Raw genomic sequence first — 63,840 nt, forward strand, 5'->3', positions numbered from 1 at the left:
TCGATCTAATGCTATTATCCTTGTCTCAATGTCAAGAATAATATTTTAAAGATTGATAAGACTTTTATCCAAATATTGGCTCACTTGATCTAGCTTGTTCTTTATTTTATACAGAAATACATTTTGTTGAATATAATTCTCTATCTGCCAGTTTAAAATTACTTTGCTAGAGAGATACTTTTTTGGTTTCCATATTCATCTTTGTTAGTGGGATTTACGATTTTTGGGATGTATTTGTAGTTGTCTCTATGGAATTCTTGAAAAAGAGGAAATTATGAATCATAGAATTGACTTGGTTATATTATACACATCTGAGGTAAAGGTTCTTTTGGTTCTGGGTTTTTAGGTATCTAAGGTTTACAAGTTTTTTGAAGAAAGTTTGGTTTCTTGTGTTTGGAATAAATAACATAATGGTCAAAATTTCCTAAAGGTTCACTAAGGAGATCAATTTCAAGGTCTCTTTTTTCATATTATTCTTTTAGCTTATACTATAAAGACTCTTTTTGGCTTTTTTTAGAAATCATCATCATCATTAAGGAAGCTTCTGTAGTTATCTTTCTAACATCTTTTGCATTTACAATCAATATCTCAATAGTAATGTCCTTTTAGAGATTTGTATGCATGTGCAAGCTTTCTATCAAGCTTAAAGTGTGTAACTGTTACATTTGATTCAACTTGACATAATTGCATTATGAACTATGTGGGAAAGATAGTTAGTGTAGGAATTTTTTTTTTTTTTTGCTATGATTAAATTCAATTATCACAGTACCATCTAGATTTATTTTGTAAGAAAGATTAAAGTGTTGAATTGGTTCATCTTGCTTTTAAATATTTTGATAACTTGTTGTCCATGACTTATGAAGTAAGGCAACAAGTTCTTCATTTGAGATTTGCTTTGGAATATGAACAATTCAGAGATTCTTGTTTGTAGCTTCTAACTTTACAAATACAACATCACCAGAGTTAGGCAATGGTAGGTTTATGTATGATTTTAAATTCTATAAGCCATTTGGTAATAAAAGGTTGCCTATAATCTTTTTATCTCAGTTCCTATGATCTACACTTGAACTTTTAAAGTATCTAGTAACGTTAGATCATGTAGAGATATATTATAGTTGAGAAAAACTGTGAAGGAAATAGTTCTCGCATTGAGAGTCATCTCAACTATGTCAAGTACTGCATGTTAGAGGTATTTGAATCTCGTATTCAATAAAGCCATTTGGTATAAGCAAGAATACCATTTTCTACCATGAAAGTTTAATGCAATTCATGAATACGAGTACATCTTTGGTTTAGCCATTGTTAAGAAAATTCTAGAGGAATCTGGAGAGTAACAAAGTGCTTTTGAGATCCCACTAAAAGAATACACTGATTAAACTTTAATGCTTTAACATACTTTTTTGGGGCTTGATATTTTGATTTCAAAAAGGTTTTTATGGATCTAGTAATGGAAGAAGAAGTTTTGTAAAAAAACAATATAGGTGTAGACACCCAATTGGGTCCGACCCAGATCAATTGGGCCTGGCCTAAATGGGTAAGCCCAATTCAATTTTATCTTGTATTTTTTTTTCTCTTTTCTTTTTCTTTTGTATTTTATGTATTGTATTATTTATTATTATTATTATGTATTAATATATGTATATATTTATTTATTTATTTTTTGTTAATATTTATGTGTATTTTATTATTTATGTATATATATTTTTTTTATCTTTTTTATTTTATTCATTTTTGTATTTTTACTTATCTAATTATATATCTGATATATTTTTTATTATTATTTATCCTATAATATCTGCTGATTTATCTTCTCTAATTATCTAGTTTTTTATTTTATTTGATTTTGATTTTGGAGGGCTGAGATTGAAGGCTGAAGAATCCCATTGGAAATGGGAATTCAATCAGAAGAGTCCAGTGGGATTCAAAGATTGAATTCCTGTCCAAGGAGGAATTGGGATTGATCAGGAACTCCTGATCAATCCCTATAAAAGGGACTCTGGAACAGAATGCAAGAGACACAGAAAACAGTAAGCAAAGCTACTGATTTGAGAGAAAAGGAGGCGTATAGAAAGCTAGGAAAAGTTTAGGAGTGTTCTGGGAGTGAGAAAAATTTTTTTAGAGATTTTTGGCGAAAAATTTTTTTGGAAATTTCTGAGAAATTTCCAGATTCCGACGAAAATTCCGGCGAAATTTGAATTTTCCGGCAACAATTCCAACTAACATTGAAGTTTCCGGCAGCAAGCCCAGTTTCCGGCGAAGAATCCCAGAAACCGGTGATCTTCCGGCGAAATTTCCAGATTCCAGCGAAAATTTCCAGAATCCGACACCGGTGTTCTTCAGTTTCTAGAGAGAAGGGAGAGAAAAAGAAAGAAGAGAGAGAGAGGGGCAGGAGCGTTCTGCCAAAAAATGGAGGAAGGTGCCTTTTATACCCTCCCAAAACGACGTCGTTTTAGGCTTTAAGTTAACCAGGGGATCCGCGCGTTTTGCCGAACCCGACCCGACCCGGACGTCGACCCGCTTTCTGACCCGCGCGTGCCAGCCCCCTCCGAGTCGAGCCGAGCCGCCAAGCCGCTCCCCCCGAGCCGTTTCTCTTCCTTGAGCCGAGCCGAGCTGAGCCGCGATCCGAGCCGCTTCCAGGTTTTTTTTTTTTTATTTGTTTATTTTATTTTTTATTTATTTGATTAGGTTTATGTAATATTCTTTTTATTTATTTTTTATTATTTTATTTTCTTTAAATAAAAATACAAAATTTCAAAAAAAAAAATATTTTTAGGGAAAAGTTGAAAGTATCAATTTTCCTTGAAAATCAAAATTTAAAAAAAAAATATTTTTGGGGAAAAGTTGAAAGTATCAATTTTCCTTGAAAATCAAAATTTCAAAAAAAATATTTTTGGGGAAAAGTTGAAAGTATCAATTTTCCTTAGAAAGAAATTTTCAAAAAAAAAGGGTTTTTGAGGAAAAGTTGAAAGTATCAATTTTTCTTGAAAATCAAAATTTCAAAAAAAATATTTTTGGGAAAAAGTTGAAAGTATCAATTTTCCCTACAAAAAATTTCATTCTTTCCTTCCTTTCTATCTTAATTTTGATTTTGTTTTTTTTTTCTTTAAATAATCCGACGACGGAGCCTCTGCAAGTGAAACAGTAATTTTTTTTGCATACTCTTGAGGTGAGAGAATTTTCTCAATTTTTTGCTAAAAATATTAGAGTCAATTGAGAATAATTTTCAATAATTAATTACTTGGTAAAATTTTAAGGCCTTTGGATAACACAAATTTAAGTTGGTACCATCTTTTGATGGGCGTTGTGAGGGTGCTATAATCTTCCTCACACGTAACCGAACTCCCGAACCCTGTTCTGGTTTGTAGACCTGAACCTATTCTTCTAGGGACCCTTAAACTTAGGTGTTCCCTGAAAGGACAGATTCTTTAGGTGGCCAATCGCACCTAGATAAAAAAGATTGGTGGCGACTCCCTAAAAGTCAATGTCTAGCGATAGATCCCCGGATCTAGACGTTACGACAGCTTGGCGACTCCATTGGGGACTTTGAGAGTCAGGCCAGCAAATAAATTGTGTTCTCCAAAGCCTAATAAATTAAACCTTGTTGTATATATGTGTTGTTATTCATTCATGTTTTAGTTACCTTGTTAATTATGTCATTCATATGCATGTGCATAACATGAGCTCTATACCCGAGCTCCATCCCTCTAGGAGGGAGTAAAGTACCTATTGCTTTCGTGAGGTCTAATGCCTCCGCAGTGGCTAGCGAAATACTCCCACTGAAATTGAACCTTTTCCGCTTGTAGCCTGTAATGGGTGAGGATTAGGGTGCCTTACTAGTCTGTGATGGACAGGGATGTAAGGAGCAATTTGAGAACCTTTAGACTTTGACCTTAAAACCGCATGTAGTGAACCTTAAGAGTGCCTACACCTAAGATAGAGCCCTTTCTACCCAATGATAGATATACCCTGAAATTAGGACACAAAAAGAGTGTTTGTCTAATCATTTTGATTGTTTAACTTTGTGTATTATTTTTATCATATGTGACATTATGCATCAACATCACTTACGTTTCACCCACGGAACTAACTATGTTGTTTGTCTGATTGTATGCATCTGTATTCTTTTCATGACATGTTTCAACACAATTATTTGCATTCATTTCATACTAGATTTCATTCAAAAAATGTACATTTCATTTGTGTATCAAAGCATCATACATAAGGTACAGCATAACATTTCTAATCATAAGTATGGTACTCAAGGTCCGAGGATAGCTCCATCTAGCGAAAACTTTGCTCATCCATACAACACAAGATCCAGAGCAAGGCAAATGGAGGAGGAAAGTTCTCATGGATTTGAAAAGCTAGAAAAAGCTCAGGAGAAGATTGAAAATGAACTTAGCAAAATTCTGGAGGCTCTCAATAATATGAATAAAGGAAAAGGAGTTGAAGGAAGTACAAGCCAGCAAGAAGTGGCTGACCCATTGTACCCTCCAGGTTTTGGCCCACCTCAAGCCCAGTTTGCCCAAGAGGTCCCACCACAACATTTTGCATATCCAACATGTCCTGGAATGCCATCAGCTTTCAACCCAGGGCAGTATAATAGCTATATAAATCCTGTCTTCACTGAAAAGGTAGCAGAACCAATTCCTGATCTAGAAGAGAAGGAGAAGGAAAAGATAAGGGTGGAAGCTGAGGAAAGCTCTAAAATTAGCATGCTAGAGCAGAGGCTACGGGTTGTGGAAGGATTTAGCTGTTATGGGTCAGTTGATGCTGCTGGGCTCTGCCTAGTTCTTGATGTGGTTATCCCTTATAAGTTTAAAGTACCGAAATTTGAAAAATATGACGGTACAAAGTGCCCTAAAACCCACATCACCATGTATTGCAGGAAGATGGCAGCTCATGCACATGATGAAAAACTCTTGATGCATGTCTTCCAGGATAGTCTTACTAGTTCTGTTGCCAGGTGGTATGTTCAGTTGGATAGAACCTACATTCGCTCCTGGAGCGATATGGCTCATGACTTCATCAGTCAATATCGACACTTCATCGATTTGGCCCCTGATCGTTTATCTTTGCAAAATCTGGAGAAAAAGTCAAATGAGTCTTTTAAAGAATACGCCCAGAGATGGAGGGATATAGCTTCACAGGTACAACCTCCACTGACAGAGAAAGAGACCACAGTGCTGTTTGTTAGCACTTTAAAGCCTCCCTATTATGAAAAGATGATAGGAAATGCAACAAAGAATTTTGCTGACATGGTAATCTCTGGAGAAATTATTGAAAGTGCCATAAAAAATGGCAAGTTGAGAGGAGGAGAAACTAAGAAGACATCAGAAAAGAAAGAAGCTGAAGCTCAAGCTGTGAGCTTTGATAGACAACAATTCAGGGGTTATCAACCCTATCCATCCTAAGGTTACTCTCCATACTATCCTGCTGTGAATAATACATCATCCTACCTATACCAGCTAGCTTCACAACCATCTTATTCATCCACTTATCGCCTCAACATTCAAGCTCCTGCAAGAACCCAAATTCGTCCTGCTAACCCAATAAGTGGCTCACGAGAACAACGGACTACTCGAGAAAAACCTGTATTTGATCCAATCCCTATGACTTATACAGAGTTATATCGAGAACTCTATAATAGCCACTTGATTGCCCCCAGCCATGTGGAACCACTTAAACCACCCTATCCAAAGTGGTATGATCCTACAACCCGTTGTGACTACCATTATGGAATTACTGGCCATTCTACTGAAAATTGCACTGCTTTAAAGTATAAGGTGCAACGGTTGATCAATGATGGAATGGTAAGTTTTGATCAAGGAAAAGCAACAACACCTAATGTTAGTGTACTGAGCGAAAGTCAAGAACAGAAAGGATCCGGAGATTCACAATGAATTGAGGGGCAAGATGTCAATGGAGATAAGGCTGGTTGAAGGTTTCTTCTGTCATTTTGAGATTTCTTTTCAAACAATGTTAGATTTTTTTTTTGCAATATGACTTCACTTGTTATCATTTTAATAAAGGCAAGTCAATGCATTTCATTACATTTTTTGATTTTTTTTGCAATATGACTTCACTTGTTATCATTTTAATAAAGGCAAGTCAATGCATTTCATTACATTTTTCTCTTTCACTTGACCATTACTCCATGCTTTGTTACCTTTCATAACTTTATACTCCCTTTCTTAGAGTTCAGATGATGAATATTTAGACAATGATAACAATAATTTTGGGATTTAATTTTGAGAACTCATCCACGTCGATGTGAGAAGATGATTTGAGCAAAAAGTAAGCTGTTACTGAAGGTGAAATAGATATGTCTTGAAGATGTGCAATCTTTTATACAAGTTCATAAGCTTTGTTCAATAGATGATGTTTAAGAAAGGTATTCACAATTGAGATGAAAAATGGCCATCTTTCTTTTACCATTTGAAAAACCATTTATTGCTACCCCTTTGAGCCTATTATGATTTCTTTTTCGGAGAAACCCCAACCAAGGATCACCCTCTACACTAGGGGGTAATTTTTGAAAAAATTTTCACAAAAGGTCTCAAAAATAAAAAAAATAAAAAAAATAAAAAAAGAAAAAATACCACACATGACTTGGGGCAAAGTAATGAGAATCCTTTGTGTGAAGCAGTGAAATGATGTGGGGCAAAATGTCAAGCTGCATCAAATGATCCTTTGGTCTTGAACCTTTTTAATATATGTTTTGAGCCTATTATATCCATTTTTTTATGACCCTTCACCTTGGCCTACATTATAACCTTGAAAAGTCCATTTGGATCAAGTGTGAATACCCAACTTGAATGGTCATATGTTGAGCAAAGATATGCTCATGATGAAGCAATGGAATCATGCTACATGAAAGATATCAACACTGGATGAAAAATGAGAAAAGAAAAAAAAAAGAAAAAAAAAGGAGAAAAAATGAGAAAATGAAAAAATAAAAAAAGAGATCCAAATTGAAAACCTGAAAGGGTGATTTTGGTACCAAAAAAAAAAGATCCAAGTCAAATGGCTCACATGAATGAAAGATCAAAGACATCTGAAGATCCCTCAAAGACTGGGGCAGAGTTCGTCAAGCTCAAGATGACTTCAACTGTAAATGGAATGAGTTTTTAAAAAAGAATCCTAGATTAATGTTGAGAATTGTCTGAATATTCATCATTTGGACATACCATCCATCCCAATGACATGTATCCAATTCACTTCCTTTCCCATTTGCTTTGTACCAAAACAGATCTTCATTGATTATCTTTACCATAATTCACCTTGCCTTCTCTTATTGTTTCACCCCTAGAATGAATTGAGAAAATACTTGGTTGCATTGTATTTGTCAAAAATTAAAATGATAATAAATTAATGAATATGTGCTTAAAAGAGTCTTGCATTCATTTGAAAAGAAATCTAAGATGATGGTGGAGATAAAATGAAGAAATGGTAGAAACCTAGAGGAGATGATTTAGAAGGATATATGATGTGATCAAATGAAGAAATGGGGCAGTGATACAATCAAGTGATGAGTACGAGGATGAATTGGTCAATATGACTTGCAAGTTGTGATTGAATGATGAAGACAAAATCTGTTTTGGAAAAGTTAATGCTGAGACACCTATGAGTAATGACCCAGTGATGGTGGATGAAACTTGTTTTGAAATTTGTTAGTGCTGAGAAATTCATTGAATGATGGTCAAGTGATGATCGATCGATGAAGCTTATTCCAAAGTATTGAGAAACTGAACAAGGAAGAATGTGAGTGGAAAAGACAAACTGAGAGCTACATTGGTTCGATCCTAGAAGAGCAGTGCAATTGGATCCTTAAGGAATCAAAGGGCTTGACGCCCAAGAAAGAAAAAAAGAGCTTGAGAAACTTGAGTACCATACATTGAACAGGAATTAATTGGCCAACATTTGCATAGCATGCATTGAAAATCATGCACATTGCATAGCATACATTACTTTCAGGAAAGTATAGTGTACAAATTCAAGAAGCAGGGGTGTTCCAACATCCCACATGAAAAAGACAAGTATGAAAAGACTTTGCAAGTTTGAGAAGAAACTTGTCAGGTAAGTTCCTAATCCTTGAAATAGGATGTCTCTTGGTATCAGGGTTGATTTATAAGACCTTTGGGCATAATCTCCTAAAATCCCTTCAAACACAACTTTCAACTCCTTCGGACATGATTGTCTAGGAGTATTTACTTTTTCCAAGTTCGTTGCCTCTGTTTAGAGGAGCAATTTACTTTTTCCAAAGTCGTGGTGCCTCTGTTTAGAGGAGCAATTTACTTTTCCCAAAGTCGTGGTGCCTCTGTTTAGAGGAGCAATTTACTTTTCAAAGTCGTGGTGCCTCTGTTTAGAGGAGCAATTTACTTTCCAAAGTCGTGGTGCCTCTGTTTAGAGGAGCAATTTACTTTTCCAAAGTCGTGGTACCTCTGTTTAGAGGAGCAATTTACTTTTCAAAGTTCGTTGCTTCTGTTTAGAGGAGCAATTTACTTTTCAAAGTTCGTTGCCTCTGTTTAGAGGAGCAATTTACTTTTCAAAGTTCGTTGCCTCTGTTTAGAGGAGCAATTTACTTTCCAAAGTCGTGGTGCCTCTGTTTAGAGGAGCAATTTACTTTTCCAAAGTCGTGGTACCTCTGTTTAGAGGAGCAATTTACTTTTCAAAGTTCGTTGCCTCTGTTTAGAGGAGCAATTTATTTTTCCAAGTTCGTTGCCTCTGTTTAGAGGAGCAATTTACTTTCCAAAGTCGTGGTACCTCTGTTTAGAAGAGCAATTTACTTTCCAAAAGTCGTGGTGCCTCTGTTTAGAGGAGCTTTGGTAAAAAAAAAAAAAAAACAAAAAAACAAAAAAAAAATAAAAAAACCAAAAAATGTTGAGTTGAGTCTTGATTGGGTGTCTACGTCTTTGCGCAATTTCTGTTTCACAGAAAATGTGCAAAGAGGGGCAGCTGTAGACACCCAATTGGGTCCGGCCCAGATCAATTGGGCCTGGCCTAAATGGGTAAGCCCAATTCAATTTTATCTTGTATTTTTTTTCTCTTTTCTTCTTCTTTTGTATTTTATGTATTGTATTATTTATTATTATTATGTATTAATATATGTATATATTTATTTATTTATTTTTTGTTAATATTTATGTGTATTTTATTATTTATGTATATATATATATTTTTTTTATCTTTTTTATTTTATTCATTTTTGTATTTTTACTTATCTAATTATATATCTGATATATTTTTTATTATTATTTATCCTATAATATCTGCTGATTTATCTTCTCTAATTATCTAATTTTTTATTTTATTTGATTTTGATTTTGGAGGGCTGAGATTGAAGGCTGAAGAATCCCATTGGAAATGGGAATTCAATCAAAAGAGTCCAGTGGGATTCAAAGATTGAATTCCCGTCCAATGAGGAATTGGGATTGATCAGGAACTCCTGATCAATCCCTATAAAAGGGACTCTGGAACAAAATGCAAGAGACACAGAAAACAGTAAGCAAAGCTACTGATTTGAGAGAAAAGGAGGCGTATAGAAAGCTAGGAAAAGTTTAGGAGTGTTCTGGGAGTGAGAAAAAATTTTCTAGAGATTTTTGGCGAAAAATTTTTCTGGAAATTTTTGGGAAATTTCCAAATTCCGGCGAAAATTCCGGCGAAATTTGAATTTTCCGGCAACAATTCCGGCGAACATTGAAGTTTCCGGCAGCAAGCCCAGTTTCCGGTGAAGAATCCCAAAAACCGATGATCTTCCGGCCAATTTCAGGCGAAATTTCCAGATTCCGACGAAAATTTCCAGAATCCGGCACCGGTGTTCTTCAGTTTCTAGAGAGAAGGGAGAGAAAAAGGAAGAAGAGAGAGAGAGGGGGAGGAGCGTTCTGCCGAAAAATGGAGGAAGGTGCCTTTTATACCCTTCCAAAACGACGTCGTTTTGGGCTTTAAGTTAACCAGGGGATCCGCACGTTTTGTCGAACCCGACCCGACCCGGGCGTCGACCCGCTTTCTGACCCGCGCGTGCCAGCCCCCTCCGAGCCGAGCCGAGCCGAGCCGCCAAGCCGCTCCCCCCGAGCCGTTTCTCTTCCTTGAGCCGAGCCGAGCCGAGCCGCGATCCGAGCCGCTTTCAGGTTTTTTTTTTTTTATTTGTTTATTTTATTTTTTATTTATTTGATTAGGTTTATGTAATATTCTTTTTATTTATTTTTTATTATTTTATTTTCTTTAAATAAAAATACAAAATTTTAAAAAAAAAATATTTTTAGGGAAAAGTTGAAAGTATCAATTTTCCTTGAAAATCAAAATTTCAAAAAAAATATTTTTGGGGAAAAGTTGAAAGTATCAATTTTCCTTAGAAAGAAATTTAAAAAAAAAAAAGGGTTTTTGAGGAAAAGTTGAAAGTATCAATTTTCCTTGAAAATCAAAATTTCAAAAAAAATATTTTTGGGGAAAAGTTGAAAGTATCAATTTTTCCTACAAAAAATTTCATTCTTTCCTTCCTTTCTATCTTAATTTTGATTTTGTTTTTTTTTTCTTTAAATAATCCGACGACGGAGCCTCTGCAATTGAAACAGTAGTTTTTTTTGCATACTCTTGAGGTGAGAGAATTTTCTCAATTTTCTGCTAAAAATATTAGAGTCAATTGAGAATAATTTTCAATAATTAATTACTTGGTAAAATTTTAAGGCCTTTGGATAACACAAATTTAAGCTGGTACCATCTTTTGATGGGCGTTGTGAGGGTGCTATAACCTTCCTCACACGTAACCGAACACCCGAACCCTGTTCTGATTTGTAGACCTGAACCTATTCTTCTAGGGACCCTTAAACTTAGGTGTTCCCTGAAAGGACAGATTCTTTAGGTGGCCAATCGCACCTAGATAAAAAAGATTGGTGGCGACTCCCTAAAAGTCAATGTCTAGCGATAGATCCCCGGATCTAGACGTTACGACAATAGGGATTTAGAAGGAGAAGATTTATCTCTTGGACTTTTTTATTTTTTGAAACATAATTAATTTCATACAAGAAATCTAACTTAGTGGAAGAAGACTTTCTAATTATACGAAAATGAGACTAAATGAAGATCTAGAGGTTGAAGGTTGTGAACTATTAGCTTTTGATAAATCCATGAAAAATAAGACTTTTTTGGCTATCCTATCCTGCTCAATCTTAAGAGTAGAATAGAACTAGAATTCTATATGAAGTTATGCCTTTAAGTCTGATAGAAAGCCTGTATATATTGACAGATCTCTAAAAGAACATTGCTATTGAGATATTGATTGCAGATGCAAAAGATGTCAGAAAGATAGCTACAAAAGCTTTATTGATGATGATGATGATTTTCAAAGAAGCTAAAAAGAAAGTCTTCATAGCAAAAATTGAAATAAAGATATGAAAAAGGAGACCCTGAAGTTGATCTCTTTATGAACCATCAGGAAAATTTAACTATTATGTCATCTATCCTAAACACAAGAAACCAAACTTCCTTCAGAAAACCTGTAAACCCTAGATACCTAAAAACGCAAAACCAAAAGAACATTTACCTTAAATGTGTATGATACAACCAAGTCAATCCTATGACTTAGAATTTCCTCATTTTCAAGAATTCTGCAGAGACTAGAAAAAACACATCCTAAAAATCCCAAATCTTATTGACAGAGATGAATATGAAAACCAAAAAAGTATTTCTAGTAAAAAAAGTTTTGAACTGGTAGACAGAGAACTTTATTCAATAAAATGCATTTCTATACAAAATAGAAAATAAGCTAGATCAAGTGAACCAATATTTTGATCAAAGTCTCATTAATCTTCAGAATATTATTCTTGACATTCAAGCAAGATCATGAACTCAAATACATGGTAAAAACCAATAATGGTTACACTTATACTTTAGCAAAAAAAGAAAAAGAAATGTAAAGCCTTAAAATTCAACTTGCAAATCTTCAGAATTAACTCTGTAAAAAATAATTGCAACAACCTCCAACCTCTAATATTTTTGTTCCCATCTACACTGAAATGCATGATACTCTTTACCAAGCCTATGCTCCTCCTTAATATTAACCTTACAACCCACCTTCACCTCTAAAACCTTTTTTCATACCAATTTAGTACAAACCTCCAGCCATATCACCTTTCTCATACACTCAACCAAGACAATTATCCACACTAATATCAGAACAACCATTTCAAACTCCTTCTTCAAAATAACCTTCTTTTGGCACAATTGAAAAATAGATTCACAAATTTAGAGAAAAATATTTAGTTTACCAAAAACCTAAAAGAATTACAGAACAACCATTTCTTTAACCTCAAAAACCAAAACCTAACACAAGTACTAACCTTATACTAGAACCCACCCTTGAAAGTACCTCTTGTGCTTTAAAACCTCTAACATAGCTCATGATTTCTTCCACTTCAAATGTTTTCCCAGAATTGCTCTAACAGATGGCACAAAAAAACCTTTCTTAGTTTTTCATTGAAGATATTTTTCCTACAAAGTATGAAACATATTCACAAATGAAAAATGATAAGTTAGGTAACTCAGATGATTCAAATGAAACACTTTCATAAATGTTTATGACTGAACCAATAGTTAAAGTTCCAAAAGATAACCCAAAAGTGCATAATCCTGAAGCAATAGATGTTAAACAACAACAACCTCCTTCTTAGACACATGCTCTTTCTTCGATGTCAAAGTTTTTATGTTCACAATTGATGATATTCCTTCTTCCAAATGGCCTTTAAGATTCCAAAAATTCCTAACTTAGGAACCTGTTGAATTAAACTCTAATCCCAACGTTACGATGAATACAGTTTTAATAAGATTTATCTCAAAACTGATTAGAACCCTTAAAAATCTTTAAGACAATATTGGTGAATATAGATAGTTACAGTTTTTTTATTGTTCAACAATCACAAAAGCTGTATCTCAATTTTTAGCAATATTTTATGGCTAAGAAGCTCATGAATTGAAAAAGATAAGAGAATAATTTTTTGAAGTTGAAATGCTATTTGCTTCATTCAAAAGATCTTGACAAACACTACTAATATTTTTTTAGTACTTTTACATTCTTGGTGGATTTGATGATGTCAATCTGAAACAAGCTTTTCTCAATTCTATTTCAAAAGGACTTTCTACAGACAAAGACTTAATCTAAGATCTTTTAATTTAAGAACCATAAATTTTAGTGATATCAATAAGATGATGATAAGAGCCCTTGATAAGATTTATAAAGAGCATAAATACGTCATAGATTTACTGAACAACTCTAAAAATATGGATAAACCATGTTATTACTCTTTAGCAAGACTACAAATCAAATGTTCTTTCAAAAACTCTTCATATCTTTATAGTCATGAGAAAAAAACACACTTTAAAAATATTAAACCCCTCAAAAACTCCTACTTTTCTAGATATAAGAAACTTTTCAGAGCTATAAAAAAAGTCCAAAAGATTTCAAAAGTTCAAGTTTGGAAAAAAAAAAAAAAGACCCAAAGAAAAACTTTTCTTTGTAGTAAACTAAGACATTTTGTAAAGAGCTGCCCAAAGTCATATAGAAATTCATAAATACGATACAAGATATTGCTAATATCTCTGGTATTAATCTCTTAGATAATGACCTTGAATTAGGCTTCTCCTTTGATTATGAACAATCTCTTCACTTATTATTTATGATTAAACAATATGATGAAGATAGCTCAGACTCAGATATAGATGACTACTAAAAAAATGATCAATGTTTTGAGTACATGACAATCTAAAAACTTCAAAAAATCTAAATCATTCAACCTTTAAAAGTACTCTTAGCCCTAGTATAGATCTTTATCCATAAATACTCTCTTGCCATAATAGTCATAACCTTTTTTGACACATGTGCTGCCAAAACCATAGCCAATCTCATTGTTTTAGCAAAATTCCTTTTAAAAAATTAAAAAAAACTTTTTTAAGACCACTAATGAAAATGTTTTCTCAATAGACTTTATCAGTAACCCAGTTACTCTTTAGATATTTTCAGGTTGTTAAATAACCTAAAAGATTTTAAGATTTTCACTTCCACAAAAAGACCTAGTTATTAGTTTTGATGTTATTACCAGTATACAAGGTTTAAGACTCAATGAAAAAGGTATCAAGTTTAAAAGTTATTTTCAGCCTTGAAAAAACCTTCCAAACCTCTTCAAAATGACAGTCCAAACAAATTTGTTCAAAAAATTCAAGAAAAGTTTATTTAGATTTTATGTGCAAACAATCATTCAAAATTTTTACAAAAATGCAAAACCCACTTTGGCAAAACCCAAAATTTTTCATTACCCTTCCTTTCAAGAAAGATGAAAATGTTAATCCTATAAAAGTTAGTCATTCAGGCATGAACCTAAAACATTTGAAGTTAGTTATTGAAGAATGTTCACAGCTCCAAGCTCAAGGATTAATTAAACCAACTTCTTTTTCATTAACATATGAAGCGTTTTATGTCAACAAAAGATCATAACAAGTTCAAGAAAAATTAAGATTGATTATCAATTACAAGCTTCTTAATTTTTTTTTGCAGATGATAAGTTTTCTCTTCCCAACAGAAGACTATTGTTTGCAAACCTATCACAATTTAAAGTATTTTCAAAGTTTGATCTCAAGATAGGATTTTGGTAATTAGGTATACATTTATATAATAGATACAAAATGTCATTTTGTATCCCTTAAAGCCATTTCTAGTGGACAGTTATGCCTTTTGTCTAAAAGTCACTCCTTTATTATTTTAGAAAGCGATGACAAAGATTTTTGTCTTGACTTTTGAACATGCACTCATCTACATTGATGATATTTTTTTTTCTCTTCAAATGTCATATCATATGCACAATTATTAGATAAGCTCTAAATAATCGTCTAATAGTATGAGATAATGCTTTCAGAGAAAAAAATGATCATTGGTGCCTCAAAAATTGATTTTCTAAATATGCATTTAAAATCTGGACTTTACATTACTCAATCTCATATTGTTAAGACACTTAAAGATTTTTCTAATGTAAATCTCTCTAAGAGACAAGTGCAATAATTCCTCGGTATAGTTAATTACATGAGTGAATTTCTTTCTAATCTTGCTCAGATAACTCATCATTTCATATAGATGTTAAAAAAAGAACCTTTCAAGTGGTTCTAAAAGCAGACACAATCAGTAAATATGATGAAGATAAAATTGTAGTCATTTCAAACTTTAAAGATTCTCTCTAATGATAAAAAGAATTTTACAGACAAACACAAGTAACAAATATTGGTTTTCGATTCTCCTAGAAGAAAAATATGGAAACAGATAGATATGTGAATATAAAAGCGATAGATTCAAAGATTCGTTATCACTCTACATTAAAAGATATTTTAGCAGTAAAATATAGAATCCAAATATTTGAATTTCATCTTATTGAATACCATTTTCTCGTGAAACCAGACATGTTAGCTTTTGATCAAATGCTTAATTTCAATAAAAAAATATATGTCAAATGCACAGTTACTCATATTATCCTAATAGTTTTCCAAATACTCCTTTATCATAGCACATATATATATAAAAAAAAGATAATATTCTCTCAAATATGTTATCTAGACCTTCTTTTAGACTTCTTTCAAGTTTTTTGGAGATCATTCTTGTGATAGCAATGATGAATCCCTTACATTTTTCCTCTCAAACCTCGTCTTCAAAAAGCCACTTTAGTCATCTTTTAATAAAACCTTACCCTGGTGATGAATTTGACTTTTCTAATGAATTTTTCAACCTTTCAGATGACCAACTCCCTCCAAAATTGTCTATATTGATTGCAAACAAATCCCTTGACCAAAAAACCTAATACCTTATGTTCAAATACCAATCAAGACACTTCGAAGATTTGGAGATACTTTCATTCAATCCCTTGGAATACACTTAGATTATCCTTTCATTCATCATTTCAGATGCTTTAACCCGTTTCGATTCAAAAAAAATTATTTGTTTCTTATGGTACCTCTGTCACCTTTACTATATTGCTATAGAATTTTCACTCAAAAAGCTCAAAAGACTACTCCACACTTTTCACTAATCAACTATTAATCCAAAAAGAAATTAAATGGACCCTAGTCACTAACACTTCAAAAAAAATTTTCAATTGTTCAAACCCATTACTATATGGATCTAATGGATAGAAATCTATGAGAGATACACTAAAGTTTTTCCTGATCTTTACATTATTTTTTTCACAAATCTTACAGTTATTTGACAAATGAACTACAGTATTTTTCTTACATGATAATTTATAGCTTATAAGGTTATTCATTGTTAGATTTTTTATTTGGCCACCCTACTGAACACATAAAAATTTAAGGACAGATATATGAAATGAACCATAAAATTTTAAGTCAGATTTGGCTAGAACTCCAAGATGATATTCCTTGAGAAAATTACCCTTCGAAAATAAAATTATCAGCTTAAGATTAATAAAAAGATTTATAAAATAAGATTTGATGGTACAGGGAAATAACCTCTTCTTAAAAGAATAAGATTTGAACTTGACCATATTGGACCAATAGATTGGAACCTTTATTGGACTTCTCCTGATATGGCAAGAATCATAAGATTCGTATAAAGATTTTAACCTAGACCAATGGTTAGAAAATCTAGGTTATGATTTCTCTCTAAGTGTAGATAACTCACATTTGAAACTCTCTTCACAACATACCCAGCATTTCTTCAAGTGATGATGATCTAGTCAGAAATTTCCTATTCCAATCCAAATTTGTGTATAATTATTAGTGATGATTTTAAGATGCTTTACGGATTGCTTCAAAAACTACAAGATAAGTTTAGTGCTGACACATCAACTTAAGCTTTGCTTTCGTCAACATCAATTTTATGTCAACTTTATGTATTATGATGCTTTATTTCAAGTCATGCTTTAAGTTATTTTCAAGTCAAGTATACTTTATTAAAGCTACTTTGATAAAGAAAAATGAATCTTACCTTTACTTTATTAAAGACACTTTACTAAAGTTGCTTTAGTTAAGTCATGGTCTCAATGTAATTATTTAATTACTATTTATTTACTTTTCCTTCTTATATAAGTTTGTAACTCCTTCTTAGAGACGTCAAGTTTTTAATGTTAGAAGTTTCCTTCTTGGGGAAGCTTTGAAAACCTTCTATATAAATATGTTCTTCTAAAACCTTTTCTCTCTTTTGGTGATTCCTTCCTCTTTCTTCAGTTGCTAGGTTTAAAATTAGATTTAGTCTTTCATATCATAGTTTGCAAGGATACAAGATAGTATGCTCTGCAATACACAGTATTGTGGATCTTCTACATCAGAAAGCCTTGTAGAATTGTCAAACAGTCCATTGATCCACTTAAACAAAAAAAAAAGTTACTATACCAAGAAATATTGAAATAGACTATCATAGTGAAAGACATATTTTCATAAAAGTCAGGCCACTAGCTCGACGTCATGCTAAGAGGGCACTTAGTCTTGAATATCGGTTAGAATACTTTGATTTTATATTTGAACTATAGACTGCTTGTATTTGGTATTACCTTAATACAAGCAACTGATCCTCGTCTACTTAGTCTATCTAATTGACAACTGCATTTGGAATATTTTTGAGTTGTGTGGATATTTTTTATATTACATAGTTAAATGGGCTTTAGGTTTTTAGACTTTTGAGAATAAATATTAATTAGTTAAACCAATATAATTTGAGATATTTTGTATAGTTTTTAATTTATTGTATAAATTTAATTTTTTTTCTTTTTTAGATTTTAATTTAAATATTTTTTTAACTTTTTTTTTTTGTAAAAACTAAAATGTTATCTAATATTTATATTAGTTCTATTAATTTATATCTTTAACATAAGATAAAAAAAATTTTGAATTTTTAGATGAAAGAAATTTTTTTTTTTTAATTTTTAGATGAAAGAAAAAAAAACTTATAAAAGAAAATGAGAAAGATAACGAAAAAGAAGAATTTAAAATAAATATTATATTTTTAAAAAATTTTAATTTGAAATACTTTTTTTTAAAATTTTACTAATTACAAAATTTTATTGATTTATACTTTTAAAAATAAAACATATTGATACTTACCGTAGCAAAGCGAGGAACATTTTACTAGTAGTTATTAAATCTGGCGACAAAAGATTTATAAAAGGTGTGAGGTCATTTGGCTAACAGTTCAATCACCAGGTTGTCGGTCGAGTAACATAATTGATTTTTTACTTAAATTTATGTAACAATAGAATTATACATTTAAATAGCAAATCTTTGAAAAATGATAGACAAACATAATGCTTCACTTTGTAGTCATTGGAGCTTATTTCTTACTAGATTCATGAGTGAAGTTATTCATCCATTCTTTGATTTAGATCGAGATTTGAATAAAATTTTTTAAGTTTAGATTTGGTTTGGCTTGGATTATTATTTAATTAATAAAAATATTTTTTATTTAATTTTAATTTAAAATATATTTAAAAATATAAATATTTTAATATTTTTAAAAAATTTAGACTTCCTAAATCTTAAATAGATATTTTAAATTTTAAGTAGATATAATCCAACAAATAAACAGATTTATTAATTGAAATATTTAAGTGACTTTAATTTAATTTAATTTTCTTTAAATGTGAATCAAACCAAATTAAAACAAATTTAACCATTGGGGTTAATAATGGGGTAATGCTAAACCTATTATATTATTATTATTATTATTATTATTTTATAATTTAATATATTTGAACTAAGAATGGCTTCGTTACTTAAGCCACTGCCCTTTTTCAAACCCTACTCCTTAGTGAATTGTCTTGTTACATTTAACTTAGAGCACATTATAGATGTTTCACACACAATTCTATAATCACTTACAAAATGGAAACCTTTAGAGTCTCCTTTGGAGATAATCCAATCCAAACAAGTTTTGTAGTCATAATCCATTTTGGCATAGACCCAGGATAGCAGGAGCCTCATGCATCATGAACAGCCCTTCAATCTAGTTTGGCAAAACAGAATTTGGTCATAAAATGCATATGCAGGTCAGTTTGAGCTTGGCATTGGAGACAATAACAGAAAACTTGGCATTAATGCTGAGAATGATCACTTCTCTTAATGAAAATTTGTAGAATATATTGACAAAAGTTAATTTTCATGCCATCATAAATTTTGAAGGAGAATTAGACAAGCAAAAAGGGATTAATAAATTACAGAAAAAACCTGAAGTTGGATTTATGGATCAACAGGAAAATTAATTTTCCAGAGCAAATATATTTGTCAATTGTATGGTATTGGTCTAGGATCATGGTTCGGAGCTGGATCTGTCTTCTTCATCTTTTAGTGTGTTGATCATTATAGCAACCTGATTCATGCTTGGCCTTTCATAAGGATTGGGATTCATGCACTTCAGTGCTATCTGTAAGAGATTCAGCATCCTTTCTTCACTTGCACCCTCCAAAATTAAGGCCGTGTCAAAGACTTCAACAGTCCATTCCTCTTTCACTACTGAATGCACCCATCGAGCCAAATCTAACCCATTATTCTGCACCGGTTTCCCCGTTAGAAGTTCAAGAAGAACCACCCCAAAACCATTAATGTCAGCTTTAAAGATTCCATAGCTTCGGCCACGGTCCATATCGTTGTTTTTGGAGCTGTTGGATTGAGAATGAAATGATTGGTCTTCACTCTCGAACACCATTAGCCCATATTCACTGATACAGGGATCCATATTCTCGTTGAACAGTATGTTTGTGGATTTCAGGTTACCATGAGCAATTCCATCTTCACGAAGCTCCTCATGCATAAATGCCAAAGCCTCAGCAACACTAACTGCAACATTTAATCTGCTTCCCCAGTCGAATGCCTGGCCATTCTGGGATCCTGAATCAACAAGGAAGCATAGTTTTATTAAGTTCTCTTTTCCAGTGCGATGAAGGCTAGAGGATGGGGGTAGCTGAGCAGCAGACCCCTAAATAGAATCAGGTCAAACTGTTTCAAGTTCCATTTCTATTATGAAATATATCAAGGTGCCTAGGGAAGAAAAGCCAGGTTTCCTAGTGTGATGTGAAGTTTTGTCCTGGTTGTTCTTGTAAGTGAGCATAAACTAGTGTGTCTACTTTCTTTGCCTAAAATATCTTTTGCATTTTCCATGGAAAATTTTAAGGTTCAAAATCACCATCTAGGGTGGAGTTTGTAAGAATGAAATTACCCAGGAGGATCCTGAAAAGACTGCCATTTGGTTGATATTCATATACCAAGAGCTTCTCTTGCTCCGAGCAATAAAATGCAACCGATGGCATCACATTCGGATGCCTCGCCTGGTCCAGCCTCAGCATTCTCCTTTTGAAGTCATGACTCGTAACACTCCAGTCCTTTATCCTCTTCACAGCCAAGGTTGTCGCCCCATTATCAAGCATTACCTTGTAAAGGCTTCCATGTTTCCCCTTTCCAAGCAATTCAGCCGGAGCTCGAAGCAGGTCCTCAAATCTTAGACCTTGGGCTTTTGGACTCGTAAGAACTACAAGCGATGACACGGCCTTTCCAGACTCAACAGAACTTATTGAATACTCTGACTTATGCTTAGTGGTATTGGATTCGTTGGATGTACTACTAGTCTTGTTGCTGCTAGTGTTTGCTTCCATACCCTTTTCTGGAACGTTGACTTTCTCTTCTTTTGGCTTCTTCTTGCTGACTAATTTAAAGACAACTAATAGGACAATAATAAGGCCAAGAACTACATAACCAGAGTAGATAAGAAACTGCTTGCTCGATGAATCTTTAGATTTCTGTGATGATGGTGGTGCTGGTGCTGACGGTGGGCATGCCTTTGAGACTAATTCTCCGCATAGTCCAGGATTATCTGAAAAACTGTTAGCAGAGAACCGCCCTTTGACATCAGGAATTGGACCACTGAAGTTGTTGTTAGAAACATTGAACTGTAGCAAATTGGAGAAGTCAAGATTTGGTATCCCTCCACTAAGCTGATTGTTCTGAGCAAGGAAAGTAATTAGGCCTGAAATTCGAGAGAAGTCAGGAACCACTCCGGAAAAGTTATTGTCAGATATATCAAACCTTTTCAAATCACTCAACTGTTTCAGAGACCCTGGAAGGTCACCGGATAATTGGTTCCCACTTAAATACAGGTGTGTCAAACTTTTGCAATTCCCTATCTCTTCTGATATCAATCCAACAATATCGTTTTTGCTCAGGCTAAGTACGGAAAGGGAAGTTGCCCTACAGACAGAATCAATATCTAGAACTCCAGTGAGATTTAGCTCATCGAGAACTACTTTCTTGACGGATTGCAACTGCAAATCACAGGATACACCCACCCATTTGTCTTTGCAGGGGTCTGAAGTCATGTTCCAACCCCAACTTAGATTTCTCTCTACATTTCCAGGTGCAAGTTTGTCCATGAATCCCACCAGTGATCGCTTCACATCTTCATCTTCTGAATTTGACACATGGAAGAGGAGAAAGATAGAAATGAGTAATACCCAGATGGAAACTCGGTTCATTTTCGATGAGCAAGCAAGGTTTAGCAATTATGAGCAGGATGATCCGCTTTTGCCTCCTTTACGAAAAGGTGTTTGCTTGAACATGAATTGTTGTAGAACAAACCGAAAATAACAAGTCGGGAACTATTGCAGCACCGCCCACTTTTGCTTGCCAAATGGCTGAATTTACAAAGATGTTTTGTTATGTTCCGGCAATGACTGTCAATAATGACTCGGGAATGAGCCAAAACGGCCAAAGTGGCATTTTAAAATAGACCGCCGGCAAAGTGAAATAGTCAAGTATTTCTAAAATGCCATGTCTTTCTTTGTTGGCGTCTCACAAGCCAATTCTTCAGGTTCTACAAAAGCATTAATGTGATACGTATAGCACAAATGCAGCTTTGTCATTGATCTAAATCCAGCAATCAAATGACAGAAAGTGTGCATGGAATTTTTCAGCCGAAACCATTGAAGTTTTAGCAAGCTTCAGTTTGTTGACTGGCATCATGCAAATCCATCTTCTGCTGAAAGCATATCCCTTTATAGAAAAATAAGTGAAATGACTGAATCTCAGTTGTTTCATTCACAACGTGACTCACGCAGTATATTCAATTCAATACAATACAATATATTCAAACATCGTTATATCCTAGTACAGGATCTATTGAGAAAGAAAATACAAGCTATTTAGAAAATCATATAACTAACTAAACAACAGATCATGCTAAATAAAAATATTTTATATAGATGTATCAATTGTTCTATCCTTTTTCCTGGTGAACCCTAGTATTTTGAATTCACTAACTTCACTTATCACTTCTATCTTTCTGTGCTGAGGAGAGCAACAAAAGGGCTCATCATCACCTTTATCAGGTGTTTAATTCATAGAAGCCAGGTCCCCAAAGGTTTGTTATGGATCTGCATGTCCAGCAATTTCATCATCACTAGATCCGGTTTCTTCATCAGTGATATCTTCATCATCATCAGTCTCCTCGTCAGCTGTGGACTTTGTGATATTTTCTTTTTTTGCATATCGCTCACAGTATTCTGTTTCCATAAAGAGAAAAGACACTAGTTACATCACTCAGCCTGGAAATGAATATTTATTGGGAAATAACCCTCTTTCTTACACGCATCTCATGGATGAGTGTCCTATGTTAAAGGAGCATAACCCTGAGTTACCACCAAATCATAAAATTTTCAAATGCACAGAGTACAACATTTCTTTGGAGTCATTTGACTGGAGCAATCATGAAAGGACAGAAAGAAGAGAACACCAATTCAAGATCTTCACCTTTTACTTTTTGATCATATTGCTTCCGATCCTTCATCATCAATGATGCTGCATCCCCATTTAGGGGGTCTGACGGGTTTGGATAAAGCAAGAGCTGTGGAAGAAAAACTTCAAAAATATTTAAAAGATCTGCAGCAACAGGAAAAAATTGTATATAGCTCAGATCCCCTTAAATTTCCAGAAAGAAAGAAGATTCTACTAACTTATATGTGGGAGAAGAAAGTGTAATAGTGCAAAAACAATGTATAGGGGACATTGTAAAGGTGCCAATCAAGAAAATGAATAGTCTGCTGCTTATTAGTAAGCAATGGCAGTCAACTAATGCTTACCAAACATTGGACTCCATGATTGGTTAATAACATCCAAGCATACAGAACCAGACCTGCAATTAATTCAATATGGAAAAAAATCAAGTTGTGTCAAAACTTTGAACATCAGCATGGCAAAATCAGATATACAAAATGGTTACCAGAATCCTGTCTATTAAGAATTAATACAAGAGCCTCTAAACTATTTGTCTTAGCCAAACCATTCCACATTGTAGATGGCTAACCATCACAGCCTATGAAGCACGGACACTTTTGAACCCCTTGCATACCCATGTCATATCCATGTCCGACATTTTGAAGTTTGTGACACATCGAAATATATGTCACTTGGCCGGATACAACAAAGAAGAAGAAAAAGAAGAAAAAAGACAATTCTCGTATGAATAATGACACCATATGTTCTTTTATTGTTATGTCTATCATCAGTTTTTCTTCACAAGAGTAAAAATCTATTAACAATCGGCCCAATATCTATCATATATTTTTAACCGATGATTATAATATATAAAAAAAAATTTTTTTACTGCCATGTCCTACCGTATCCATGTCTTCATTTTTTAAAAATTGCCATGTCACTGTATCCATACATGTCATAACTGTATAACGTGTCCATGTCCGTGCTTCATAGATTACAGCACAATGAGAACGTTTTTGAAGAAAATTGGCAAGAGAAAAAACTACAGCAGACAATATTGCAGTTTGTAAGAGTCAATTTTGAAACTATAAATTGCTCACATTTCATCAACATTTGGGTGGAATATCTTGTTAACAAACCCAATAGAAGGAGACTTGTATGGATAAGCATCTGGAAGCTCAACCCGGATTTTCCAAACCCCACCTTCATACAGACCTATAAGCAATGCAGTAGAAGAGGTTAAGGATATTAAAGAAGGATAGGAAAAATGAACTTCTTAAGGAAACAATGGTTATAGGCTACAGCAGACCTATAAAGAATAGTAGAGAAAGAAAACTCTCCAAGCAAAACAAAGTTTCGAAATCAAAACCCCCTCCATATAAGAGAGAGAGAGAGAGAGAGAGAGAGAGAGTAGTGTGTGGGAGTGATACAACCCCTAGGTGTATGAATTTAATCAATTTAACAATCTATTCCCACATTTATAAGTACATATAGTGCCATGGAACAGTCCATACAGAAGTCAACTTACAACCAGGTGACTAGGTCTGCCTGGTAGTGCTTACATAAATATATGAATACCATGAGAGACAGATCATATCAAACACATAACAAGAGAACATATATTGAACAGATTAGTATAAGCATACTTTCTTTGGGACCATGAAATTCAATGTTGAATTCGTTGAGTCCGTCATTGATTGTTTCCACATTGTAGTCACTCATCATCCTGGATAAAATGAATAGGTGAGAAGTGTCAAAGAGATCGAAAACTCATTAGCAATCCAAAATTGAGGCAACCATTTCTAAATTCAATAAAGCTTTCACAAAGTGAAATAGGAAAAGTAGTATCATCATTTAAATAAATTAGAAGTACCAAGACATAAAATAGCCAATCAGGCAACAAAAAATGGAATCCAACTCTAGGATTGTTGTAAGCAAGAGGACGTGCTATCAAATGCAATAAACTCACCATGGAGTAAAGGTGAATTTTGAAAACCACTAACATGTCTTTATGTTCATGTATGGCTTAATTTCATACAAGTATTTAGTGAATAATGGTCATTCAGATTAGCAATCCCATTCAGGTTATAGTCCTGTCCCAACCTAAACCCCCTCCTTTTCCTCTCTCTCTCTCTCTCTCTCTAAGGCTTTGCTTGGTAGAGAGGATGGAAAGGTTGAGGATAAAAAACTTGTTAATCTAATGGTTAAGATTCAAAGTAGGAAAGTGGTTATGAGCTTTAACCATTAGATTAACAAGTATTCTATCCTCACCTCATTCCATCGTTTCTACCAAGCAAAGCCTAAGGGAACATTCATTTTGCAACTGTTTCTCATAATCACTCTGCTTAAGCTGTCCTGCTTGAAATGAGGGAAACTCACATCTCAAAGAACCTAATGTGCTAACATTGTCGGATAAAACCACATTAAAGCTATCTGCAGATTCACTACAAAGTAAAATTTCTATTCCCTCTTAAAACTAACAAGGAAGAATGTGTTAACTAAAATAAACCATCTACTCATTGCTCTTAACTTCAAATAACAGGTGCAGAAGCAATTTACGCACTTATCATGTAGTCTACAAACTTCTTTATGATAATCTTCAAACATAAATCAATAATGATTCCGTCATTCACAGTTGCCACAACAACCAAAAGGCCTTTTTACAACCCATAATTTTACAAAAATAAGAAGATAAGAAATAAGACACACAAAATCAAACTGAACCAATTTACAACACTCTGCAGTCTGCCAATCCCGTTATTAACTTATTTCCACATGCAATATACTTATCAGATAATAAATGTTTCGATTTGCAAATTCAATTAGAGTAGCCATATTTTCCACAAACATCTTCATGATGCTATTCTGTTAGGCTTATGGTTCAAAACATTCCAACTTATCCAAATCACTTATTATGTGATTAAGTCAGCTGGTCTAGGTGCCTAGGTCCGGGAGACTAGGCCACCCTAACCCCCAGCACCTCCTTAGGAAAATGCAAAGGATAGTGCCCAAAACACCTTGGACAAAACCATATTATTTCAGTGAAGGCAAAACAATTATAAACTAACCTCAACAACATGAAAATGAAAGAGATCGAATCATGTGAGGCTAAGACAGTACTGTATATGGAGATGTAAATATGTAAGAGTAACTTACAACTTCATTACATCCATTTCTCTCCTCTTGCTTGGGGAAGACATTTTAAGCCAATATGACTAAATTCAGACTACCTGCCAAAATGTCAACATCACAATTAATTTTTTGCATTTTCTGCAAAAATAAAATCTAAGAAATGAACTTCACATTTTATCACTTCTATTATCTAAAAAGTTCTTATTTACAAAAATGTTTAGGACAAAGTAATCTGACATGGGAGAAAAGGCACATATTAACTTGTATAAACCAAACACTTAATACGGTAAAGCAAAATACTGAATTCTAAGAAACCTCAGATTTTATGTAATGCACAACAAATAAATGTTGATGCACAGAACAAAACAAGGATATGTATTGAAGGAACTAATAACAAACAGACCACATCATTGTTTGTAAGAGTCCATTGAAAGATAAGTTTTCTTAGTGTTTTGGGTGCAGGATAGTGAGTATTGAATATGCTACATAGTCTATGTAACTAAATGAATCCCCAAATCAATCAGAGTGCATTATTTCTTAGCTTAGAAAGACCACTAAAGTACTGTCTTTGTTCAATGTCTATGTTTAATCAATCAATTCCCAGTTATGCTGGATAACAACCTCTAAAATATAACTAATTTAACTTATTGTTAGTCTTGTCTTTCGGAAGTAGCTAACTCAAAACATCCTGAAATCAATATAAAATCTCAAACAATTGCTACATACATCAAAAGCTTTAAATCAAATATGAGCCAATAACTTCAGGAGCTAGTACATCAGTTCAACAAAGTTGAATTTAAACAAAGTACAATGTTGAAGAGCACTTTTCATGCCAAATGGTCATATAACATCTGATTATCCAAGTAAAACATCCATACGCATTAAGTTATAAATACTGAGGCAGACGACTAAAAGCCAGTATGCACAAGCAATATAGCATATTTGACATAAAGAACATGAGAAAATTGGAAGAAAAAGACTATGATAACCTTTCAAACTGATTTCAAATTCCCATACAAGGAATATTGTCTTAGCACACTCTCTTAACAAGAAAATTTCCTGCCTAGGTTACCATTAGAAAGTGAAAATTTTTTACTTCATGATTTTTAATACTAAAAGAGTTCGAAAAAGTTAGTAAATGTTTGAAATGTGGTTCATAGATTCTTTAGTTACTAGAATTAGCACATGACCCTGAACCAAAGTGGTAAGGTTTTGGAAATTTTGATAATTTTGTTCATGCACACACAAGCTAGATGCTAAGATCGAACCTTAGCATCTTCGTATTCTTCTGGAACAAATCCATAATGCAAAAGATCTAAAGATAGAAGATTCAAGTTCATAATTCAATTCCCAGTAGTTCCACAGATATTAATACTGGAGCAAATCTAGTACATAAAATTCACAACTTGCACTAGATAAAAAAAGGCAAAAACGTCAAACAGCTGCTTGCTGCTTATGACAAACCCCCCTGCTAAGCAAAATAAATATTAAATCCATCTCATGAATCAACAACTTTACAATTCTTCTAGCATTGATTCATAAATGAATATACAATCCTACAATGCATAATTCCAGTCTAAAAATGAAAAATTAACAATGCTCAAAGAAAGAATTTTGTGATAATTTCCAAAAAAAGGGAGATAAAAATGCCTTAACTTGTCCAACATTTAAATTAACAAATTTTAAGCATTAGTTCTTATTTCACACATTTGCATTGTAACACTAGAATATAAATATGTCCGATCCTTAATAAAGACCACCCCATTTCCCCAGAGAAATGTAGACATAAGAAAAAGAGGAGAATTAAAAAAAAAAAAAAAACTACATGAATCCCCATTCTCAAAAGTTCTCTCTTAATGCACAAGAAACGAAATACAAGGCATTATCTTTGAAATAGAGGGAATGAAGCGTCAAAAAAACATATAACCAAATTCATCGATTTGCGATCCTTTTAAACATACAATCCTAATAAAAGGTAATTAATTTAAGATCTATGGGTAAAAGGGTATCTTAGAAACAAAAAAGTAACGACCAACAAATTGGTTCCCCGTTTGATCACTTATAGAAAAAAGAAGAAAACCGAGAAAACGAAAAATGAAACCAGGGCTTCTTATGTTTGAGCAAAACGTATTTTTACCCAAAAGATTTCAGGAAGAGGGTGCGATTGATCGTCCTATAAACAGAGATTCCCGAGAAACGAACAGAAAATGAGAAAGAAAGAGAGGAAAGACAAAAAGTAGGGAAAATGAAAAGTTTTTATATGGTGGGAGTGCCGAGTGAATGTCGTAATATCTTCATGTGCACTTGTTGGATTCAAGGTTTTATTTATTTATTAATTAATGAATTAGTGGCAATTAAATTAATTAAAACATGTTAACCTATATAAGGTGATTTTGAAAAAAAAAAATCAATATATTGTCTTTTTTTAAAATGTATAATGATGAATTAATTAAAAGAAATTCTCAAAATAGTATTTTAATTGACTTAATTAGTATTTCTAAGTACTATTTTTTTTTTGGAAATACTAAGCCCCATATATCTAATTACTTATTACTACGTTTCTTTTTTTCTTTTGAAAATATTTATTTTTATTTTTTTGGAACCAAGCAATAAAGGAGAATTCTAGTTTCATTGATATTGATTCATGCATCTATCTATAGATATAAATAATAAGGCTATATTATCATTAATTATAAAAAAAAAAAAAACAAAAGTAATAATTTTATTATTACTCATAATGACATGTATCAACAAGACTTTAGATTGTTAATAGTAATTATTAATTATTAGAGTTTATAACATTTGTGATTTTTAAATTTTGAAATAAATTTTGTTTTGGTTTTTAATTTTTTTAAGTTTTAATTTGATCTTTAATTATTTAAAATTATCTTATTTTTATTTTTTCATGTATGAAACAATCTAAATTGACTATAAATAATAATTATCACTACTTGAATAATATTTGTTGACATCTCACGTAATAGATATAAAAATGAGAGGTCAAAATAAAATTTCGTTCTAAGTTTAAGAACAAAAGGTGTTATTATCTTGAATTTTTTTATATTTTAGATATATTTTTTAAATGTTACAGTTAAAATAATATTTTTATATTTTTTATTGTAATATAATATTTTATTAGGTAATTTTTTTAATAAAAAATGGGTTTTCCCCTTTAAACTTAAAATAGTTGTTACTTTTTGAATTTTCAGAGCCCCATTGCCAACGCTTTATTCCTTTCAAATGAAATAGGGGTCAATTGTGAAAAAGTTTGAAGAGACTGGTGTGAGCTTCAGCTAAGTGCTTTGATTAGTTTTGAGGAGAAGTAAACTTCTAGGTTAATTGCTGCCAAGTCTATGTGGAATGTTCTGATGATTGATCCCATGTATGCCTGGAGTTTCCTTTTAATTTGACTCCAAAAGTAGTTGTCACTTTTGCTTAAGTTTGCATGGACAACCAAGCAATTTGATAACTTGAGCTTAACGGAGCACTTCCCGTGTTTACTACCCAAATGGTAGTCATAAATTTCTGAATATTGCTCCTGGAAGGATGTAAGAGGAGACTTACATGGATGGTAGCTCTTTGTAGTAAAGTTGGAGCACTGTATTGCTTTACTCTTTGTTCTTTTCTGTGGATGCATGAAGACTCTGCTTGATCTTTTGTTTCTAGCTCATTGGACTTATTAATTGCTTGGGCTCAATGTCATTTTTCTTTCATTGTAATAGAACTAGTATTGCATGAAACTATGCCAAACTTGTGAGCATATCCAAAGTATTTCAGTATTCGAAATACAAACAGTTTTCTTCTTTCTAGAGAAATTCAAAATTCAAAATTCTCTTCACTAGTTTTGACCAAGAAGTTTATGTGGCCAACGTGAAGTAATGGGCATCCTATATTTTGGTATTTGCTATTTGACTATTTGCCCCAAAATTTCCATTAACAATTAGAGTGATCATTGCTTCACTGTGAATTTAATTCACCAATTCCATTAACAACTTTAATGGTAAGATGCTTGTTTATTTGTTGACTGTCAACTACTGAGATGCTGTCACTCTGATCAAATTAGGTGAAGAGTTTGTGTTTAGTAGTTAGGACTTAGGAACCCTTTAGGCTTATGTCTGAAACTCACCCAATCCTACTTCGCATTTTCTATATTACAAACTCCATGCCTTTTGACAAGGATTTGATTAATTTATTGTCTAACCATCCTGGAAAGTTGACACTGGGATGGGTGCTTAAATCCAACTTTTGTCCAACCTGGAAGAAACCTATTTCTATTTGACCCAATGATCCCTCTTAAGAATTTAGCAAGCTAAGAGCTTAATTTAGCAGTTTGTTCAATTTGGTTCTATTTGTGTCATTTTGAACCTCACTTAGCATTTAGATTGTATGCTTTTTTTTGTTGGTTTTTGTTTTCTTGTCACATGGCTAGTTCACTGACTATCTTGTCAGATTGATAGCTTACATTATTTTAGGCATTTTCTACGAGTTATAGATGTTGTAAGGCATTTGAAGTACAGAATCTAATTGCTTGCTTCTTTCTTTTGTCTGCTATAGCATTTTCCGGCTAAGATATTCTTACTTAGAAATGATAATGGTTTTGGACCTTTGTTTAAGCATCTTTGACATGTGTGTACTTTACAGGTGCACTTATGACTGCCGGAGTGCTCAGTGCTGGGTTAATCAGTTTTAGACGAGGCAATTCTCGCTTGGGTCAGATGCTAATGAGAGCTAGGGTGGTAGTTCAGTGGGCTACAGTTGCTCTTATGGTTGGCACTGCTTACTACTATGGGGATAATCCCTGGAAATCGATTTAGACTTTGTGAACGGCTCAGTTTCTTGCGGTTCTCATAGTGGCCATATTACTAATTGGTGGACCATGGTCCTTGCCGGTAACACTTCAGTGTTAATTTTTATTGCTTTCCATGATCCAAATTTTCTTGGTTTCAACCATTATTTTTTATTTGAATATGCATATTTTGGTAGCTATATATTCAAAAGAAGCATTATGCCAAGAAAATAAATGCCCTTATTTTATGTAGTTTGGAAATAAATTGAATCTGCTGGTTGCAGTATTCCTTCTATGCATGTCTTGTTCTAAGAAATTTAGAATCATATATATTTACTTTTATTTTTTTGGGTACATCTGTATATACTCTGTTTAATATGTTAGTAAACAGTTAAAATTAACCCTAGCAGCAAAGTCGGATTACTAGGACGCCATGAAAGCACTGGTTGGGAACGAAGGAACTGTAGGTCCTTGAGAACTCATTCTTTGCAAGATAAAGAGCAGTGGCTATTAGTCTGTAGCCACTAGCCGGGCCTCTTGAGATTCCGCAGCTTCAATAAGATTCTGACCAAGCTTTTTCATTGATTGAGTCCAAAAGAATGGGGTTGGATGCCAGATTAGGTGATTTAGAATAGAAGTTCAATAACCTGCCAAGCATTTTTTGAGTTCAAAAGGAGATTGTTTCCACACTCGAGAGATAGGACGAATAGCCTATGATAATAGCCCAGCAAATATGTCAACATCTGGGATGTTGAGAATCCAGATGCCAGGAAACAGCACTTTACAGATTTCCATTTCAGGAGGATGAGGAACCTGGTGGTACGTTAAACATCCGTCTTTTCTCCCTGAAGACAACGGGAGAAAAACGTTTTACTGGGCACCCACATGGTTGCTGTGGTCTCTCCTTGTCAATGGCAGGGCATCATTTCTCGAAATGTATGGTTAAAGCAAATTGCTTTCATATATGGTAAAAATCAGCTGTTCAAAACCATCATGTGAGAGAAGTTGAAAGCTGCAGTAGAATTTATCATGGGCCATAGGCTGCCTAGTGCCTAGAATATAGAGGCCAAAAGGATAGAACCGTCTTGAAGTTTCACTTCCCCATAAAAAACAAAGAGGCAAGTACTTGTGTAAAAAACTCTCTTCATGATGCACATAAATGCACCTGAGAGGGACAAGCATTGCATAAATATGGCTGATTACTTGTTTGAGCTGGCCTGTTTATCAATTAGACATTATTGTTAAGCATCTGCATCTGCTATGTTCATAACAGAAAAGATCATTTTCATTATTATATTTTGGAAACCATATTATGATGATGGTCAATCTATCTCAACAAGCATCGTTTACCAGTTGTGCTTAGAGAAGTTAGAACAATTCAAAGGAATGTAACATCCAAGCTCTCCATCTCATTACCACTTTTAGCCTTCTTCTTCGCAACTTTGATGTGTCTTCAGGACTTTAGCCTTTGTTTTGTTTTAGAAGGGATGAATTTGTAAATTGGCTAATGAATTAGATCATTTTTCACGATGTGTATTTATAGAAAGAAATTAACAATTTGAAATTTTAACTTTGCTTCTGATAAGCACTTTGTAATAATGACTAACGGTGTTAGATAAAATGATGATGCAGCAGATATGGGCCAATGAAAATACGCTATATGTAATGATTTTATTTGCTTATTTTTTGTTACATCAGTATATTATTAATGAAGTTAATGTGTATAGCAAATGACATGACAAAATGAAAGCTGGGTATCAAATCAAGAATTTTATTTAAAGATCAAATTATATATTAAGCCTTTTAGAAATCATTTTCTATTCTCCATTCTATTTTCTGTAACTTCATTTCTTTACCCATAATTTAAGTAGTGAATATGTTTAGCCTTTGCTTGCCCCAAGCGCAGAAGCAAACAAAGCGCAATCCAGTTTTAAGATCTGGAATCTGTACGCAAGTTCTGATAGACCAAAAGCCAGCTGTCAAAATATGAGGATAGGACGACAAAGTCTGGCTTTATCCTCCTGCGCCCTGCCCCTGGAAAAACTAGTGGCTAACGTGTGCAATGCAAAAGCTGTCGACACCCGTGCTTTAGTACTATGAAAAACCATACCACAAACGCTGAGCGCAAAGAGTTCAGCCCCAAACCCACATAACAAGAAGCTTCATTGGCCACCTTTTTCTCAGGAATTTCACTCCACAATTCCAAATAAATCCCACCAAAATTCCCGCTCCCACATGGACACTCTCTTTAAACCCACGTGAATTTGTTTCTCCCCTTTACATAAATACAACCATAAACTTCATTGTGTTTATTGGACTTTCTCTTATCTGTCAACTGCCAATGGGGGTGAATTCATGCTTACATATATGCTGCTGCAATGGGAGAAAGAAATTGCAGCTGGGAAGGAGGCAAAGGCCATGGGGCAGCGGGTCAGTTCAAATGAAGGTCCAGAAGCTCCACAGAGTTGTGCCAGGCAGCCATGGCCTGCACCTCGATCAGCTTTTGGTTCATACAGCCAACTACATCTTGAATTTGAGGTTGCAAGTTAGTGTCCTGGAGGTTCTTGTCAAATTCCATGAGCCATGAAGCTTATTCTTTTGTTCTAATTATGATCATGAAGTATCTTTAGTTTTCTCCTCAGTGTTCATAGTGTCGAAATTTTCCTTCTCTCTGTAAAATATTCCTATTTATGACTATTTTCATCAATGTGGAATGTGCTCGTTGTTGACTAATGACTATTATCATAGTCAGAAGTAGCAGTAACATTTATCGGCCCCATAAAGCCTTGCAATTTCACCTTGTCTAGTGTTTTCGAGGGAAGCAAGTGTAAGTGATGTTTTTTGGTTTTTTTTTTTTTTTTTTGGATAAAAATTAAATTTATGAGTTATTTGAATTAAAATAATTTTTTTAATTTAATAATTTTGATTAAAAGATTTTAAAAAAGTATAAGAGTTATACGTATATAAATGGATGTTTACTCGTATATTTGGATTAAAATTAAATCTATGATTCATTTGAATTAATATTTTTTAATTCTGTAATTTTGATCCAAAAATTTTAAAAATGTAAGAAGTTATATTAGTATAAACGGATCTTTCCTCTTTTTTATAGTCAACTTATTAGTTAAATTGCCAATTGACTGCTACATGGCAATCAAATTTTTTCTTTGGTATTTTTTATTTTTATTTTGTTTTGTTTTTTCAGTTTTACTTTTTTTATTTATATTTATTGATTTGCTTATTGATTTGTTTTTTATTTACATACATATTTTAATTTTTATATAAAGAACATATTTTAATCAATTGACAATATAAAAAATAAAAAAATGAATTAAACAAATAAATTTATAATTTTTTACAATTATATTTATATTGAGGGTTGCGCTTTAATTGAATTTGAAAAACAAAATATGAGTATTTGTTTGATGTTGATTTGTAATTGAATCTGTTTTTTTTTTTTTTTTATGAGTTTTGTGTTTTTATCATTTATGATGTGAGTTTGTAATTAGATGTGATCTTTATGGGTATTGAATTTTTTGTCATTCATTATTTATAATAAAATAAAATAAATATTAAAAATATAATAATGATAAGTATAAAAAAAAAAAACAAAAATTAGACATTAAGTTACTTTTCTTACTATTTTTCTTTTTTTTTGTTTTAAATAATTTTACCAAAAAAATTTATAATCTACAATAAATTAAAAAATCATATATTCAAATTTGATCAAATTATTAATAAAAAATAAATCACTCATAATATAATATAAAAAATTAATTAAAAATATAATATATTAAATAGTGTATATAATTTTCAATTTTAATATTTTATAATATTTTTATTTTACTTTTTAATAACGGGCTACTCTTACTATTTATGAAAGTAACTTAAAATTTATTTGATTAAATGATAAGATTAATTTCGATAAAATTAAAAATAATAATAAAATTATTATAATTGTAATTAAAAATATTATTATAATTAAGATTGAAAAAAATTTTAATAAAAAATAAATAAATTTTATTAAAATTAGTATTTAAATTTAATTAATAATACAATACAATTGAACTCATAGTACAAAAAGTAAGATGAATTCATACCTTATCTTACATGGGATGAAAATACATTATTATTATTTTTTATAAAAATAAATTCGAAAGTAGATAAATTATTTAATTTTTTAAGATAAAATAAAATGTGTTGTATTTGATAATTTAAGATAAATAATTATAAGTCATACATTTGAAATAATTTCAATAAATAATCATCGATAATATTTAAATTTAAAATTTTTTTATCAAAAAAAATAAATTTAATCGATTAAATGAATCATTTATAGATGAAAACACATTATTTAGAAGATAAAAATTGTCCCACAAAATTCAAACTAATAAGTTGTAATTTTCAAATAAACGTGACACCTGTCAACTTACCACCATTAGATATGTCTAAATTCATTTTCATTTTTGCTTTCCCTCATATCAGCATTTTCATTTTTAAAAAATAAATTAAAAGTCACAATCCACGTATCTCTTTGACCACACAAAATCTGTTTTTTTTTTTTTTTTCCAACAACCATTCAAAGGTAAACAACTCATGACTTCAAAATTGATGAAAATATCTTTTATTTGTCAATCTAAAGCAGTGCCCTTTTATTACTGGTATTTTTTTTTTATCCAAATACAAGTTTGATGCCTTTCATGAATATATTCTTGAGAATTTGAAAAATATCTTTCTTAGTTCTCAAACGATAAATTGCTCAATTTTTTTAAAAACAAAAATCAATTTCCTTTTTTAATGAAAAATTAGTTCTAATAATTTTTGTATTTATATTAAATACATATAAAATATAAATATTATTATATTAAATTCTTGTCTATAATGTAAATATAAAATATATTTTTTAAATTTTTATCAAATTTATATATAATCTTTACAAAAAATTTCACATCATATTATTTTATATTTTTTTATATTTTTTTATAGTATAACATATCTATTTAAAATTATAAGATTTTTATAAAATCATAAATTTAAATTTAATAATTTAAAACATGATATTATAATATAAAATAAAAATAATATAAAAAAGACACTAAAATAATATAATTTAAAATTTTAATAAAAATCATATAATTTTAATAAAAAAGATATATTTCGTATTTTCAAATCAACATAAATTTAGATATATAATTTATATAAAATATAATATAGATATATAAATTATTATTATTTTATATAATACAAATACATAATTAACCGTTATGCCAATGTTTTGGGTCCAGGAAAGACATAGTTAAAAATGACCACGTTCATTACCTTTATTTTACCTTGTACTAACCAAAAATTTCCTTAATTCATGGTAAAAAAATTTTAAATATAAAATTTTATTTGAATAAACAGTGAAATTAAAAATAATTATTATTATTATTATAATTATGATTAAAAAAATTATTGTAATTAAAAAAATTTAATAAAAAATTTATATTGAATAAATTTTATTAAAATTAATATTTAAATTTAATTAATAATATGATAAATTCAATCATATTATATCAAAAGTATGATAAAATCCCAAGAACTTAGAAAATTGCAGCTCACCACCTCATTTCGTTTGAGTGTTTATGAGACGTTGTAGAAAATTGATCACCTTGGAAAACATTTTCCAATCAAGACATCGAAGAAAAAAAAAAACTCTCTCTCTCTCCTTGGCATTTTTGGTTCGCTTAGTTCTCTTTTCTATCTTTCTCGAATAATTTATTGATTTTGTGACTTTTTATTGTCAGTTTTGATTATTTTGACTTTTGATTTGTGATTATCAGCTTTCTTCTTTGTGATAATGTCAAATGAAAAAATTATCTTATTTTCGAATTTTTTATGATGGTTTATTGGTTTTTTTTTTTGGTCTTTCTGTGAACTTTGAAAGCAAACATTGGTTTCTCCTTTACTTCAAAAATTTTCGACTTTCTTTTGAGATTTTGATGTTTTCGAAATAATGATGAGATTAAAAATAATAATTATTATTATTATAATTATAATTTAAAAAATTAATATAATATATATAATAAATTTTATTAAAATTAATATTTAAATTCAATTAGTAATACCATAAACTCTTTCGCATTGGAATAATAGAATCTAAACCTAGGATAAATTGGGAACTGGGCAGAGTTCACCTCACTAACCCATTCTGTTCGTGGGTGTTTCTGAGACGTTGCAGAAAATTGATCAACTTGCAAAAACATTTTCCAGTCAAAACACCAAGAAAGGGCAAACAAAAAAAAAAAGAGAAAACTCTCTCTCTCTTTGGCGTTTGTGGTACGTTTATTCCTCCTTTCTATCTTTCTCGGATAATTTATTAATTTTGTGAGATTTTTTTTTTCAATTTCGATACTGTTGACTTGTGATTTATGATCATCAGCTTTCTCTTTTGTGGTAATGCCATGAAAAAACTATCTTATTTCGGGTTTTTCTTTGATGGTTTATTGGTTTTTTTTTGTCTGTCTGTGAACTTTGGAAGCAAACGTTGGTTTCTCCTTTACTTCAAAAATTTTCAACTTTCCTTCGGGATTTTGATGTTTTCATCTACTGAATTAAAACTTTTCATTTTATGCTAAAGACTGAGCCCTGTGGATTAGGTTTGACTTTTCGTTTTGGCTGTAATTCAGGTGCTTATCTGAACACAATCGTTTCCAAAGACAAAGATAGTGAAACATGAAGAGTAGGAAACAGATTCCTATGGATGTGATCTTCGACATATTCACAAGTCTTCCTGTTAAGTCTTTGGTAAGGTTCAGGTGCATTTCCAAGAGCTGCTCCTCCATTATAACCAGCCAAGATTTTGCCAAAATGCACGCAATTCTGTTTTCCAGGATCAAATCCGAGGCTCCGTTAATACCAACTATTATCATCAGCTGCTCCACCGAGCTTCAATCTGCTCAAATGTTCTTCTCCGCAGAGCTTCTTGAAGGGTCTCTGTCAGCATCAGCAGTTCACCTGAGGACCATTCCTCCTCGTTTCTCCCGCTACACAACCCCTTCAGTTAATGGGTTAATCTGCATGGACTTTGGCCTTTGTGCCACCATCTTTAACCCCAGTACTCGAGAGGCTTTTACTTTACCATTTGTTTGCCCTCCCAACTCTCCCGCTGCTGCTTCTACTTCCTTTTGCGTGAACTCATTTGGGTTTGATCCGATCACCAAGTGTTATAAGGTCTTGAACTCTTGGGCCGTTTCTGGAAAGGGTACTGAATACAGGGTCTTGACATTGGAGACAAACAACCATTGGAGACTGCTTGGTGATGGACCCTCGTACTTCCCTAAGAGAGAAAGCGTTTGCATTCATGGAATTATATATTTCAAGTGCCATTACGCTTCAGTTCTTTTCGCATTTGATGTCCACACAGAGAAATTTCATGAGATTCCACTTCCAGAAGGTGTATTCAATTGGAGAAGTGATTTAATACAATTTGGGGGGCGCTTGGCCCTTGTTGATACTCAATTTGATTCTCCGTCCAATTCAATGAATATTTGGCTGCTAGAAGATCATCTTATGAATGAATGGATTGGTCATACAATCGTCTATCCTGCATCTTGGAAAGAAATTGAAGGCTACCAAAACTTTTTGATTGTTGGCACCATTCATACAGGTGAGATTTTACTGGCACCACGCACTTTGTTGAAGCACTTTTGCGTGTATATCTATGATGTAGAAAGGAGGAGATTGAGAAGGATTGCATTGTCTGGACTCCCTGAATATAGGCCTCTTGATTATTCTTCTAATGCTGTCATAGTCACCAATTACGAGCAAAACATTTTGAGTTTGGCATAATTGATTATTAGCCTCCTTCTGGTCCTATAATTTCTTCTTGTTTTGTTTTAATTTAGTATTTTGCTAGTGGAATCAACTAACCTTTCTGCTGGACTGCCTATGCTGCTTAACATTGTGGATAAAGTGGCTGGTTTTGCAATTAGACATGGTTTTGGTCTTTGGCTCTTTGCTACCAAGTTAAAACCTCAACAAATTGAAATTTAAATGGAGATTTACCCTGTTATCCAATTAAAATCGGAGGCCTTTATTATGTGGCTGACATTGGTAGCTTTTCCCTGTTTGAGTTAGCATCCAAACCCTGCTGACATTAGTAAGCTTTAATTTGACCCCATTAATTTCTCCTAGTCAGTTGCTTTTGCTATTTCTCTCCTCCCCTATCTATCTTTAATTGTTCAAAAATTACAATTCAAAATCTAAAATGAAAAGGCAAAGCCAAGGTAACTTTAACTGGCTGCAAAGAGCAGCTAACATGCATACAGTTTGATACAGAAAAAAAGTCAAAATTTTAAGCTTTTTCCTTTTCAATTTAGGACCTTTTCTTTTCTTTTTCTGTCAATTTGGGGTTTTGCTTTTCCGTTTCATTATCATTTCGTATATTCAATTACCTATTACTGAACTATAGATTTAACTTTCTTTTTCTCTCCCTAAACTAAGGGCTTCTCTCTCTAAAGTGAGTCCTTTTTTGGGATTTTCTCAGAGTGTCCTTTTTTGTTTCTTTTCCCTCTTGCTTTCCTCTTTCCATTCGTCTCGCCCCTTTAGGATTTCTATACTTTTAGTTGTGATTTGTTGGAATCATTCAATTTTCTTCTTGTTTTTCTTCTTTACTTTTGATTTTCATGTTTTCTTTAGGTCTAGAACTTTAAGACATGTTTGATTAGGGTCTCAGTGCCTTACATTGATAGGGTTACATAAGCTAAACACTTTAATTCATTGTTCATCTATTGGTTCTGGATTTACGGTCATTCTTCAACTGGTTTCATTCTTCTCTGTGTGATTAATGATGGAGGAAATGAGATTGTACCGAAGGACGGTGGAATTGAAATTGGGGAGTCGTGAAGAATACTTTGGTTGGAACTTGGAAAGATTATTGCAGATAAACCCCTGAATTGAAGAGGGGTTTTAAGCGAGCTAAGGAGTATATGGTCGCAGAAGGAGGCACCAATGATTCAAGAGCTTGGATCTAATGTGTCTGGGATCAATTTTGCTCAAAAGGAGGTGATGTTGCAAGTTTTGGAGAAGGAGCCATGGTAAGTAATGGGATACTGCCCAACTCTTCAGCGCTGGACGGTAGAAACACTGTTCAGGAGATATGGTTTACTAAGATTGACTATTGGATCCAAGTTCACAATTTGCAGTTAGAGTTACTCAACAGAATGCTGAGAAGATTGGGGCGGTACTGGGAGACTTGGTAAAGTTGAGAGCCCTGATTGGAACGATGACATTGGTAGCCATTGATGTTCCAAAACCTCTGTTGGAAGGGTTTTAGGTGCCGCGATATGGGAAAAGTAAAGTGTGGGCATGAGAGATTATTTGATCTCTGTTTTACTGATAACAGATTGTGTGAGGAGGCAGTTAGAATGGACACACGTGATTGTCAGTTACAACAGAAAGCTCTCCATTGTCCCTCTGCCATGTGTCATTCTCAGTCACCGTTGGATAACAGGTCTGACTTTTGTTCAAAACCCCTCCCAAATAACACCATGTTTACAGTTTAAACCCTTCTTGATGAACCTATGGCCATCTAAACCAACCGGCACATTTCAAAAGCACTTCTTCCCCTACTGAAATAGCTGAATTTTCTAACTGTAACCTGATGACTGATAATTCCCCCACCAAATGTTGAAACACTCGTTCCTTAACAAACCATAATCTTTCACAGGCTACAGCCTGCCCACACCAACAACAAAGTTTTGCTACCCACGATCTCGTGTCATACTTTGTTGAATTACTTCCAGAAGAAAGTGAGGCTGTAGTTGAAGAAGAAGTGAAGCCTTTACCGGTAAGTGATGTCTGCACTCTTTATCAGTTTAGTATTCATTTTTTTTTTTTTTTTTGAAAATTGAATCTCAAAGAGTTTCTGATGAAGTCTTTGATAATGATAAGGAGGGTGAAAAGATGAAGAAACAAAGAGTAGGGTATAGAATTTGGTAATGTACAATCTCAAAAGAGTTTATGTGAAATTCCGATCGACTAAGCCTATTGTTGATCGAATTTGATTCGTGTTAACCATCGTTAGAGTCCTTTGTCGGGGGAGTCCAATCGAATTGGGTTCGATTTAGTGTTTATAGAGTAATGTGGATGGTTTAGATTGTCTGGGAACTCGGATTGAGTCTTTATCTGAAATTTCCTTTTTATTTCAGTGCAATTTTACTTTGTGTTTACAGAGTAATGTAGATAATTTAGATTGTATAGAATTGAGTCTTTCTGTGAAATTGGCGGCTGCTGGCAGGGAAAAGAAATTTAGGATATGTAAGAGAAGAGAAGAAGGAAAATGGAGAAAAAAATGGGACAAAATAGTTTCATTTTAATCCATTTAGCCATCTACCAGCTGTCATTCAATTAGTTTTAAATAAGGTCACGAACAATAAAAGTGGACAAATGGCTTTCAGTTATCAACTTCATTCATGAGAAATTGACTGTATGGCACAATTTCCCTATTAAGGTTTGGACACGTTTAATACATACTAGAACTTAGACCCGTGTTACACAACGAGGAGTTTACTTGCATTTTTATATGCTGATCCAACAGAGATAGTCAATCCCACAATTCTTTTCCAAGTTGTTTGCCTTTGAACCATCTCCCTAACAAACTCGGGTCCACAATCAAGCGAACCAAATTGGGATTCCTCTGGTAAGCCTTCTTGATGCAACCCAATTTGGCTAGCTTGGTTTCAAATACCTACAATCTAATGAAGCTGCGATCGTTGGAGTAGCAACAGACGACCCAGCAGCTTACTGCCCCTTCATTCCAGTCTTATCCAAAATCTTATCCACCAAATACCCATCACCCAACTCGTCCTTAACTCTAAAAATATCAGATGTTATCTCAATTAAGAAACTTTCAAGCTCTCCCCTGTTCCATTTTGCGAAAATCTCCGCCACTTCATCATTCGAATGTCCCCCAACATGTTTGAGAACATCATAAGCTTTAGAAATTAACTGTATATCACCATTTTAATTCCATTATGAACTATTTTAACGAAATTACCTTATCTTCCTTCGCCAATGTAAGTGACACAGGGTCCATCCTCGACTTGGGCAGCTACTTTTTCCCATCTATAGATACATCTTCACAACACACAAAAGCTTTTAAAACAAATTATCAAACTATGTTACCAAAATCAAATAAAATGATCAAACTCTTAATAGCTCAAATTCCTGTCATTTGTTTCATTTAACCTACAATAAATAAAACCATTTTTTGCTCCTTATAGGCCAAAAAAAATGAAAACTTGAAAGATCCAAATTCCCAATTATTTTATTCAAGTTAAACCAAAACCTTAAATTTTCCATAGCTATGAAAACTTCTATGATATAAGTAAGCTCTTTACTTTATTGTGGTCTTAGGGTTTTATTTACCTCTTTTATGATGAAATTTTTTGAAAAAAACATTGTTGTAATGTGCCAGCTCTTGAGATAGAGCTCTGGTTTTGGCATCCAAAACAATCGATCAGCCCCCCTTGTTCATCCCAATTGAATGCACAAGGGTATCAATCTTTAAATTCACAAAAAATAAACAATCAAGAGTTGAATTTCTATCATTCTTTAAATTCACAAAAAATATACAGTAAAAAGTTGAATTCAAAATCAAAGAGTATAAATCCCTATCAAAACTTCAAAAAAGACTTCACTTTTTTAACTCGTCTTTGAGTTCAGCTTGTTCTTTTAAGGTCCCATCCAAGAAAATACCAGGGTTATGCTTCATACCCAAACTCAAGCTCTCGAGTATAGAATTCTCATTATTCAAGTGTGTTCCATTGAAAGAAAAATGATGCATGGTTTGCTTCTTACTAATAGTTTTCTGGTGGGTTCGATATCAGTTTTAGCTTAAAAAAACTTCAATATTTACACTCTTTTTTGAGATTTTACTGAAAAACTATTGAAAACAAAAAAGAAAAGAAAATAGAATTCCCAGAGAAAGAAAGTTGATTCCTTCCCACCAACTGAACATTGCCCACAAAAATCAATTAATTATTACTATATAAGTTTGTTATTTATGTACCTGTAATGTTGTTACACTCCTTTCAAAACTGGTGGAGGGCTCAAGCACATGGCAAAATTTTCAACAATCCTGCTCCAACAAACTCATGCATTGTAGAAAAGAAAACAGAAGCGAAAGCTTTTGGATGCACCTTATTTAGTATTTACATTCATATTTCCATCACAGCAACTCCTACACCGAACAGCTCTGGATCCATCTCAGTCAGAGCATACTAAAATTAATGTAAAGCACTAAAGCAGTATGCAAAGTTAACAAATACATCAGATTAATCCATCAGATAGCAGAAAGTTTTCTGTCATATAACAGAACTAAACCAATTTTCTGATTAGATTTAACAATTTTTTTCTTACCAAGCTTGTATTCTTTCTAATATTTGAGACTAATTACCTTATTAAACTCCACTAAAAATTAATTTGTGATACCCTTAAGAACAAAATCGCGCCTTCAAGGGATCTATAACACTATTTAAAGCTGAAAAAGAAACCTCTTGGCTTGTCTTCCTCGGTGGCTTTTGGGGTTTCCCCTATGTCATCTCTTGCAGCCATCAATGAACTTGTACTAGGAGACTCTGGTAGCAGTACAGCATTCTCAAAACCAAACGAAACAAACTCGCACAAAACACAAAAATTAAAAATTTTCCCGTTTCAAACCTTAACAACAATTAGAGAAACCGAACAACAATTAGGAAAAGGAAAAAACTACAATTATAGATTAACCTCAAAAAAGATAGAAACAACAATCACAAAAACGCCACAACAGAAAGAAAGGGAAGTTGTAAAAAATGAAAAACAAAAAAAGAAAGGAAACCTGAAAAAATGAAAGCATAAAAGCAGGAATAAAAACCATTCGTAACTCGTAAGAGACTTTTTAAACTAAATATCCCTATATTTCTACCATAACTAACGCCACATATAAAGTTATCTTCCAAAATCAATCCTTGAATCCAGATTAAAGACAAATCTGATTTGCCTTGAAATCCTTAAGTACAAACAACATGGATAAGCTTAATCTGTTTCTAGCAACTGCAACATGCAAGGTTGAGGATTGATCAGAAGATGCACACTTTAAAACTTTCCTCCTATCTAAGTTTCATCAAATCTCCATAATTCTGATGCATTGCTTCGATTTCAATTATCTTCTGAATTCCAGCAATACCCATCAACAAAATCATAAAACTAAATACTTCTCAAACAAAAAAATTTCTTAATCTTCAAATTTAATTTAATCCCAAAAAAATTCCAATGAAGCATTAACATTAAGCAATAAAAAGAACACTGAAATTTCTAAAATAACTCACAAATTAAAGCGTAAAAGCGATTTTTTGTTTTACTTGGAGGGGGTAAGCCAATGAGGTTTTGCTACGCATCTCCAACTCATTCAATTGCTGTTCACGATCCATCTGCAAAGAGAAGAAAAGGTTACTAAGTAACCCTAAAACAAATGAAAACTGGTCAGTGTTGTACAAGGGATATTTTTATATAATTACACATAAAATTATTATTTTTAATAAAAAAATAGAATTTATATATGTATACATCTAAATAATATCTAAAAAAAACTCATTATCATATGAATACTACATGTAATTGAAAAATTAAATTAAATATTTAAATTAAATATTTTTTTATTAGTGTGATCAAATTTATTTTAATTAATTTAAAATTTCAAAGTGATTTCACTTACTTTTTAAATCGATTAAAGAAAATGCATAATTCTTTTTAATAATTGTCTTTTTATTAATTTGAATAAACATATATTAGTCATAAAATCATATCATTAAAAAAATTATATTGCTATTGAACTCAAAATTTTAATAATTTAGAATTTTGTAAGATATGTTTATAGAAAAAAAAAATTATATATTGACGTATATGAAGAACCAAAGATTTATTATGTAAGTTTGAGAAAAAAAAACCAAAGATTTACTATTATTTGTGAAAAAGAAAGAATCAAAGATTTATTATATATGCATGAATTTTGAGTTGAAAACCCAATATAAGTTTAAATAATATCAAATTGATTAAACTTTTTGTGGAATCATATAAAAATAAAAAATAAAATTGTAAATAAAAATAAGTAAAGAATAGTCTCTTTCACTACTCATTACAAATGAAATACTTAATAATCAAATAAAAAAATGAGAAAAATAGACTTTTAATCATTTGTTTTGACAAATTGAATAATGAATTTATCAAAGAGATAGAAACATATAAGTGCCAAATATTAATAATAAATAAAAAAATCATTCAAAGGGTCTATAAAAAAATTAAACTTTTGATAAAAAAAATTTATCATCATTCACATTCTTTTTTAACATTATAATTTTTTGTTTTAATATGAAAACCTTGCAACTATAAAATTGAAAAGAAAAAATTAATTATCACTTATTTTTCATAGTAAAATATTTAAGAACACTAAAATTAAACTGAAATAAAAAGAAAAAATGAAATAATCATAATTAAGATTAATCTAATAATTCTAACTTGAATAATCAAGGAAAATATATTTATAAAAATATAATACTAAATAAAAAAAATAAAAGAACATATCACAAAATATATATATATATATATATATATATATTCACAGAGTTATAATCTTACAACATCCCTTTAGAGCTTATTATAAAATGTTGAAAGTTTGTTAAAATATCAAAAAGTCATACCACTATTTAAACAATGTATCAAGGGTAGAAAAGAATAGAATAATACAAATGAAAATTTTTTGACAACAGTTATTGTATGTGTCAACTTTATCATATTACTATTATATATATAGATAACATACAAACTCATAAATGTGAATCTCAAGAATTGAGATATCAATCAATTACATATTATTATAAAAAATTTTTGTCTCCTTAATTACATATTATTATAGAGTTTAAATTTTAAATAATATAATTTGACATATTAGTTCTTTTTATTTTCGTAATCAAACACCCAAAATTAAGATAATGTAAGTATAAAAAATTTTAGAGAATTCGAAACAAAATTAAAGTTATTGAATGTATGGTCAATAAGACTTTTATTGTAAAAAAAATCGAAAGAAATATTCATACTTAAAGTTAAAAATAAAATAAAATTAAAGCCATTGAATAGGTCACAATATTTTTTGGATGATAATTGAAAAAATATTAAAGATTAAATTAGTTTGTAATTTTAATTTTGAAATTTGAATTGTTGATTATGATCAAAACACATGACATCATTTGACATTGTTCATGTATAAAAAATTATCCTACATACATAGACTTATTTTATTTTTTTTTTCAAGTTAATATATTGAAGTTATCTTTTTTGTGTGTGTGTATGTGTGTTTATATATATATATATATATATATATATATATATATATATATTATTATAACTAATTTATATATATATATATTAGATTATTCTATTAAATTAATATGTTTATATAATCATTAATAAAGATTAGTAAATATGCAAAATTATTCATAATTAATTAGCTTTTTATTTAAATTTTTGTTTTTTGAATTAATGATCTAATTAATTATAACTAATTTATAGGAGGCAAGAATATTGGTAGTTAAATATAGTTAATTAAGCCATAATAAATTATTTTTAAATTAATTATATAATCAAATTCATTAATTATATAACACACATCATTTAAATATGACATTCCACATGTAAAAAATGTAACTTATCTACATAGGATAGGATTATTTTCTTTTATGGTAAAAGCTTTGGCTTTTATATATTTATATAAGATTATATAAAATTACCTTTTGCATATTTCCAAAATATCCTCCAAATCTTTTTTTTTTTTTTTTACAATGATGAGTTATACAATACAATTGAGGTTGGGGATTGGTTTTATTTAATGTATAGATGTATAGATATGCAAATATTAGTTTTAAAATCTAATCATTTATTATATTTAAATTTATTAGTTTATTATTATATATAATGTATTTATATATTTATTTATTTATTAGGGCAATATTTAAAGTTAGAGAATGATTTTTTTTTCTCCAAAATATGATGAAACAAAATGTTTATTAGGTTTAAGTTTTTAACGCAAATAAAATCATGAAATCTGATTTCACTTTCAGCTCATTTCCTATAACAAATAATGATATTTTTTAAATTAACCTTCAAATTATTTTTATTGTCAACACTTACTTGACTTTAAATTTTGAAAGAGAGAATAACTTTAATAGTTTTTATAGATAGCAGATTTATCAATTCACCAATTGTAATTAAATTTTGTACAGACAACCTTTTATATATAAGGTAAGGTATCCTTTAAAAGTTAAGGAATTCCTTTCCTTTTATCAATCAATAATTTCCACAATTTTATTACATTTTTAGACTTTAGCTTTAGGCTATATATTTTGTATGCTCATTGTAATTAAAATTTGTACTAGTATCGTATTATATACATAGGTCTCATAAGATTTAAGTTTGTCAACTCGATCATTGGATATAAAAATCATAAAGTCATCGTTGTTTTTTTTTTTTTTGTTTAGATGTGATTATTACCTAAATAAAATATATTTTCTCTACGCACATCTTAAACTTGACTAAAAGTTTATAAAAAAATTGGTTCTAATCTACTAATATAATTAGATTTAAAAGTTCAATCACATATAAGAAAGATTATAGTATCTATATAATGTCCATCTTAAAATGGTGTCAATTAATCTTAAATTATTTTTTTTTAACTTAATTAAAATGGTATGTTATTCCTAACTTATTTTATTTTATTATATTTATTAATTTTGATACTTATATATTAGAAATAGGTCCTTTATGTTTTCTCCATTGCTTTGATTGTAATCTTAAAGAATTTTTCTTACTTAAAGAGTATTAAAGTAATAAGTATATTTTTGTTAAGAGGCTTTGTTATTAGATATATTAAATATTTTATGAAAATTAAATGAAAATAAATACACACAAAGTTCACAACATATAATCTTAGATAAGCATAACTTATTCATTAATCCTTTTATGAAAAAAAAAGTTAAATAATACATATAATCACAATTTATTCATTAATCTTTAATTTTTATTTTAAATTAAAAATAAATAAAAAATTTTTATATTGAGATCATTTCTAAATTTTTCAACATCTCGATTAAATTTTAAAAAATTTACTCACTAAAAAATTTTCAAAGAAAATTGTATACAAGTAACTTCTTTAGAATTTCATCATCGATCAAATTTTTATTATTCCTAAATCATGATTATTACTTTAAAGTCACATTATAAAATTACTTAATTTATTTACATATCTATTATTTTTAATTTTACAAATTAAATAAACAAATATTTAAAACACTTAAACATTAAAGCAAATAAATTAAAAAACAAAATTAATTAAAGATAAAAAATCAAAAATAAAAACAACAAATAAAAAAAAAAAAAAAAAACATGTCAAACAAGTCGAAAGATTGGTAAACCTGTGGACCCTTGACAAGTTACGAGACGAATCTTCAAAATTTCCTTAGAAAGAAACATTGTTGCTTCTCAGGGTTATTAAAGTCAAAAGGCATTTTTTTCCTTCATTTTTCTTCTCTTCCTTATCTCCTTAAATCTCAAATACTCTCTACCTCTCTCTAAAAGCCTAGTTACTAGCGTTGGAACCTTCAAATACCTGTCGAAAACTTTAAAGGAAACCTCAAGTTTGCCAAAAAATTTAAACACTTTTTCGTAAATTCAAAAAAAAAAAAAAAACAGATTCCCTAAATCCTTTTTATTCAATCCAAAGCTTCCACAAGAATTCAAAATCCATTTCTACCCAAAGCCAAAAATCTTTAAAAAACCTAAAAAAACTCTAAAAGAATCCTAATTCTAAAACAAATTTTCATTGCCAAAAACTATACTTTTGAAAATATATATATAAATATATATATATTTTTTATCAATTGCTATTGATTGATGATTGTGATTTTTGTGCTTGATTATGGGCATTTAAATTGGGACTTAGTCCTAAATCAAATGGAATTCTACATTGAACAAGAATTTCATTGATTCATTTTCACAAGATTTCGATTTTAGAATTTAACTCTAATTTCTATTCAGTTTTCTTCCAAAAATTAGGCTAAATACATTTTTCATTCAATTATTATTTTAATCTAACCAAAAGTGTAACTAGGACAACAAGATTTTTAAATCCAACACAATTTTAGGATTTCAATTCCCTTCCAAACTCGACTCTCTTCTTTGCAGCTTTAGTTTTTTTATAAATAAAATAACAAGAAATTGAAGCCCGAAATTCAACCTTAATAAACAAAGAATAAATATTTCTTGGACTGAAAACACATTGAATAAAACCTTGAACTTAATAAGATATATAGACACTTCATTTTATTCGAAATTTTATTTTTTGTTTTTGAACTTTGAAATTAAAAGCTAACATTTTATTTTCTATATTTTTTTTGGTGTTGTTTTCTTTTAAGTATTTTGTTTGTTAAAAAAAAAAGAGTGATAGAACAATTGCAAGATGGTGAAGCAGGTTGGAAAAGGATTGAAATCCTTGAAGTCAGCTGGGAATTAAAGAATGAATAATACTTATTCAGCTGACATTCAATGGTTTATCAAATGTAGAGAATGAATAAAGTCTGGTTTTAGGAAATATCCGAGTGAGAAGTGCACTTACAATCTAGTATTAAATCCTATTGAAATTAACTAAAGCAATCTCTTTAAACTCAGATTTTCACTTAAACAAGGATTAATTCCTTATTTAAAACAGCCAGAATCAACAATCAAAGGGATGGTGGAAACAATTGACAAAAAAAGGAGAGAAAAAATTCTGAATGTGTTGTTTTCTTTTATTTTTTTGGAAAGATCTTTGCTTTGATTTGAGGATTAATTGTAATTTAAGGGATTTAGATATTGAGAAACAAAAAGGGAATCAAATTCTGGGTTTAGGAGTTTTTAATTTTTTTCTTTTTTTGGGATATTTTTGGAATTTTTGAATCTTTTGGTCAGGTTTTTGTGGCCTTTGAATTTTCCAATCAATTTCCCATTGGCCTTTGAATTTTCAGATCAATTTGCTAGCTGCATTTAAAGATTCCGATCGACATTAAAACTGTGTTTAGACAGAAGTTAAAGAGAACGATGGAAAAGAGAGAAAAGGAAAGGAAAAAGTGAAGGAAAAACAAATTTCGGGTCTTATATACCTCTGAAATGACATTGTTTTAATTTTAAAAAAATTTTACTATCCTAACCCAATTAGACTTACACACCAACATGAGGCACAACCTGACCCGTTTCATATGATTTTTTTTTTATTTGTTTTGCTATTTTGATTTGATTTTATTTGATTATTTCTTTTCCTTTCATTATTTTTATTATGTATTTTGATTAAGTCATTTATTTTTTGTAATGTTTAAAGTTTTTTTATTTAATTTGTCAAAATTTTAATTTATAAGATAATTAGGGGTAAATAAAATTTTGTCTAATGATGAAATTTTAAGAAAATTATGGACATGTAATTTTCTTAAAAATTTTTTGGCGAGAAAACTTTTCTCAATTCGATCAAGGTATTAGAGAATTTAGAAATTGATCTCAATATAATAATTTTTATTTATTTCTAACTTAAAAAATTAAAATTAGAGATAAATTATGGTGATTTAATTGCATAATTAATTATTAGATAAATTGTGATTGCATGTAGTAAATTTTGTATTTTATTATTGTATTTTATTATTGTGAATATGACAATATATTATCATGTATTAACAATTAATTTAATTTTATAAAAATTTAGTAAATTTGATGATGGAATCTCTTCATAAAACGAGCATGTTACTTGAATACTCTTAAGATGAAAAATATTTTTAGAAGGTTAACCAAGGTGTTGGAAAAAACCTAAAAATATTTTCAATATTTAAATATTAAAATTAACAAAAGTAATAAATAATAAGAATAAATTAATACCATATTAATTAAGGCAAAAAAGATAATTTAAGATTAATTGGTACTAATTTGTGGGCATTATAAGGATGCTATAACTTTTCTTACATGTAATTAAATTCTTAAACCTAGTTTTATTTAGAAGACTAGAACTTATTCTTTTTAGGGACCCTTAGTTAAGCTTAGAATAATCTTAGAAATGATAGACTCACTTAGGTAGCTAATCACATCTAGTTAAAAAAAATTGGTTACTACTCCATATGTTGTGTCTAATTTTTAGTTCTTAAATATACACGTTATGACAATTTGACGACTCCACAAGGGATATAAAAAGTCAAACCAATTATTAATCTTAGCTTATCTTATGCTTTATTTATTGGTCTTGCTTTGATTATTTGTGTATTTATTTTTATTTACTAACATGTTTGTTTTCTGTATCATCCTTTAGTGAATTATTTGACAAAGTATGAAATTTGAAATTTGTAAATAAAATCTGTAAAGGGTATGTATGTTCCTTAACATACATTGCATATGCATTTTATACATAAGCTCTCTACCTGAGCTTTATCATTTTCTAGGAGGAAGTAAGTATCTATATTCTCGTAAAGTGATAACTTTCGCATGAGCTAGTGAAACACTCTCACTCCTATTTGAACTAAACCTTTTTCCTTTTGAAACTTATTATGAGTGAGGATTAGGGTGCCTTATTAATCTATATTGGACAATGATATAAGGAACAATTAGGAACCTTTAAATTGTCAAAATATCCTAATCCAACATATAGAAAAACCATAAGAAACAAACTGTTAAAATGTAACCCAAGTTAGGACACAAAAAGGAACTTTTGTAGTTTCATTTGTATGAATTTTGTAATAAAGTTGAAAGAGTTTAAGTTTATTCAATCTTTCATGCATTGTTATGTGCAAATATTAACACATTTATACATTTATTCATCTATGTATCATTGAATTTTATGTATGTAGCATGTAATGTATGTAGCATGTAATGTATGCGTTCATCCATTCATACATCATTAAATTATTATGTTAGCCTAGGTAGTCATTAGTTCATTCATGCATCATAGGGCAAAGAATGCATTCCTTCAATCATGCATTATTTTGAGGAAAACACTAACGCATGCCTTCCTTCATTCATGTATCATATACTGCAATGTATTAAATATATAATGCATACATTCATTTATCCATTAAGGCATATAGAAATTTTAGTATAATTATTAGTATAAGCATCTTGTAACATATCATCCTGATTGTGGTAAAAAAGATTCAAAGATAGCTAAATTGTTAGAGAATTTTGGGTAGCCTAGTTGCCACCATTATAACCTTCGTTCTTATGTAAAGCTTACGAAACAAAAATAAGCTAGCCAAATTGAAAAGGTTGAAAAAGCCCAAATAAAGATTGAGGGAGAGTTAAAAAATATTATGGAGATGCTTAATAAGATGAATAAAGGAAAAGTTATAGAAAAAACTCCCACTTTGCCAAATTGCACATCCCAAGATGTTATGAATCCTTTATACCCTTATGGGTATAGCCCATACCAGGCCTAAACATCTCAAGAGGCACAAGTACAATAGCTCTATTTTTTTAGGGCATATCCATTTGCATATCCAAGATTATTATTTACAGTTCTATAAGGAAAGTTCCAAGCTTATACTAATCCTACCTTTGGTGAAAATGTATATGATCATATTTAAGTTTCTAATTTAGATCATCCTAAACAGTAGAAAAAATTAAAAATAAACACCTCTAAGGCAATAAAAGACTCACCTACTCAAAAAATGAATCTCATTAAAGAAGCTTTAGGCAGTAATAAGGATGGATTTTTATAGATTGATAGATGCATCTGAACTATGCTTAATACTTAATATAGTGGTTCCAATTGAGTTTAAAGTCCTTGAGTTTGAGTAGTATGATGGGACTAAATGCCCTGTGACTCATGTCACGATGTATTGTTGAAAGTGATTGCTCATACAAATAATGATAAGTTATTGATCTATATGTTCTAAGATAGTCTTATAGGTTCTATAGCTAGATTATATGTCTAGCTTGATAGAACTTACATTCGATCATAAAAAAATTAGAAAGGGCATTCATTATTCAATATCCTTATATCATAAAATTTGGCTCTAGACATGGAAAAAAAAGCTATCAAAACTTCAAAGAGTATGCACAAAAATGGAGAGATGTTGTTGCCTGTGTCCAACCATCTTTTACTGAGAAAAAGACCATAATTTTATTTGTTAACACATTGAAAACCCCTTATTACGAGATAATGATTGGGAATGCCACTAAGAACTTTGATGACATGGTGATCTCTAACAAAATTATTGAAAATGCTATAAAAAATGGCAAGTTAGATAGATGAGTGACTATTAGTGTAAAAAAAATTGGTGCACCTAAGAAGAAAAAAAGCAAAGCTTAAACTCTAAGTTATAAAGGCTAAGAATTTAGAAATTTTACCCTATATTACCATCACCCAATGCACCTAGCTCATGTACCAGTAACCTATTATCAGTCAATGCCAACACTAGTTTTTCAATCAGCTTTTTAGCCTCTCGTATACGTGCATAACCCTGCCACCTATCAATTACGAGATTAGATAACCAATAAAGTGATTTAAGAAGACCTCAAAATAATCGAGACAGAGCCTGTATTGATCATATCCCTATGTTATATATTAAGTTATTTTTGGAGCTTATTAAAAATCACCTTGTAGCACTTGTTCAAGTGAAACCATTAAAATCACCCTATCCTAAATGGTATGATGCCAATGTCACTTGTGATTATTGTAACAAAATTGTATGGCATTTAATAAAAAGTTGCCTTACTTTTAACACAAGGTGAAAAGTTTGATTATAGTAGGTTTGGTGAGTTTCAACAGGACACATGGGCCAAACATTTGTAAAAACCTTTTACTTAACCACACATGGGTATAATCTTAAGAATGATAAGGATAGTCAAAGCTGTTTGGAACTACTTGTTATTTTATGATTTTTTTTAGAATAATGCTAAGATTGTTTTAATATATTAGGATTTCATTTTATTTTTTTATCATTTTAATAAAAGTGACAAATTGGATGCTTTATTATGACATTTCCTCCTTCATGCGAATCACCATTATGTTTTTTTATCTTCTCATATCTTTTCTTATACCTTCTTAGATTTCAAATAATGAATATTCAAACAATAATGATAATATTGATAAAATAATAATTGTATACACCCATTTGTGTCCGGATCCGATTAGGCCTATTTGCGTTCGAGCTCGATTAGACTTATTTGTGTTTAGGCCCATTGATGTCTGGGTCTAGGCCTAAGTAAATAGCTTATTGTTATTATTATATTGTTATTGTTATTTTCATTTTTTTTTCTTTTCTTTTTGTTCGAATCTGTCAAGGGATAGAAAAATTTGAGTTTGACCAAAATCAGGGGTTTTAATGCAAAGTCAACTGGTGAAATTAACTGGGATCAAATTAAAAACCCAGAATCACACTTGGACAAAATCAATCCCAGGATTTAAGCTTGGATTGATTCTATCTATTTCCCAAAAATCCTCACAAAACTAATTATAAATTAGACCAATTCTATAGAAGGAAGATACACAAAAATAGATAAAAAATTTAGAGAAAGAGAGTTTGGAAAATTTTTGATAGAAAGGATTTTGGGAGTTTAATTCTGAGATTTTAGGTTCAATCGAAAGTTAGGGGTTCGATTTTAGGTTCAATCGAAAGTTAGGGGTTCGATTTTAGGTTTCTAGTTTAAAATTAGGATTCTAGGATGTTTTGGGAATAGTCCGGGCAAAATTTAGAGAAATTTAAGAAAAATTTAAAGAAATATGGGTTTTTTAGGTTTTTCTGGGTTTTTGGGAAGAATATGAATTTTTTGACTAAATTTTTCGATGAAGGTCGAAGTTTTCGATGAGATTTCAGCAAGATTTTCAAAATTTAGCACATTTTCTAGAAACCGATGGGTTTTCTAGTTTTCAGTTGAATTTTTCGATGACATCCCTAGAAACCGGTGAAATTTCTAGTTTTCGATTGAATTTGCCTGTATTTTTTTAAAGAGAAGATAAAAAAAACTAAGGGTAAAGAGAGAGGCTCGAGTAATTCTAAAGAAAACGCTGAGATGCTACCTTTTATATTGCTCCAGAATGGTAGCGTTTTGGAAGGTTTAGGATCCGCGTGAACCTAAATCAGGATTTGCTTATTGATCTTGGTACCGACCCGACCCGATCGTAGGTTTTTCTTTTTTCATTTTATTTTTAACCTATTTTTATTCTTTCTGGGTTTATCTTTTGAAAAAAACAAAAGAATTATTTCTGCCACTTATATTTTTTTTAAAAAAAAGAAACAAAATAACTCTACAAAAAAAATTCTATAAGAAAATAATAATAATACAAAAATCCTTTCAAATAAAAAAAATATACTTGCAAATAAACAAAAATAATTTTTATCCTTTAAACTATTTGATGATTACTTTGAAATAAATCCTACTAACTATTTGGAGGCTTTACTAATTTATTTGAATAAAAGTACATTAATAAATTCGACGATGGAACCTCTTCAAAGTGGGACACTAGTTTTCATGAATACTCCTGAGGTGAAAAAATTATTTTAAATTGTTACCAACCTATTGGGATAATTTTAAGATTAATTTTTAATATTAAATTATTTGGTAAATAATAAAAATGTTCAAGGCTTGGATAATTCAAAATTAAACTAGTACCATCTTTTAGGTTGGCGTTGTGGGGGTGTTACAACTTTTTCTATGCGTAACTGACTCCTGAAATTAACATCTATTTTGTAATTCATATTCAATCAAGTGGCTAATCGCATCTAAATAAAAAAGATTGGTAGTGACTCTTCTAATCCATGTCTAGCGGTAGGTCAACGAATCTATACATTATGATAGTTTGACGACTTCACTAGGGACCTTATGAGTCAAGCTAGTAAATGATTTCTTATTATTCAAGCCTTGCTTAATAAGTTTGAAATTATTTTATTCTTTTTTTATTATTTATATCTGTTTTATTATTTATTTTTCTTGTGTATACCTATTTATTTAGTTATTCATATTTACTTAATTATTTATTATTTGTATATATATCTGTCATTCATTAGCATGTGCATAACATAAGCCCTTCACTCGAGCTCTACTTTTAGGAGAGAGTGAAGTACCTATGTCATCATGAGATTTCATGTCTCATCATAGGCTTACAAAATACTTCCACTCAGATTAAACCCTTTTCGTTTGTAGCCTATGATGGGTGAGGATTTTAGTGCTTTACTAGTCTGTAATGGACCATGATGTAGGAAACAATTTGAAAACCTTTTTAGAATGAACCTAAACTGCATATAGTTAACTTTAGAAGCTTAACCATAGATAGAGCCTTATTTTCTCACCCTTTATAGTTAACCCAAAATCTAAGTTCATATTAACTTGCTATTTGGTGTTTTTTATACTTGCTTTATTGAAATGACTAACTAATTTCTTTGTTTTCCTTTATTTCTTTTCTTTATGTGCATATTCATAAACATGTTCATAGATTGTATAGTATTTTTGCCCCAATGTTATTTCAATAAAAGCCCTAATAGATTTCATAGAACATCAGGTTTGCTCATCATCTATACTGTTCAAATGTGACTCTCCTATATATGTGAAGTTGGAATAAGAAAAGAGGTAGCAAGAAGAGAGAGATTATTTACCACCTGGTCATGTCCCTACATTATTAGAAGAAGTCCACCTACTCCTCATACATAATGATCTGAAAAGCTTATCAGATGTATAAAAGAGTATGATCTCTTCAAAGTAAAAGGCTTTTTTATAAGAAGTTTGGACATATTGCATATCTCTTATCAGTGAAAGTTGACCATTCACTTATCAAGGTGATCTAATGCTAATATTAGAGGAGTACTCAATCCTAGTGGGTATGCATCTATTATATCCATATAAAATATACATGAATAAACATAAATTAAGAAGTCGCAAGAAGTTGGGTTAGATTCTAAGAGTAGAAAGGAGGTCATAAATTCATACATTCGAGAGAAAAAAAAGCATAAAGATATTTTATGGAAAATTCTTTGAGATTTTATTATCAAGCATCTATATGATGATTAGGGAATGAATGCATTTGCTTTAACTATATATGGGTTGGTTATTTTTCCTAAGGTCTTAGGCCACATTGAGATAAAAGTGATGGATTTATTTAAGTAGATTGAAAGAGGGTGTAATCCTTCACCAACTATCTTGGTAGAAACCATCAGATTTTTGAATTTTTGTAGGCAGAATAACAAGGCACATTTTATGAGTTGCATACCCTTATTGTATGTATGGATGAAAAGCCATTTTAAATACAAGAAAAATACTTTTATCAAACTTTATTTCTACATTCGGAGTTTGATTAGAAAGTTCTGTTAGAGCATTTGACCAAAAATAAAGACTCAAAATGAGTGAAAGTGTTGTTACAAAGGCTCACAGTTGGACAAATAAAATGGTTAGCTCTGTGGATGAACAAGAAACTTATGTTGTATCAATGTGGAGATAAAATAAGAGTCCCACTTTTAGGTCTATAGAGGTTAACGAGTTATGCGCCATTGATGGTAAAGAGACAGCATGGATCTGAACAATTTACTCTTATGACTTGCAAGCTCAGCCAATTTGATTATTCATATGGGGAGCCCAAAACTTTTCAGAATATTGATAACATGATTACGGTTTGAAAGAAGCCCAAGAGAGTTAGCCCAGGGCCATTCACTGATAGAGTCACTCAGAGGTATCTGATTTGAAGAAATAAGAGGGGTCAGAAGATCATATTTATACCTCAGGATCATCACTTGCCAGTGGGTCAAGAGTCAGACAATAAGCTTTCAGAGTTAGAGCATGAAATGAAAAAAGAGAAATTGAAGCAAAAAATTTTAAAGTTGTAGGAGGAAAAAGACCAGTGGCAAAATAAAGCAAAAAAATTAAAAATCCAAGTTTACAGGATCTTCAAAGAATACAACAAGGCCTAAAAAGTTGTTAGAGAATGGGATAATGCCTTTAAGAATTTGAAAGAGCTACAATAAGAGCATAAGAGGTTGCGCATACAGTATAGGCTAAAGAAATAAACAACACAGAGTTAGCTCATAAGAATGAAGAGTTGAAAAAGGAGTATGCCCAAATAGAAGATGACTTTGTAGAGGTTGAATAGGAGAGCCAAATGCTTGCAGATTACATCTTGACTCTGACATTGAAGCTGAATGAATAAAAAAATATGTTAGAACCCCTCACGAAAAGGCAAAAAGAGTTATCTTATCAAGTAGAATCCAATTGAAATTAAACTAGAGCAGTCCCCTTAAATATGTCAGAACCCTCACAAAAAGGCAAAAAGAGTTATCCTATCAGGTAAAATCCAATTGAAATTAAACTAGAGCAATCCTCTTAAATTCAAACTTTAACTTAAACAAAGATTAATTTCTTATTTAAACAAGCAAAATCAACAATCAAAGGGAGAGGGAACAATTAGCAAGAAAGAAGAGAAAATTTTCTGGTTGTGTTGTTTTCTTTTGATTTTTAGGGAGAGATCTTTGGTTTGATTTGAGGATTAATTGTGATTTAAGGAAGTTAGATCTTGGGAAACAAAAAAGGAATCAAATTTTGGGTTTAGGAGTTTTTTTTAATCTTTTTGGATTTTTTTTTGATATTTTAAATTTTTCAATAATTTTTCCAATGGCCTTTGAATTTTCGAATCAATTTTTTTGTGGCTTTTGAATTTTTTGTTTAGTTTTTGGGTGGCATTTGAATTTTTCGATCAAATTTCAAACAGCCTTTGAATTTTTTGATCAATTTCTTGGCTGCCTTTGAAGATTCTAGTTAGCATTCAAACTATGTTTAGTGAGAATGAGGGAAGAAAGAGAGAAAGAAAAAAGGAAAAGTGAAAGATAAAATAATTTTTAGGCTTTATATACCCTTTTGAAACGACGTCATTTTAGCTTTAAAAATTTTTTACAAAACCAGCACATGGCCCGATTAGACCCATATGACAACTCGACGTACAACCCGACTTGTTTTATATGATTTCTCTTTTCTATTTTTATATGTTTTTCTGTTTTGATTTGATTTAATTATTTTTCTTTTCTTTTTATTATTTTTATTATGTATTTTGATTAAGTTATTTATTTGTTGTAATGTTTAAAGTTTTTTATTTATTTAATTTGTAAAATAATTAGGGATAAAAATTCTAAGAAAAATATAGACGTGTAATTTTTTTAGAAATTTTTAGGTGAGAGAACTTTTTCTAAATTTGGTCAAGGCATTGGACGATTTAGAAATTGGTCTCAATATAAGAATTCTTATTTATTTTTAATTGAAAAAAATTAAAAATAAAAATAAATTATGGTGATTTAATTACATAATTAATTATTGGATAAATTATGATTACATATAGTAAATTTTGTATTTGATTATTGTATTTGATTATTGTGAATTTGACCATGTATATTATCATGTATTAACAATTAATTGTATTTCATAAAATATTTAATAAATCTAATGATATAATATTTTCAAAGAAATAGGCATGCTACTTGAATATTTTTTAGGTAAAAAATATTTTTAGGGGTTCGACTAAGTTGTTGGAGAAAACTTGAAAATATTTTCAATATTTAAATATTAAAATGAACAAAAATAAATAAATAAATTATAGTAATATCAATTAAGGCAAAAAAGATCATTTAAGATTAATTGGTATCGATTTGTGAGCATTGTAAGGCTATTATAAACTTTCTTATATATAACTAAATTTTCAAACCTAATTTTGTTGAGAAAATCATAATCTATTCTTTTTAAAGACTTTTAATCAAGTTTAGGATAGCCTTAGAAAGAATAGATACACTTAAGTGACCAATCACACCTAGTTAAAAAAATATTAGTATCAACTCTATATATTATGTTAATGATTTAGTTTTCAAACATACACGTTGTGACAGGGTGTCTAAAGTTACCCATATTTGCATATTTTTTATAAAACATGAATTGTGCAAAGATATAGACTTTACCTCAAAAATACTTTTATAAATAGACTCTACAACTTTTTTTAAAAATAAATAAATAAAAGAATCCTTTAAATAGAGATTCAATAATTTTAAAATTTAATGGCTCATTTAAAAAGAGACTCAATAACTTTAAATTTTTAAAAGGTTAAAATTCTGACTTAGACTAAGTCGAAGCCAAAACTGAAATGACTTGGATCAAATTGAAGTTTGGAAATGAAATGACCTGGAATGAACCAAAAGTTGCAAAATATGTAATGACTTAGATTGAACCGAATTAAAAAAATATATGACTTGGACTAAACCGAAGTTTAAAAGTACGATTACCTAGTTTGAACCGAATTCTAAAAATGAAATGACCTAGACTAAATCGAAGTTTAAAAATACAATGATTTAGATTGAACTGAAGTCTAAAATAAATTGACCTGGATTGAGTTGAAGTTTGAAAATACATTGTTCTGAACTAAATTAAAGTCTGAAATTCAAATGACTTAGGCTGAATCAAAGTCAAAAAATGAAATAACTTGGATTGAATCGAATTCTAAGAATGAAACGGCTTTGATTTAGCCAAAAAAAATGACTTGGATTAAACTAAAGTCTATGAATGAAATGACTTTGACTGAGCTAAAATCTAAAAATGAAACAACTTGGATTAAGCCAAAGTCTAAGAATGAAACAAATTGGACTAAGCTCAAGTCTGAAAATGCAATCTTAAAAGTAACAACCAAAAGTTTTAAAGATTATACTCAAAGATCTTATAAATATTGTTATTATTTTGAAAAATGCTCATTTAAACAAAGGTAAACAACTTTAAATAAATTTAAAGCTTTTTACTTGAAATGTTTCCCTCATTCGAAGGCTAAAATCTTATCTTTGAAAAATTTTTCTCAATTAAGGATTAAAGCTTTTTTCTTGAAAAGATTTCCTCAACTGAGGATTAAAATCTCATTCTTTGAAAACTTTCCTTAACCAATGATTAAAATCTTATTCTTTGAAAACTTTTCTTAAACGAAATCAAAGTTTTATCTCAAAAAATTTTTCTCACTCAAATATTAAAATCTTATCTTGAAAAACATTCCTCAACTTAGGATTGATATCTCAATTTTTGAAAACTTTTCGTAACCAATTATTAAAATCTTATTCTTTGAAAACTTTTCTTAAACGAAGATCAAAGTCTTATTTCGAAAAATTTTTCTCACTCAAAGATTAAAATCTTATCTTAAAAAACATTCCTCAACTGAGGATCAAAATCTCAATCTTTGAAAACTTTCCTTAACCAATGATTAAAATCTTATTCTTTGAAAACTTTTCTTAAACGAAGATCAAAGCCTTATCTTGAAAAATTTTTGTCACTCAAAGATTAAAATCTTATCTTAAAAAACATTCATCAACTGAGAATTAACAAGTTTAAAATTTCTCTTCGTGAAAATTCTTAATCTTTCATTAATCTTAATTTCAAAATCCAAAATCAAAATTTGTCGTATGTAATGAATGCCATGATAAAAATGCAATTGCCCACTAAATGATGCAAATCCAATAATTCTATCAATAAATTTAGATTCTCATGAAATGATACAAAATTCATGATCTACGTAATAATTCGAATTTTCACTAAATGTATGATCCAAACAATGATGAAAATGCAATATTCTAAACAAAGATTTTCCTGCTCACCAAATGATGCAAATGCATTATCCAAATAATGATGCAGATGTAATATAAAAAAAAAAAGATTTTCTTTGCCCTAGAAAGGTCATCTTGGTTTGGAAATCATATTTCTTCCATTCATATATGTAGTAATTCAAATTTGAATTTTTTTTAAAAATTCCCAAAAGAATATTGCCATAATGTATAAGTTTGCAAACTTGCTCATTAGACACAAATAGAGGAATCGTCACAATCTTTCTTGTTTAAGTGTGATTAACTACTTAACTGAATCTATCCTTTTTTTAAAGAGAAATTCTGAGCTTAAGTCAAGTTTTTTAAAAGGGTAGATTTTAGTTTACAAAATCAAATAAAGTCTGGGAGTATAATTACATAAAAGAAAAGTTAGAGTCCCTAAAGCACCCATCCAAAGGATGATACTAGTTGATTTGTGTTATTCCAAGCCTTAAAAATCTTACCAGTAATTAAGTATTAAAAATTGTCTTATATTATTGCAATATATTGGTAACAACTTAAGAATATTTTATCACCTTAAGAGTGTTTAAAGTGATTATTTGTTACACTTGAAAAGATTCCGTCGTCGAATTCATTAAGATTTTAAAAGATTTTATTTCATGAAAATTGTAAAATTTTATGGAACTTTGGTGTTGGAAAACTTTTTTAGACTCTTCAATATGGTAGTAAAAATTTTTTTAAAAAAAATTCACCTAAAAATTTACATAAAAATTGTTATTTACAACATTTTAGTAATTTCATCATCAGGAGTTTCAAAATTATATTTTTATGAGATAAAAAAAAATGAGGTAAATCATCATTGTTTGATTATTTAAAAATATTTTAATATGTTGGTAAAATTTTTATCCATAAATATCATCCAATATGTTAGTACGATTTATAAAAATTATTTTTTCAACCATTTTTTAACTAATAAATTTTTTAAATATGTTGATAAATTTTTATTTAAGATCTTAAAATCAAAAAACTTTCTAATATATAGATAAGGTTTTTTTATTCTTCAAAATTATTTTTAAATTTCATTTTTTAAACTTCAAAACCCTATAATATGTTGATAAGATCCATATTTCCAAATTAGTTTTTTTATTAATTTTATTTTTTTAAACTTCAAAATTTTTTAATATGTTGGTAAAGTTTTATTTTGTCCAAAATTATTTTTAAAATTTTAAAACCCTCTATTGTAAGGTTTTTTATTTTTTAAAATTGTTTTTAAGTTCTAAAATTTTTCAAACATGTTGGCAATGTTTTTTTTTTTAAATCATTTTTAAATTCACAAATAAAAGACATTCTAATATATTGGTAAGGATATATCATTTATTTTTTTTATTTTTTCATTTTAACACATTTTTATTAAAAATAACAAATACATAAAATAATAAATAAAATACCAAAAAAATTATTTCTAGCTCGGCTTCAAGATACAGCTCGACTTGGCTTAAGACTTGGCTTAAGACTTGGGAAAAAGCATGGCTGTTTAGCTTAGTGGCTCAGCTTTATGGCTTGGTGATTCAGCAGATAAATGGTTTGCAATCGGGTTAGAGTATTCATAGGTCGACGTGTGGATCTTGGCGGTGCAGAACGCGGGTCTCTCCCCCTCTAAACAACATTGTTTCCGTTTTAATATATATGCCAACTTTCCTTTTTCTTTTTTGTTTTTTTTAGACTTTTTTCAGATTTGCTTTTATTCTTTGGAACTAAGTTTGATATCAATTTTTTTCTCTTTTTTTTAGAAGATTCAATAAAATTTTTATTTTACTTTTACTTTTTTTATATTAAAGGTATAACGCGTGTTTTTTTTTTTCTGTTTTTAATTTTTTTCTCTTTTATTATATATTTAATAAATAAATTTCTAAATTTAAATTTTTATAATTGATTTGATCTCAAGGGTAATTCACATGCAAGTTATTTGATTCTTATTTCTCTTTTGGTTTTTAATTTTTTTATTTTTCATTTATTTATTTAATAAAAAATTAAAATATTTTTTAAAATTTTAAGACTCATTTTGTATTACTATTAAAATATATTTTATTATTTTATCTTTTAAAAAAATATTAATGAATATATTGATGTTACATTCGAATTTAATTTCTTTTATTTTTTAGATTTTTTAAATTTTAGGACTTACTTGATATTGACTGTATTTTATTTTAAGATTGTATGTCATGTATTTTCTTTTTATTTGTTTTTGTTTTCTATTATTTTTAATTTTTCTATTTAATAAATATTTTAATGAATTTAATTTTTTTGTACGTCCCACTTGACGTCAAGTGTATATAACGTATCTAGTCATTTATTTCTTTTTTCCTTTTTTATTTTTTAAAATATCTTTAGTATTTAATAATTTTTAAATATTTTAAAATTTCTAATGAGTTTCATTTAATATTATTGATTTAATATATTTTTTATTTTAATTTAGAAAAAAAAGATATTATGGAATTTCGTTGTCACATCAAGATTTATTTTTGTTTTTTTAATTTTTTTAAATTCTTTATATAATTTTATTTTTAT

The 63,840-nt window shown here is 30.4% G+C and overlaps 3 protein-coding genes, 1 long non-coding RNA gene and 1 pseudogene across 8 annotated transcripts; 2 read left to right on the top strand and 3 right to left on the bottom strand.

The window, feature by feature from the left end:
- Nucleotides 1–19,150: 19,150 nt before the first annotated feature.
- LOC111290665 (putative inactive receptor kinase At2g26730) lies at nt 19,151–21,640 on the bottom strand. Its single transcript, XM_022882071.2, has 2 exons — nt 20,198–21,640; nt 19,151–19,869 (listed from the first exon to the last, which is right to left on the bottom strand). Exons 1-2 carry the CDS (start codon nt 21,504–21,506, stop codon nt 19,292–19,294), a joined length of 1,887 nt encoding a protein of 628 aa, XP_022737806.2. The 5' UTR covers nt 21,507–21,640; the 3' UTR covers nt 19,151–19,291.
- A 405-nt stretch (nt 21,641–22,045) lies between these two features.
- On the bottom strand, nt 22,046–28,150 carry LOC111290664 (ubiquitin-conjugating enzyme E2 5-like). 2 transcript variants are annotated; one of them, XM_022882070.2, is made up of 7 exons: nt 28,013–28,150; nt 25,900–25,973; nt 24,390–24,469; nt 23,844–23,958; nt 23,109–23,161; nt 22,780–22,908; nt 22,046–22,532 (listed from the first exon to the last, which is right to left on the bottom strand). In XM_022882070.2, exons 2-7 carry the CDS (start codon nt 25,941–25,943, stop codon nt 22,396–22,398), a joined length of 558 nt encoding a protein of 185 aa, XP_022737805.1. In that variant the 5' UTR covers nt 25,944–25,973; nt 28,013–28,150; the 3' UTR covers nt 22,046–22,395. The 2 variants fall into 2 exon arrangements, with proteins under 2 accessions (XP_022737805.1, XP_089624450.1); XM_089768324.1 differs by having other exon boundaries at nt 25,900–25,969; nt 28,013–28,137.
- A 1,949-nt stretch (nt 28,151–30,099) lies between these two features.
- On the top strand, nt 30,100–30,960 carry LOC149516193 (RING-H2 finger protein ATL48 pseudogene; annotated as a pseudogene).
- Nucleotides 30,961–32,511: 1,551 nt separating this feature from the next.
- LOC111289690 (F-box protein At5g65850-like) lies at nt 32,512–40,521 on the top strand. Of its 3 annotated transcripts, none has more exons than XM_089768325.1 (3): nt 32,512–33,488; nt 36,882–36,979; nt 37,330–40,521. In XM_089768325.1, the coding sequence occupies exon 3, from the start codon at nt 37,376–37,378 to the stop codon at nt 38,489–38,491; it is 1,116 nt and encodes a 371-aa protein (XP_089624451.1). In that variant the 5' UTR covers nt 32,512–33,488; nt 36,882–36,979; nt 37,330–37,375; the 3' UTR covers nt 38,492–40,521. The 3 variants fall into 3 exon arrangements, with proteins under 3 accessions (XP_089624451.1, XP_022736675.2, XP_089624452.1); XM_022880940.2 differs by lacking the exon at nt 32,512–33,488 and adding an exon at nt 36,237–36,381; XM_089768326.1 differs by lacking the exon at nt 32,512–33,488 and having other exon boundaries at nt 36,250–36,979; nt 37,330–37,447; nt 37,534–40,521.
- A 561-nt stretch (nt 40,522–41,082) lies between these two features.
- LOC111289691 (uncharacterized) lies at nt 41,083–44,187 on the bottom strand. Of its 2 annotated transcripts, none has more exons than XR_016346506.1 (4): nt 44,011–44,187; nt 42,714–43,281; nt 41,700–41,779; nt 41,083–41,592 (listed from the first exon to the last, which is right to left on the bottom strand). It is a non-coding gene; the product is annotated as an uncharacterized LOC111289691 (long non-coding RNA). The 2 variants fall into 2 exon arrangements; XR_016346507.1 differs by having other exon boundaries at nt 44,044–44,158.
- Nucleotides 44,188–63,840: the final 19,653 nt, after the last annotated feature.

This window comes from Durio zibethinus, chromosome 11 (assembly GCF_047325235.1).
Source record: "Durio zibethinus cultivar Kanyao isolate XHJ-2024 chromosome 11, ASM4732523v1, whole genome shotgun sequence".
NCBI classification, from domain to species: Eukaryota; Viridiplantae; Streptophyta; class Magnoliopsida; order Malvales; family Malvaceae; genus Durio; species Durio zibethinus.

Coding starts and splice junctions, on each gene's coding strand:
- LOC111290664 (XM_022882070.2), bottom strand. CDS start 25,943: ATGTCTTCCCCAAGCAAGAGGAGAGAAATGGATGTAATGAAGTT. Junction 23,162..23,843: donor CACCCAAATGTTGATGAAAT/GTGAGCAATTTA, acceptor AATTAATTGCAG/GTCTGGTTCTGTATGCTTGG. Junction 22,909..23,108: donor ATCATGGAGTCCAATGTTTG/GTAAGCATTAGT, acceptor CTGTTGCTGCAG/ATCTTTTAAATATTTTTGAA.
- LOC111290665 (XM_022882071.2), bottom strand. CDS start 21,506: ATGAACCGAGTTTCCATCTGGGTATTACTCATTTCTATCTTTCTCCTC. Junction 19,870..20,197: donor TCTTTTCAGGATCCTCCTGG/GTAATTTCATTC, acceptor TTGTTGATTCAG/GATCCCAGAATGGCCAGGCA.
- LOC111289690 (XM_089768325.1), top strand. CDS start 37,376: ATGAAGAGTAGGAAACAGATTCCTATGGATGTGATCTTCGACATATTC.